Source organism: Papaver somniferum, chromosome 5 (genome assembly GCF_003573695.1).
Source record: "Papaver somniferum cultivar HN1 chromosome 5, ASM357369v1, whole genome shotgun sequence".
In the NCBI taxonomy this organism is placed as follows: Eukaryota; Viridiplantae; Streptophyta; class Magnoliopsida; order Ranunculales; family Papaveraceae; genus Papaver; species Papaver somniferum.
Window position 1 is genome coordinate 68,895,197 of NC_039362.1, and position 72,089 is coordinate 68,967,285.

Below are 72,089 nucleotides of genomic sequence, written 5' to 3' on the forward strand. Positions count from 1 at the left end.
TATTTCTTTTCAAGTAAATATGGCTCTTCCATGACCAAAAACGAAATGTTTTACGTTGTCCTCCTGACTCTTGAGTTGGCTCATTGTTTTCCTACAGCTAAACTAGGGCCAAAATCTGTCAACAAAAACTTAATCAGAGCCCATAATCACTTATTTGGCATTTATGTTAAAGCCCAAATAATATATACAGTAGTTCTTATACCTATGTAACATACGCTTTTTTTTTTATGGGAAAGGTTAATATATTAACTTAAGCAATGTAATATAGAAGATCTATAATTTCATTTTCATCAAAAATATTAGAATTAATACCCTCACTCTCTTTTCGCACACGTTGGCACAAGTGTGTTGACATGTGGTGAAGTCTTCTGATCCTTGCTTCTTTTGCGACGGAGTCCGCAGCAGCATTGTAATCCCTATTTATAAATTTAACCTGAGCTTGAGGAAGGTTCTCCAACAAGTGAATTGCTTCTTTAATAGTATTCTCCGCAACCCATGAAGCTCATGTATCCTGTTTGGATATAGATTCCCAAAGGAGTTTACAGTCTGTGACTATACAGACGCTAGAAAGAATATTATTTTTTAGCCACTATAAAGCATTTACCAGGACTTTAGCTTCCGCATGTAACGCCGAGGACGCGCACTCGGAGCCTGCTGAAATATGAATAAAAGCTTCTTGGTCTGCCGAGTATAGAATGAAGGCATATCTCATGGATAGATTTTCTTTTTTAAATGACGCATCAATGAATATTATCCAATTCGACCTTAAGTTGTTCCACTCTTTCTTGATAATCTTCGTTTTTCAGATGCCTTGATATTTGGTTTCTTCTTTGATAATTGAAGACTGGATGAAGGTTTTTATCTGCTGAATTAAATGGAAGGGATCCGGAGCCATTTTCCTGAAAACGACCTCACATCTATATTTCCATATGAACCAAGTGATGATTGCAATTTGTTCTCTGAATGGAGAGAAGTTTTGATCATCGATCCAAAGTTCAACCCATTTTCTAATCACATATGTGTTAATTCTCGAATTGACCATTTCCAAAGAACAACCAAACCAAACTGCTCTGGCAAAAGGGCAAGTTCTAAACATATGATTTTCCGTTTCCATCGCTAGGTTATTGCACATTTGACACTCAGGGGAAACCTCTAGGTTATGAGCCACTAGCCTACTCGAGGTTGGTAAAGCTTTCTGAATTAATTTCCATATAAACAACCTGATCCGAGGCAGAGTCTGTAACTTCCAGATTTTTTTCCACGGGAAATCAATATCATTCTCATTATCAGGATTACGAGTAATGAGAAAGTTATAAATATTTTTTTCCGAGAAATATCCAGACTGGTGGTGAGCCCATCTTATCCTGTCAGAATCTTCTTTATTTGGTGTAATAGCTAGAATTTTTTCTTTTATGTCCTCAGAGAATAAATCATCAAGCTTTTCTGTGTCCCAATATCCTTCATTATTTATTAATTATTGAATTGTTTGTGGCAAATTATCATCTTTGTCCCTTGGTATATTTAATCTGACCGAGTTGGGGATTCAATTGTCCTCCCAAATCTTTGCAGTAGCTCCATTTATTTACTTGCCAAATATAATTTCTTTTAATGATATTTAGACTTTTCTGAATGCTTGTCCAAATCCATGATAGCTCATAGTTTCTTGTAGGCTCGAAAGGGTTTGAATTATGGAAGTATTTCGCTTCTAGGAGTTTAACCCATAGTTGTTCTTTTTCCATTATTAGTCTGCTAGCTAATTTAGTTAAAAGTGCTATATTGAAATTATGAGGATTTTTTATTCCCAAACCCCCTTGTGATTTTGGCTTGCACATGCCTTTCCACGCCTTTATATAACCACCTTTACCTTTTGATCTATCTTTCTTCCACCAAAAATCTCTCTGGATTTTATCTAATCTATCCAAGGTTTCTTTAGGAAGAGCTAGCATCTGCATCTGATATGTCGGGTACGCTTGAAGAATGGATTGTGTCAAGACTGTTCTTCCCGCTTGAGAGATCAACTTTGACTTCCAACCTTGTAAAGTGTTATAGTATTTTTGAAGAAGCGGCTCGATATTCTCCTTCCTGTTTTTATCAAAGAATAGGGGAGTTCCTAGATATCTGTCTTTTTTAGTCATCAGCTGGACTTTTAGGATTTTTGCTATTATTTTCCCGTGTTTGGGATGGATTTTGGGGATAAAGTAGATTCCCGATTTTTGAAGATTAACCATTTGGCCTGTAATTTCCCAAATTTAGATAAAATATCCAACAAGTTCTTCGCTTCTCCCAGGTCCGCCTTGGTGAAAGAAAACAATCATCGGCGAAAAATAGATGGGAAATAGTAGGGGCGTGTTTATTTATTTGAATCCCCGATATTTTATTTTCTCTTGTTGCCTTTTCAAGGAGTCTTGAGAGGATCTCAATGCAAATTAAGAAAAGATAAGGAGATAAGGGATCACCTTGCCTTATATCCCTTGAATTGGAAAAAGTTGGGCTTGTGTAACATACACATTCAAACTAGGCCAAACTTATCAACAGAGAGGACGAAGACACGAGTATCCTTGACATGTTTTATGGTGCAAAAAAACAATAACAATGATTTTCTTCCACCTCGCGTAAATCATGCACGTAACAGAATACACAATTTAAAAAATGGATGCATGCGACAATATACAACCGTTTAATATAGTTAAAAGTTCAGTAAAACTATATATATGGGATGCAAACAGTAATACGCAGCTGAAGTGGATGCATGCAGCAGTATGGAATCATTTTTCTACATGCATCCACCGAAAATATTTTTGCATTGTATAGAAAAAAGACTTCACAAAGTGGAGCTAGAAATTTTTGGTAATATACCTGGAGAACTTGAGGAAAAGAAAAGATTATGACGGGTAAGATGGAGTTCGTTGTTAAAGCATGAGAAAAAAAATTGGCAACAAAGAAATCACTTCTGTTAGAGCATTGCTCGGTTGAATCTACAAGTTTTGTTATCCCAAGATTTTTGTCGATGTTATGCGATCAAAACTATATTTTGATTTCAATTCTACTAAGTCAAGTCTCGGATTATGTTAGAATTGTAGTTGAGTATCAGAGATCACCCTTGAAGACTGAAGATCGACGAAGACGTTTGGAGAACTTCTGTATCAGGTATGTGAAGATTGAACAATTCTATTTTACACATTATACCATCATTCTATCTATTGAAACTATATCGTATGACTTATAGTAGAGTTACAAAGAAGAAGTTTCGAGTCAAGCTTGTCTTGTGAAAAATCTCAAAATATGATTTAGCAAATAAGATGTTCAACGATCTTCAGCAATATTAGTTCTATGAATTAATTTGTGGATCAATTGAAAATTTCCCATGCAAATGATTTTATCATCTGGGAATGTTTCAAACATCATAAGAGAGAAATATGAACTTACTATATTTCTATTCAGGGTAGGTTGGCGAACCAGTTCGCAAACTAAAGATATCTGAGTTACTGAAATGCAGGAAGGTTGTGGAACCAGTACGCAAACCGCGAGTTAAGTTGGGAACATTTCATGAACCCGGTTAGCAAACCGTAGTGAATTGAATTTTGTAAGTTGGATAAATAGGTTAGCAGTTGAGGAACCCGGTTCACGAACTGTGGTCAACTGAGTTCGGTAGTCTAGATGGTGAAATTTGGATAAGGGGCAAAAGCGTCATTTCAAGACCATAGACAAAACTCAACTCTCAAGGGAGAGATTAAGCCCTTGGTCCTCAACGCACCAATAACCACGATTTCTAGTATACGTCCCCGCGAGACATTGTTGGTCGTGATGCCGTGATTCCTAGTGCACATCCTCGACGAGATACTGCTGGTCACATAGGTTCTGTAGTGCGTAAAACGTCCCCGACAGACTTATAAACCAGAACAACCACAATTCCAGCATGTCTTCGCGAGACGCAGCTAATTGTGATGCCATGATTCTTAGTATACATCCTCGTGAGATACTTCTGGTCATGTAGGCTCTGTAGATGCGTAAAAACATCCCCAGCGGACTTATGACCCAGAGTAGAGACATACAGGTCTCCTGTAAGCACGACTCATCCTATTTGAGATCAAGTACTCATTCCTAGTACGTCATCGCGAAATACACTAGTCATGCCTAATCAAGGCTCTGACTCGACTTACTGAGGTTTCCGAATAATTCCTAGGACATCCCCGGGAGATACACTGATTTTTCTACCTTTGGGACCTTTCGACAGATTCCTAGAACATCCTTCTGAGATACACTGGTCATGTCGGCCCATAAATACGAACACAATTGATTCCTAGAACATCTCTGCAAGATATTGATAGACGCATTTATGTGTCTATTTTGTTCTCAATGTTCTGTATTGTTAGACTCGATTAAGTACTTATTGTGTTATTTTGTGTTCTTGTAGGAAATTTTAGAGAAATAAGCCCTTGCGGCGAAATGGGATCAAAAAGCAGTGTTTTATACCCCGGAGAAATGTACCGTAGGCACCCCAGAAATGCACCGGAAGCGTCCCAGAAATGTCCCGGAGGAACCCAGAAAAATTACTATTTCCACCCCAATTGATATTCGCACCCCAGCACTCTGGATAAGGGGCACCTTCTTCAACAATTTGAATTTGTGTTTTTGGCGGGAAATGAAGTTTTCAACTGGCAGAATTTTGATTGTCAAAATGAATGGGTTAGAGTGCGATTCAATCGCTGAAAATTGGCAGAAAGATGTGATTTGGCATAAGGAACAAAGTTTGGGTGGTGGTTTCGATCAAATTTGGCTGGAATACATGTTTTGATTCTCGAGTTCAAAACAGGGCAAGCATGCACTGGAGGATGATAATCACGCGTCATGGAGAGTTATGGACGTGTTCTGATGATGTGGAATGGCTCGAGCATCACTTTGGGTCGTGAAGAATCGATTTGGAGCGTGGAGGGAGGAAGTTTACGCAAGAAATTCCAAGTTTGGTAAGAAAATATTCGGAAAATATTGTTATTCACTGCGGAGCTGTTGTTGGGTATAAATAGGCTCTTTGGGTCTACTAGAAAGGGGGTCGAGAGTCTGGGGGGCTGAGGAGAGCCAGAGAAGAAGAAATTCGAGTTTTCCCAAACTCGGTTTCTGCTGCTGATGATGATGATGAATATGAAGAACACGAAGAACGGACCTGCATCAGCAGTCGTTTTTCAACAATGAAATAGACTCACAGACGTGGGTCGTAGGTGTGGGTCTTAGAGCTACATTAACAATAGCACTTCTTCTGTGTCGTTCATTTTGGACGCTTTCTGTGGGTCGCACATTCACTGTTTTATTATTTCATCTCCATTTTCATCCTTGTAAACATCCTTTGAGCAATAAATAAATACTTTGAGCGTGTTTTTATCATGATGAGCTAAACCCAACACTGGGACGACGGAGGAGGTCGAATTTCATCCATGTGGTAATTTCATTAATTCTTTTATTTACTTTTTGCACTAATTTTAATTGAATTAAGATTTTAAATTAATCACTTGTGATTTCATTTGATGGAGTATGCTTAGTCCTAGGGATTTTTGATATGCCATGCTTAAGAAATACAAGTAATATTTTATAAAATCTATCTTGGCAATAAACTAGAGTTAATATTTATTTTGTTTTTTGAACTATAATTGCTAGAATTAATTTCTGAACCATTTGAAGAAAAAAAACGGCTGAATCTTTAGTCCCAGTACTCTTGCCCATATTGTTAATATTTTTTGTATATATTTACTAAATCTAAAAATTTCATTTCCTTCACAAGTATGAAACGAATCCTAATTACTACATCCCACGAAAAATCATAAAAATTTTGGCGCCGCCGACGCGGATTTGTGCTTAGGTAGAATTTTTAGGTTTTTATTATTTTTTTACTATTATTTGTTCCTTTTTACGTTTCTTTTTGTGTCTTTGATTTACAGGTTCGAAGTGGAATACTAAGGACTTGGGAACAAAAAGCTTAAAGCTAAAAGCTAAAAGAGAAGAAAAAAAAAGACATAATTTTTTTTTAGGATTTGTAAATAGGCTTTATTTTTCATAATTTTTGTAATTTTTGGACTTTTTATTTGGACTTTATTCTAGACAATTGGACTTTATTCTTTTTTTTAACCCTACGGAAGGGTATTATTATTAAAAAAAAAAAAAAAAAAAAATTATATAAACTGTGTGCAGGGAAGGACGACGATTACTATATCGTCTCGGCCCCTCGGGTTCGTACATGACATAAGAGTCGTGGCCCGAGTCGACTTCAACGGTTCATCCCCCGTCTGATACAGGAGGTAAGTCCATCGAAACACTCGCGAATCTCCTGTAAGCGAGTTACTGTATTCCTTAAGGTGATTCATTGATTGAGGACGAATTTGGACTGTTTTTAAATTCCTAGTAAAGGGCAAGGCCTGGCCAATACAAGATAAGGGTTCGGATTTCATCACCGCTCCCTTCTTGCACGCCTTAGGAAAACGAAACCTAACGCGAACCCAAGCTTAAAACTTGACTAGAACGAGACCGATAGGGTATCGCGCTTATCAGGAAAAAATTTCGAAGGATATTGGTTACTTTCTTAAGCACACCTCGAAGTTCATGATGGTTTCTGTGAGTTGAGTGCGTGACTGCGCCGCCTTGTGATAGCGGTAAGGCCTTGGGTATCAAAGCTCCACTGAGCTTCCCTCGCCTCAATTCAATTTACTTTGACTCGGAATTATTCCATAAGGGTTTGCTTAAATTGTAACGAATTCCCCTTCGAGAGATAGAATCAAGTCTAGAAACAATCTATGTGGAGCCATCATGCTTGTTGTTTGCTAGATTTTATAGGTTTGATTTGGTCGAGTCAGCCTTGTTTGTGATTGTGTAGAATTCCCTTGCAATTAAAAATGTCGAACTGGTATGATAGAAGCCAATACAATGATTATCGTCCTGAATTTGAATATGGACATCATCCTTTTTATGACCATGTTGGGAATAGTGGTTGGGAACGCCATCCTTTGGAAGGATATGGGTCATACCCTGGTGAGCCCAATTACTATCCATACATGCATCAGTCTTACGAGCAAGAAGATTATAGTACTAGTTCTTCGTCTCTAGAGGATACAATCAAACTACTGAAAAGTAGTCCTTTTTATGATCCCATGGAAATATTAATAGATGGATATAGAAAAACATAAATGGTTTTGATGTTTACTAAGTAAACGACGTTTCCCATATCTGTCTGAAGGCCTCCGCCAAAATGAACCTATCCTAATGGATTGAGATACTAGTCTGACTAATATCAACACACTGGCATATACAAGGGAACCAGTGGTCGATAACCTAACTCTAGGTCAACACAACTGGCATATACAAGGGTACCAGTGGTCGACTTTATTGAATTTATTCCTTTTGGTCAAATGGTCTGGTCTCAATTTTATTTATTTATTTTTTTTCAACTTTTTGGTAACTACCATTTTTTTTCATGGTATCTCAATCACTCTAATTCACCCTAGCATTGGTAACAACTTGAATCGTGGGCCCTACCTATCACTTAGAGAAACATAGTTTAAAAACAAAAAAAAATAGAAGTGAAAAGGACTCAACGAGATATGGTGCAACTATCATGTTATTTCTAACACCTGAGCTCTGTGCTTTTATGAATAGACTCTATAGATGTTTCCATCTAATCAGATTGGTTCCTCAACTCCTATATCCAAGATGCTTCCATCCACTTAGATTGGTTAGTGCCATCCTAAATACGCATAAATTTCTAGGCTCTGGAGTTTATTTATTGCAACTAAAAAGTTTCTCCCGTACCCCCAAACTTAAATCTAACATTGTCCTCAATGTTCTAAAGATGAAACTAAAAGCATGAACAAGGAGAAACTGTTACCATTTGAAGCGGAAGAGTTAAGGAAAGATATTACTGTGTTGCATGAGCATGGGATACCTCCTAAGAAGTGATAAGTTTAAAGTCTTCAGCCAGACTTAGGAAAGGATTAGTCAACTAGAACCATAAAATAACAGTCGAAATAATTGTGGGTCTTCAAAACTAAATAGAGCTGACCAAAGGAAACTGCAATGAACCAAGAAAGTGAACAAGACTAGCATGCCCTTACTTAGTTTCCTGATTAAGAAATTTATATCTAATTGTGGTTCAGGTTCTATGAAAGGGTCTAAATAGAAAATTTTCATTGGCTGCGTTTCTTCATAGGTGGGATCCGAATCATTAGGTCCTAGAGTCTGGAAAAACTCAAATATGATCTTAGAAGCGCACAATAATAACCTAAATAACTGACGATCCTCTAAGTCAATAAGATTTGACTTACACAGCTGACCACAATGAAAGAGGTGGTCTTCCTTAAGAAAATGTGTCGACCCTAATATCCTAAAGTGATTAGGTTTAGTCTCAAAACTTAATAACCGACACATCTTAAAATCAAAAGTTCCCACAATTGGTTGAAAATTTTTTGGTGGGAAAACAAAGTCAATCTTGATATCATAGCCTGGGTTAACCACATCAACCAGAGGATGGGTTTCTAACAACTGAGCTTCTTTCCAGACATCATCAGGTTCGGGAAAACGTGTATGAAGATAATCTTGTAAGATGGTTGAGTCACAAATTTCAAGTCCTACAGGAGGGTACTTTCTAAGAGTTAAAGCACACGGAGAATGATAATCACCCCCAAACTTAGAGTTTTCTGTGTCTCTAGAAAGACTAGTCACAACTTCCCTAATTTCTAGGTTATCTCCTGGAAATGGTCAATTGATTATTCTAAGTCAGGTTCATCCTCACTCATCTCTACGAGTTCATCTTCATCTTCTTCGTCTAAGACTATTGTTTCTAAATCGCTAGACTCTAAAACATTATTCTCAGAATAAACTCGTTCCTCTAAATCATTATCGGCTTTGTAAACAGGAAATACTACATCGTCTAAAACGAGGGTATCTCTAGTCAAATCCTCATCTTTTTGAATAGGTGAATAATTATTAAAATTATTTGGATTTGAACTAGAAATAATATTATCATTGTAAAGCTCAATTGGAGTAACCATTTCCTGATCACTATTCCTACATAAGTATGATTCTCCATCAACACTATCCTCATCATAATAACATGAAAAAGATCGAACCTCATCAAAACAAGTAGTGTTACCAATTCTAACCTCGTCATCTTGATTATGAAAATAACTATCCTCATTTTTAAGGGTATTATTGGAAACACTATATTGGAAAGTAAGATTATTTCGAGCAAGTCTTTCGTTCGTCTCAGCCATCAGCTTGAGGGATTCCTCTATAGAAAGTTCACTCATTATTGTAGTTCTTTTGTCTATAATTACACTATTCATCTCAGCTAACTTACACGTCGACTCAGCTAACTCCCTGAGGGACTCTTCTAAAGGAGGAATAGGAACAGAGGGATCATAAAAAGCACTACTTTTCAGTAGTTTGATTGTATCCTCTAGAGACGAAGAACTAGTACTATAATCTTCTTTCTCGTAAGACTGATGCATGTATGGATAGTAATTGGGCTCACCAGGGTATGACCCATATCCTTCCAAAGGATGGCGTTCCCAACCACTATTCTCAACATGGTCATAAAAAGGATGATGTCCATATTCAAATTCAGGACGATAATCATTGTATTGGCTTCTATCATACCAGTTCGACATTCTTAATTGCAAGGGAATTCTACACAATCACAAACAAGGCTGACTCGACCAAATCAAACCTATAAAATCTAGCAAACAACAAGCATGATGGCTCCACTTAGATTGTTTCTAGACTTGCTTCTATCTCTCGAAGGGGAATTCGTTACAATTTAAGCAAACCCCTCTGGAATCAATCTGAGTCAAAGTAAGTTGAATTGAGGCGAGGGAAGCTCAGTGGAGCTTTGATACCCAAGGCCTTACCGCTATCACAAGGCGGCGCAGTCACGCATTCAACTCACAGAAACCATCATGAACTTCGAGGTGTGCTTAAGAAAGTAACCAATATCCTTCAAAAAAAATTCCTGATAAGCGCGATACCCTATCGGTCTCGTTCTAGTCAAGTTTTAAGCTTGGGTTCGCGTTACGTTTCGTTTTCCTAAGGCGGGCAAGAAGGGAGCGGTGATGAAATCCGAACCCTTATCTTGTATTGGCCAGGCCTTGCCCTTTTATTAGGAATTTAAAAAAAGTCCAAATTCGTCCTCAATCAATGAATCACCTTAAGGAATACAGTAACTCGCTTACAGGAGATTCGCGAGTGTTTCGATGGACTTACCTCCTGTATCAGACGGGGGATGAACCGTTGAAGTCGACTCGGGCCACGACTCCTATGTCATGTACGAACCCGAGGGGCTGAGACGATATAGTATTCGTCGTCCTTCCATGCACATAGTTTATATAATTTTTTTATTTTTTTTTAATAATAATACCCTTCCGTAGGGTTAAAAAAAAGAATAAAGTCCAATTGTCCAGAATAAAGTCCAAATAAAAAGTCCAAAAATTACAAAAATTATGAAAAATAAAGCCTATTTACAAATCCTAAAAAAAATTATGTCTTTTTTTTTCTTCTCTTTTAGCTTTTAGCTTTTAGCTTTAAGCTTTTTGTTCCCAAGTCCTTAGTATTCCACTTCGAACCTGTAAATCAAAGATACAAAAATAAACGTAAAAAGGAACAAATAATAGTAAAAAAATAATAAAAACTTAAAAATTCTACCTAAGCACAAATCCGCGTCGGCGGCGCCAAAATTTTTATGATTTTTCGTGGGATGTAGTAATTAGGATTCGTTTCAGACTTGTGAAGGAAACGGAATTTTTATATTTAATAAATATATACAAAAAATATTAACAATATGGGCAAGAGTACTGGGACTAAAGATTCAGCCGTTTTTTTTCTTCAAATGGTTCAGAAATTAATTCTAGCAATTATAGTTCAAAAAACAAAACAAATATTAACTCTAGTTTATTGCCAAGATAGATTTTATAAAATATTACTTGTATTTCTTAAGCATGGCATATCAAAAATCCCTAGGACTAAGCATACTCCATCAAATGAAATCACGAGTAATTAATTTAAAATCTTAATTCAATTAAAATTAGTGTAAAAAGTAAATAAAAGAATTAATGAAATTACCACATGGATGAAATTCGACCTCCTCCGTCGTCCCAGTGTTGGGTTTAGCTCATCATGATAAAAACACGCTCAAAGTATTTATTTATTGCTCAAAGGGTGTTTACAAGGATGAAAATGGAGATGAAGTAATAAAACAGTGAATGTGCGACCCACAGAAAGCGTCCAAAATGAACGACACAGAAGAAGTGCTATTGTTACTGTAGCTCTAAGACCCACACCTACGACCCACGTCTGTGAGTCTATTTCACTATTGAAAAACGACTGCTGATGCAGGTCCGTTCTTCGTGTTCTTCATATTCATCATCAGCAGCAGCAGCAGAAACCGAGTTTGGGAAAACTCGAATTTCTTCTTCTTTGGCTCTCCTCAGCCCCCCAGACTCTCGACCCCCTCTCTAGTAGACCCAAAGAGCCTATTTATACCCAACAACAGCTCCAAATCTCGCCAATAACTCCAATATAATTCTTCATTATGCGGGCAGTGAATAACAATATTTTCCGAATATTTTCTTACCAAACTTGGAATTTCTTGCGTAAACTTCCTCCCTCCACGCTCCAAATCGATTCTTCACGACCCAAAGTGATGCTCGAGCCATTCCACATCATCAGAACACGTCCATAACTCTCCATGACGCGTGATTATCATCCTCCAGTGCATGCTTGCCCTGTTTTGAACCCGAGAATCAAAACATGTATTCCAGCCAAATTTGATCGAAATCACCACCCAAACTTTGTTCCTTATGCCAAATCACATCTTTCTGCCAATTTTCAGCGATTGAATCGCACTCTAACCCATTCATTTTGACAATCAAAATTCTGCCAATTGAAAACTTCATTTCCCTCCAAAAACACAAATTCAAATTGTTGAAGAAGGTGCCCCTTATCCAGAGTGCTGGGGTGCGAATATCAATTGGGGTGGAAATAGTAATTTTTCTGGGTTCCTCCGAGACATTTCTGGGACGCTTCCGGTGCATTTCTGGGGTGCCTACGGTACATTTCTCCGGGGTGTAAAACACTGCTTTTTGAGCCCATTTCGCCGCAAGGGTTTATTTCTCTAAAATTTCCTACAAGAACACAAAATAACACAATAAGTACTTAATCTAGTCTAACAATACAGAACATTGAGAACAAAATAGACACATAAATGCGTCTATCAGATACGCTGGTCAAAGACAAGTGAGCCAAAGTCTCGCAGAGATATTAATCGGGCGTAAAAATCCCTTTCTTTCTCTTCAGGACGAGTCTCAGCTGACCTCAAAGAGATTTGGATCCGTCTGCAAAATCTCGGAGAGATTCACATCTCTCTGGGATTTTGAGGAGAGATTCACATCTCTTGGGAAATGTCAGACATGGCCGAATATTCCCCATGATAGGCACGAGACTCATTTAGGAATCGAGACTCATTTTCAGACTCTCCACAAGAATTTTGAGGCATCTCATGCCTTTTCATGTGACTCATCCTAGTTATTCTTACAAATCAGAGAATATCTCTCTATCTTGGCCAACTCTGCTACAGAGAATATTTCTCTTTCAACACATCGTCAAAAAGGTTGACTCAGCTTCACACAAATGGGGGGGGGGGGGGGGGGATAACAATTAGGGTTTGGGTCTGGCGTCCTACGACATATGTGAGAAATACCCGGCTTATTTCTCACCGCAGAAGAGAGAAAAGGCGGTGGAATAATGAGATAAACTCAACCTAGTTTATCTCTATCTATTTCTAAAGAGACGGGAGAATTTTTCCGCACGACACGGAAATCAATCCTTATGTTCACCGACCTGACATTAGATAATTCCTCTATAAATAGGTCCTCTATTTCTCCAAGATATAACAACTTTCTCATCAACTCTCAGTTCAATTCTTCTTCAAACCCTATAATTCTCCGATCTCCCTCTTCATTTGCTTCCCTCCCTAAGACTATCCCTAAGCCTCCATTCTTGTGACTGAAGCAGCCTTTGAACGACCACTTGTGTGGTTTAGACGAAGATTTTTCGTGCTCAACCTTCCGTAACTCACTTTCATAAACCCTAGAATCCCACTTTTAGCCTCTCATCGATTTTAAGTAACTACATTTTGGCGACCACAATGGGAGGTTGTTCACTCAGTTACAGATCTCAATCATGGTCTCTTAGGAAGGAAGCCGATTCGACCAATCCAAACACAAAAGAGTTTCATTGATTCAAACTTTATAAATCCATTACAGACTTACCCGACAGAGTTCCCTACCATCACTTTCTCTCTTTTTTGAGAATAGGTTAGTGTGTACCGGATCACATGGATCTCTTCCTACATAACAAAACGCACCAGTAACTTATTTTCATAAATAAACTACTACTAATCCTTGAAAATGGTGGGTAAGGACCAAGGAGAACTCCCGGAGACTCAACAGAATCTTGCAAAATCTTAGATCGACATCCATACTTATCTAAAAACGTCTTTAGAGTTACCAGTAGGGATATATCCAACAGATCTAGATCGAGTACACGTTTCCTAAAGAAGGAGTAATAAAATTGTTGAGAATAACACTGACGGGATCCTGCCTACAATCGACTTCACCGGAGAAGATAAAGCTCATTACGGACGCGACAGAGCAAAGGAACAACCTTACATCCGACCTTATCACTCTCAAAGACCTCAAGGACCATATGACGCTCTTAACTTGGAGATTCAGACGAATATTTGCTCCAAAATTTGTTTACGTCAAGGGACCTCATCCTGATCACAGGGTACTCGGGAAGTTTACTTCCCTTTACTATTTTACTTATAACTCTTTCATTATGTATCAGATTGGCCTAGTTCTTTTTCTGTCGGATGTGTCTTTTTGTCGTCTACATGATAAACTTAGCGAAAACTTATAAAGGTTGCAAAAAATTTGTGACCTAGACAAAAGCGTTGCAGAGCCACATAAGGTCATAAATCGCCAGCCGAGATGCATCTTGTCGTTTTCCTGTTTCAGAGGATCATGACCAGAACGCGACAAAGTATAAGATGGGACTAGCTTCCAAGACATTGCTTGGCCAAAGCTCATACTTATCCGAAGATTCAAAGTCGCCGGTCCATATGCTATCTCAACACCCGTCCCTTCAGAAATAGGAGGAACTAGCCCTAGCAATCATAATCAAGTCTCAGCGAGCCTCTAGCTCAACTGCACCAACGACCATCCAACTTCATTTTACGATGGGATCTTAGTTCACCCAAGATGGTGAAGGAGAATATCTTTGCAACCGAATCTATCAAGGGAAACGAAATCCGAAGCGATACTCGTGAGGCCAACAATTCAGATAAAACTTTACTCGACATATAGACGCAACCAACTACTGTTACCGAAGCAAACAAGGGAAGGATCTGAGACCGTTGCTCCAAGCCACACACTACTCATCCAGACACCAACTAGTGGTCCCCTCAGCGAAAGCCTCTTCGATAGAAAAACCGGCTCAACAAGCTTCCCCATGTGTCATAGTATGACGTGATGACTGAAGGACAAGATACATCTCCCCCAGTCCCAGAAGGTGTCTACTACTCTCAAGTACGGTTGACCATCTCTTAGAACATCTTAGCAGAAAATTTGCAACGGATGTTCACATGAGTCCCTGTCAAGACATCTAGAAGAGACTAAACAACGACTTTGTCTCATCCCTGAAGACTCAATCTTGAGCAACACAGAGGTCTTTCCCGGACGATCAAACATCTCCAGTAAATGAGATTCCCTATTCATGCAAGAAACTTGGGACTGACAAAGAACCGTGCACCATACATTTGTGTGATTAACAAGAGGTGACCCAAACATCCAGTTTTCAGATAAGAGATTTATAAACAATCAACGCATGCGTCTCTAAATATTGGGACACATCAAGACCATTCAACTCCTCAAACCCACATCACAACATGTTGTTTATGGACTAGGATACTGGCGATCGGCCTTCAAAATCGTGAAAGGGAATTATTTGTGACTCGAGAAATCTTGTATCTCTCTTCAGTCTCGTCGAATTCTCCTCCATCAGCATATTCTCTGTATTCAGCAATTGCAACTATGTCTCGGATCCTGACTGAAGATATGATGATTCAAATCTTGATAGTTTCATCCCTACAAGATGTTTTAGGGTTTTATGCACGCACCAAAACTATATTAAGTAGAAGAAGCATTCGAATCATCCCTTAACAATACATGCATGCAAGAGACAAACTAGGGTTTGCAATCTGTTTGAAGAAGAGTCTATGGTTTCCACTATACTCAGATGCAGATCATAATTTAGCCACATAACTCGACAAACTGGGACAAATGGGTAGAGAATTCGACAAAACGCCCTTGACGAAAAATATTCGTCTGCTTCTCTCCTAACACGTGTTAAAAGGGAATGATGTTTCAAAATACGATCTAAGAGATGTCATTAAAACATTGGAATGTATTGCTAATGAAGACCCTATATTTATGAGTTCAAATTCATGCGGACTTATCACCGGAAAAATAATCTTTATATCCTAATTTTTCTCTAATTGATGAAAGGCAGGTCTGTTCCGTTTAATAGTTGGGGTCAACCACTGAAACCGGACGTCAAATGAAGTTTCTACAACCTCTAGAGTGAAGGTCGCACAAGCGGAGAACTTCTATTACGAATTTAGCTTAGGGTTTTCACCTACTTACATAGCCAGCGAAGCAATCTAGGGTTTGCATCAAGTTCGAACTCATGAGGGTCCCCTTCCTTTTATCAGATGCATACGAAAAAGGGTCCACAAAGGGAAAATATCAACCCTTAAAAAGATTATCCAACAGAGGCCCCTAAAGAAAATCTCTTTCTCCATGTGCAGCTACATCTCGAGACGCCTGCATGCTCTTCATCTACCATACGCTCTTCCAGATTAAGAACCTCTCTAAAAACGAGGACCTGAATTCAACTCCCTCCAACAGACTCTGACAGAGTTGAGTCATTCTAGCAGTCACAACATATTGAAGCGAAGATTCTCGCAGGTAGTCATCAAGTCTCCCAGAAAGAAGACCAGGAGGGGTGATGTTAAAAGTTATATTCCTTGCTTCACCAAGAATCGATTACAGGTCATTAACTGGAACGATGGATGACATAATTTATCTCCTTCATCGTAGCAGCATGGTCGTACCTTTGCCATATAGCCCTATACAACTCTGCAGATCCAGCATCAACACCGAGTTCCTCTACGAGTACTTCATTTGAGTCTAGGATTGCTTTAGGACCAACGAAAACAAGACCACCAATAGGATATTCGGTGACATTCAGTGTCAGTGCTTCATCTCTTCGAGTTTCTTCAATGTGAAAAGTACTGATAACTGGGGACTGATAGGCGACTGAGTCATCATTGAAGGCAGATCTTTCTGTTCCATTCTCAACAGGCATATCTTGAGGTATTCCCACAGTATGTAAAAGTGGAAATCAAATGAAGTTAACAAAATATGAAGGTTAGAAGGTATATATACGAAGAAAATTAGGGTTTCTTTTTAACGAATATATATATCAAGCCTCACAAGCAAAAAATGGAATATACCCCCATACTTAGAGATCCTACCCTTATTTCAATCCTAAGAAAGCTAATCCACGTCCCCAAGGATACTCATAGGTTTTATTCAAACCCATATTCCTCAAAGAGCCACAGAAAATACATTTTGTATAACAAAGGGTAAAACGTATAAGCACGCCACCGATGCTTTTTGTCTCAAGGGGATCAAATTCATGACCTATGACAATCTAAGGAAGGTTAATTAGGTCATAACAAGAAGGGGTCATTTCCTAAGAGTCTCAATGCATCAAGAGTTCAAACACAACAAGGACTCCTTTCGAAAGGAGATATCCGCACATTCCAGCGTGAAGACTTGAAAACTTATGACAATGCATAAAGAATTTCGGGGTACTTCCCGAAGAAAATATGTTCCCCAATGTCTTCCCAACAACATACCAAAAGGGCGCCTCAAGCGGACCAACGGGCTAGGAGATGTGGCCTCGACGCCAAATAAGTGCAATCTGAAAAACTCCCGAAATTTTATACGGGATTTCTGAAGTCAAAAGTATACACAGATTTGATTGGCCAAATGAACTCGGAATCGAGTCATTCTTTGAACTAGAAACTCTATTATCTTTTATTTCAAATTTGGGGTCCGGGACTCAAATTGGAGTCCTTATGAAGATTTTACATCCATTCTCCCTAAGTGTCTCAAATCTGAAGCTTTATGACAAACACCTAAACGAAGAGAATCCTTGAAAAATACGACTACTTTAATTCATTAGATGCACAAAGAAGTATGCATCAGAGATGATTAATAGAAATAAAGTTCAATACTTACCGAGGATGCCTCAATGAAGAACGAACGATGGGTATCTACATCATCAAATCCAAGGTCATTAGCACTTCTGTTATTTTCTACATCATCAGACTGAAGACTAGTATCAATCGTTTTGAAAGACGAATGGCGCTATCACCTAAACAAATGAAGAAATTATAGCAACATTAAGAATAATAAATGTTTCCTGCAATATCAATTTTACTTCAGACTGAAAGAGAAATTTGACTTGAACAGGGAAAGTCGGGCATTTATTTCCCTAAAATCATGCCAAGAAACGCCCCAAGACTTTCCATTCACACATGACCACCTGTATATGACTCTAAAGCACCCACACTTCTTATCAAGAGCAAGGCTCATTAGGTTTTTTGGCGAAAAACCCTTGGTTCAAAGTTTATAATAATTTTGAAAGGGTATTTTGGTAATACAAGGAGGCGGATCGGTTTACTCAATTAGTGCACGACCAAGACTACATACAAGACAAGTTCTGTTCTCTAATTTTATCTCAAGAAGGAATCTCTCAAGCAAAAGGAAAAGGAATTAGAACTAAACAAGGAAATTAAAGGAATTTGACTCAAATAAGGAAATCAAGGTCTTTTCTCCTTCCACAAATCCTCCAAGCCATGAACAAGCCCTTACAATGCGTGAGAATGCTCTCCTAGGCCAGCAGGATGTCACTTATTCTCTCGAAATTTTTTCAGAGGGACCAAAGTCAAAGAGAATTAGGGTTTTGACAAAAAATAGCCATAATTTCAAGAATTTGGCAAAAAAGGGATTTACTCTAAAAGAGAAGGGTCCGAGCCTCTACCCATTCTCTTGGACGGTTATCTACACCTCTATCATACCCTTTTATCTCATCACTCTTCTACAAAAACGAGCTCATAAGGGAATTTGACCAAAATACCCTTATTTCGCAATTTTGAGTATTTTCAAAAGAAAAAGGCCTTAATATAGCCAGAGATCGACAAAACTCTCATATACTCATTACCAAGGCCTCATACACTTGAAAATTAAGTTGTCTAAGTGTTCAAACAAGAATGGGATTGAAATGGAATCCAGAAAGGCGAAATTTCAGAGAAAATAAAGGGAATTTAGCTTAAACAGGGAAGTTCGAGTTCATAATTTCAAAAAGCAGGACCAAACACGTATATATCTCCCTATCTCAAGCCGTGACCATGCCTATTCAATCTCATGGTATCTCTCATGCCAAATAAAATCAAGCTCATAATGGTTTTTGAAGAAAATATCCTTAAGTTTCAAAGATAGGTATTTTCTCTAAAAAAAAGAGGTGTTTGATTGGTAACATGCTCTCATCATAAAAGGTTCCGACTCCAAAAAATATATGCATGCATTCCAAGCCTCTTCAAGCCTCTCTAGAGTGTCTGAAGGAGTCAGGCGCGAATAAAAGAGAAATTAGGGTTTAGGTACAGTACAAGCCTGAATTTAGTATTTACATGGGATAGGAACTCCGTAACTTCAAAAGTAAGTACCTGTATTTCCTCACGGCTCTTCACCAACATCAAGGACATCCAGGAAGTCGTTTAAAACTATCTCTTCCCCACATACTCGCCTGTACGAACTCGAAAGCTCAAGGATGCACAAAGAGAAAAAATTAGGGTTTTGGCCAAGTAAACCCTAATTAACAAATTTCATTCGCTCAAGACAGAAATTTTGTCTCATCAAGACTTCATTATCATGTCATTAGTGTCTAACACAAAATCCCATGAAGTTACAAAGTACAAGATCAGAGTCATAACAATCAAAGACTAAACATCAATTCGGGGACTCCGCAAGTCTAGAAGACCGAGTGGATTTTATTTTTGTATATGAATGATTTGTCACCATTTATATACTCATCATAGAACAATCAAGGTTCTACTCTGAGTAGAGGACTTAATGTAGATGGTGAAATTTGGATAAGGGCCAAAAGCATCATTTCAATACCATAGACAAAACTCAATCCTCACGGTAAAGATTAAACCCTTGGTCCTCAAGGAACCAATAGCCACGATTTCTAGTATAGTCCCCGCGAGACACTTCTGGTCATGATGCCGTGATTCCTAACGCACATCCTCGATGAGATACTGCTGGTCACGTAGGTTCTGTAGAGCGTAAAACGTCCTCGACATACTTATGAACCAGAACAACCACAATTCCAGCATGTCTTCGCGAGATGCAGCTAATTGTGATGCCATGATTCCTAGTATACATCCTCACGAGATACTGTTGGTCATGTAGGCTTTGTAGATGCGTAAAAACATCCTCGGTGGACTTATGACCCATAGCAGAGACATACATGTCTCCTGTAAGCACGACTCATCCTATTTGAGATCAAGCACTCATTCCTAGTACATCATCGCGAAATACGCTGGTCATGTCTAATCTAGGATCTGACTCGACTTACTGAGGTTTATGAATAATTTCTAGGACATCCCCGGGAGATACACTGGTTTTTCTGCCTTTGGGCCCTTTCGGCAGATTTCTAGAACATCCTTCTGAGATACACTGGTCAGCCGGACCCATAAATACGGACACAATTGATTCCCAGAACATCTCTGCAAGATATGATGGTCAAGACAAGTGAGCCAAAGTCTCACAGAGATATTAATCGGGCGTACAAAGCCTTTTCTTTCTCTTCAGGACGAGTCCCACCTGACTACAGAGAGATTTGGATCCGTTTGCAAAATATCGGAGAGATTCACATCTCTCTGCAAAATCTCGGAGATATTTTCATCTCTCCTCAAAATCCTTGGGAGATTCATATCTCTCCTCAAAGCTCGGAAAGATTCTCATCTCTTCTCAAAATCCCCGAGAGATTCACATCTCTCCTCAAAGCTCAGAAAGATTCACATCTCCCATCAAAGTTCGCAAAGATTCACATCTCTCCTCAAAGCTCGGAAAGATTCATATCTCTCTGTAAAATCTCGAAGAGATTCACATCTCTCCTCAAAAACCCGGAGAGATTCACATATCTCCGCAAAATCTCGGAGAGACTCACATATCTCCTCAAAATCCACATCTCTCCACAAACTCTCAGAGAGATTCAAATCTCTTGGAAAATCTCAGACAAGACCGAATATTCCCCATGATATAGGCACGAGCCTCATGTAGGAATCGAGTATCCTTTCCAGACTCTCCAAACGAATTCTGAGGTATCCCGTTCCTTTTCACGTGACTCATCCTAGTCATTCTTAAAAATCAGAGAATATCTCTATATCTTGACCAACTCCGCTAAAGAGAATATTTCTCTTTCAACACATCATCACAAAGGATGACTCATCTTCACACAAATGGGGGGTTCTTGCTGGCGCTCTACGACACGTGTGAGAAATACCCGGCTTATTTCTCACCGCAGAAGAGAGTAAAGGCGGTGGAATAATGAGATAAACTCAACCTAGTTTATCTCTATCTATTCCTGAAGAGAGGGGAGAATTGCTCTGCACGGCACCGAAAGCAATCCTTATCTTCACTGACCTGAGATTAGAGAATTCGGCTATAAATAGGTCATATATTTCTCCAAGCTAGAACAACTTTCTCATAAACTCTCAGAGCAACTCTTCTTCAAACCTAGAATTCTCCGCTCTCTCTCTTGATCTGCTTCCCTTCCTAAGGCCAGCCTTAAGCCTCCATCCCTGTGACTGATGCAGCCTTTGAACGACCACTGTGCATGGTTTAGGCGAAGAATGTTCGTGCTCAACCTCCCGTAACTCAGTTTCAGAAACCCTAGAATCCCACTTTTAGCCTCTCATCGATTTTAGGAAACTACAACAGGTTGTCGAACGAAAAAGTTGGGTGTATTTGGTATCCCCTGCGTTTTCAATTGGTATCAGAGCAGGAAAACATTGTTAGACCTAATAAGTATGTGTTTGAAGCTATATGTATTAAGGACAAGAGTTTAGTTTCTACTGACGTATTACCAATCGTTGAAAAAACTGTTTCTATAGAATCTATTTATGAGATAAGATCTTCCTCTGTTTCAAAATATGAACCTTCGGTTCTCTTGAAGCAGTCTATTATTGACAATTTTTATCCATATTATCTTACTGATGAATCTGATTCAGAAGTATAAAGGGAATCATCCAAAGAAAGTTCTGAGATTCTTAGTCGCCTAGGAATTCAGGCTTCCGAGGTTAATAGGCTGAAATCCAAAGTCCACAATCATATTGGTAAATTTATTAATGAAAAAGATTCACAAATCAGGATATTTCTTGAAGAAAATGCCGACATAAGTAATCAAATTATTTCACTCGTGGATCAGCTTGAGAAAAACTCCTTGGAACTTTAGCGTCTTCTGGAGACCCCTCCAACTTCATGTAGTATGTGTGAATCTGAGAAAGTATCCTTATCTATGGTTTTCTTAAAAATAAAAGAGTTAGAGGATGTAATTTCCAATGGTACTCACAACAACTCAAGTAAATCTCTTTTAGAGGGTCATTCTCAAAGTTTCGCTACTTTGACTAAGGATGATCAATTATATCTCTCTGACTAAGAAAAATTGTATCTCATAGGAAGAAAAGTTCTGGTGTTATGCCTGTGTTTTTCAGGGTTCAGAAACTTTGCTTCTTTTGTAAAACAGAAGGACATCTTCAGAGGAAGTGTAAGCTTAGATTGAAAAACAATCAGATTGAGTTTATTCAAGACCCTTGAATATAATCTTAAAAGAAGTTACTGACATTCAAAAAACAAAATCTTCATATTTTGAAACGAAGGATACTACCTTAAAAGAATGCTAGTACTGCTTACTCTTCAAATATAATAAAGATCACAGGTTTTGGTACAATTTCTAAGAAAAACTTGAGAAAGTCTTCACGGACGTGGGTTCCAGTAAGAACTCACTTTTTTTTTTAGAAAATCTAAGGATTTATCAGTTTAAGAGACGGATCAACTTGCAAACATGGACTTGATGATTTCAGGTTACAATAATCTCATAGACAAGTTATCTTGCACCTTTCAAAGGCACAAGAACTCAGGTAAAGGTTCCAACTTCATCTATCTTCATGACGATGGTGAGTTTTACGATAAATTCTTGAAACTAGATGGTAAAAAAAAAGTATAGTTAAATCAAAACGTGGAAAAGTTTCAAATTATGAGTATGGAAATACTCATCTTGATGCCCTCTAGGCAAGGAGACTGTAATCCTCATCATTTTAAAAATTTTGTTAGGTGAGGATTTAAGTAAACAAGTGTTCTATTTGTTACAAATAGTTATGTTGTATGACATGGTTCTTTTTGTCATTTCTAAGAGAAGGTATAGCATATATATTACTGTGACTTTCTAAAATACCTTACAAATTTATTGTTGAGCTTGCTCCGAGAATTTTGAATTGTCCATTATATTTCACAAATTGTTAATGTATGCATTTGAAATACCCTTGGATGTAGATAAAAACACAATATGTCTTTTAAAGTAATTTCATGTTTTGTTTAAAAAAAAAACAAAAAAAAAACTCTTTAGTTGAGGAAGTTAGGTTCATGATCTCTTTCCTTATTTGAATCGAATTTCAATATATGGTGGTCATGAACTGACCTTATTCTTGGAAAAATTCTTGTTGTTCACCAATAAATACCTTGGACCCGAGTTGAGTTCTCTCATTCAAAGTTTTTTTTGCATTCAAGTTTATCTCTCATGGAAAGCAACAACACGTAAGGGATTCTTCATAGCAATTGCAGTGGTATTGGGATAAAAGAGAAGAAGGCGAGAACTGTTCTTGAAGATGAAGTTGATGGCTCCGGGGATCTATCTAATGTCAATTGCTACTTTGCATAAGATCATCAGGATGTAGAACAAGAATAGATGATTTCAGTTAATGTTGTTTATGATTTTCTTAAGAAATTTGAAGAAGCAGAGATTAAGCTTGTCGAATCATTGAAACGTCAAGACATGCTAAGGACTAAGTTGGAAAAGGTTTCTTCTGACCTTGTTCTCATGAAATCGCATGTTAATAATCTTCTCAATGAAGAGATATTTCCTGAAGAGTTCGTGGATGTTCTTGATGAAAAACTCAAAGGTCCCGGAACCGATGACGTTTCTTCCTGTATATAATTAGTGTTTTTATTCTTTTCTTCATTAGTTAACTCCTTGTAGGAATTTTATTCTTATTGTTTAAGGGAGAACACTAGATTTTGGAGTAGTTTTTATGTGTTACATTAGGTATCCCAAATATTATCATCTTGCATGCTTAAATTTTATTAATTAAATTTTATTTTGGAAGATGATCGCAATACCTAATCTTCATGGTTATATATATGTATTGCTTATTTTGTGAGATTTTTCTTTGATGCCATTCTTTGGTGATTGGAACATATATCTCATATTTTCTCATAGGTTAAGCTCTTTCGCTCTTGCAAAAGAAGAGCAAACTATTTTGAAAATTCTAGTTTGATCTCTCCGTGATTACACTTTTTGTGAATAAACAACTACAGGATTCCATAAGATGTTCTTTAGGAATCGACTTACTTCCTTGATTGTATCACCACCATGGAATAAGTGGTGAACTTTAGTCTCTACGTTCGTACATGGCTAGAGAAGTTATAATTCTTATGTTGAGTCATATCGCACTAATTGTTCTCTTGTTTGAAACTGGCGTAGAGAATAGTTTGTGTTGATAATTTTTCTCACGAAAATCTTATATCTTAGTGCCTCTAACATTAAGATCATTATTTTTAACTTCTTTGTACCTAACTGGCGAGAATGGAGAAAAATATTGGATACAAATTTATTTTTTTCGTAACTGGCGAAAAAAATTAAAGTCCAAGAAAATCCTTCTCTTGTGATTATAGTAAAGGTCACTTTTGTTGTTCTTCCGAGAATGAAATTTAATGGGGGAGAATTCTTTTGAAATTGTGCTTAATGGTAAAATCTTTGTGGGGAGAGCGGATGTGGAATTGTAGGATATGCTTGTGACTAATTATGTCTCCTTGACGTAAACCGAGATTTCTTGGTTGAAATCGTCTAAACTAAAGGTTGGTATATCTTCTCTAGTCTTGAAACTCTTTTGATTAATTCATGATGATCCCGATTTTTCACCTTTGCCAACTTTGTTGACAAAAAGGGTAGAATTATTAAGTAGTATCTTACTACATTACATATGGATTTACAAGTGAATTATTATCTATACGTTTTACCTATTGTGCAAAAGTAGTATGTATTGATTAAGGGGGGAACATATTACCATAGTATTGCTTCAAAATTGTGGTGCAATTGAATTTTGAGGAAGGTAACAATACTATGTTTTTATATAACAACCAACGCATAGAGCGTGTTTACCTCATTCTTTAAAAGCTCTGAACGAGTATTCTCATAAGTTGTTATCACTACGGATCTTCAACAGCAAAGTGCAGAACATTAGAATAACTTGAAGTATGGAAAATTCGAGATGTATGTTGAAGAACCAAGGAAATCAAGCATAATAGATTGACCTGAAAAGTTTATTTCTTTTATCCACATGTATTGAATAGTTTTGTCGCTAAAATTGACAAAGAGGGGGATTGTTAGAGCATTACTCGGTTGAACCCCACAAGTTTTTCTATCTCAAGCTTGTTGTCAATGCTATGTCATCAAAACTATAACTATACCATCATTCTATCTATTGAGACTATGTCGTCGTATGACTTCCAGTAGAGTTATAAAAAATAAGTTTTGAGTCAAGCTTGTCTTGTAAAAAATCACGAAATATAATTTAGGAAATAAGATGTTCATCGGTCTTTAACAATATAAGTTCTTTGAATTAATTTGTGGATCAATTGAAAATTTCCCATGCAAATGATATTATCATTTGGGAATACTCCAAACATCATAAGAGATAAATATGAACTTAATATATTTCTACTCAGGGTAGGTTGACGAACCAGTTCGCAAACCATAGATATCTGAGTTACAGAATTACAGAAAGGTTGGCGAACCAGTTCGAAAACCGCAAGTTCAGTTGGGAACAGTTCACGAACTTGGTTGGCGAACCATGGCGAACTGAATTATGTAAGTTGGATAAATAGGATAACAGTTGACGAACCAGGTTCACAAACTGTGGTCAACTAAGTTCGGTAGTCTAGTAGGGTTGGCGATATCGGTTCACGAACCGTACCACCCTGACTCGTGAACAAGCCATGTGGTTCACAAAACGTTGTACTAATATTCCAGTTTACATTTTAGTATATGCTTAAAGACTTATTTTCATAATATGTTTAGCAATACTAGAACTCTCGTAAACACTTGTAAGACTTCATTGATCACTTAAACACTTATGTGTGTGTGTCATGATTAAATTATTAGGTGTTTAAACAAACATCAAATTTCTTTTAGTTCTTTGGCTAACTTGCCAAACCGAACAGTCATTATACACGGTCCCGTAACCGAACCTATGTGTATACTTTTTAATTTTTTTTTGAAGACCTAAGTGTTTGGTTGATTCTCAAGTTATATTATCTTGAGTTCTAAGCTAACCATGGTTTTTGAAAACTATAAATAAAGATGCTCTTTCAACTGGGAAATTCAATCCCTGACACTTTGTGTCCTAGTTGATTCTAGAGTCATCCTCTATTGACCTAGGTTTCCTCTGTGGAACGTTATTAGGTCTACAACTAAAAGACTTCGCTTTGGGGATTCATGAATCCATGCCCGACTATCTTTACCATGATAGTTCGTGAACCCTGATATTGCTCTGTTATCGAGGTTTTTGTAATCCCTTTCAGGCAAGATAGATAGTAATCACAAAGTTCTCATCGTCTCAGAATTTGTGCTTCCTCAAGATAGGTATCTAAAGACTGATCTTAGTTGATCTTTCAAAGATTGTTCTTGAGAGGTGGTTAAAAATCAAGGCTGCTCTTCGGGAGTCGTAAGTTCCGGATTTATGAGGTTTTCTAGCTTTGTCTGTTGAAAACATATTTCCACACCTTGATCTTTGATCTAAACGGAAATCAAATAGGCTTACCTGTTAGAGGCAGATTGGTATCAAAAGTATTCACTTCCGCTGAAGCAACTCTTAGTTTGTAAAGGAAGTCATCTAAGAGAATCAAGTGCCTAGAGCCTTGCGAGGTTAAAGAGACGTAAGGAGCGCGACTTTAACTGAATTGCTTGGAGGGTGGGTTCGGTCTCAACTACATTCCAGTCTGAAGTATGATAATAGGCTAGCGTTGTAGCTGCTTAATATAGTGTGGTGTTCAATCTGGACGAGGTTCCAGGGTTTTTCTGTTATTACGGTTTCCTCATTAATAAAATTTCTAATGTCTTGTTTTTTTCCTTTTCCACATTATAATGTTTATCTTTATAATTGGATTTACACAGTTAGTACGTATTCAATCTAAGTAGATACACCCCCTTTCTTTAATCGATTACGAGACTTGTTTCTTGAAGAATTTTTATCTTGAAAGATAGAAAACAAGTTTAATCACTTGGAAGAATTCCGATTAGATTATTTGGATACGACTAGATTGATCATGAATATTGATTTTTGAGATCGTCCAAGTACTTTGATTAACAATCAAGTATACGGACCTTGTGTCTGTATACATACTGATTGAGTAGAGCTTGAGATATAAACACTATATACATGTTTCCAAGGATCATTCAGTTAATCTACTTGATATTGTATTAATTTTTGTCTATACAGGTTTCCGAACGAAAAAGTTAGGTGTATTTGGTAGTTCCTGCGTTTTCAACTTGAAATGAGTACCAAATTTAAATGTTGACCGAAACACTAAAACCTTTTCATCTCGCTATTTTGCATCATAGAACAAAAAAAATACTTTACTTGCTCTAAATGACTTTAATGGTCGTTGGACTTCAGATTTTTATGAAATCAAATAACTAATAGTTTCTCATTTTCACAGTAACTTCTCTAAAAATGTTTCTGTATTTTTTCATCCTCCTTTGTTGACGGATCATCCTCTATCACTTCATCACATTTTTCATCTCTTGCTGTCATCCCATCAAGTAATGAAATTTGGACAAAGTATGGACTCACTAAGTGCACCCAATCCTGATGGGTATCCAACAATGTTCTACAATAATGTTTGAGAAATAGTGGGTCCTGAAGTAGTACGTTGTAGTCAAGAATGCTTTAGAGTTTCCACTTTTGGTCCAGGCTTCAGTCACACTTATCTTACCCTTGTGCCAAAGATTAAAAAAAATAAATGCTTCTTCCGAATTTCGTTCATTGCACTTTGCAACGTGTTATATAAAGTGATTATCAAGATCCTGACGTCACGTATAAGTATTATCCTCGGAAGTTTAATCGGTAAACATCAGTATCTTTTATCCCGGGGAGGCATATTATGGGTAATATAGTGGCGGCTATAAAATTGGTCCACTCGGTGAATAATTATACTTTGATTGTTTGTTGTTTTGTGCTCAAGCTTGATATGAGCAAGGCCTACGATCATGTCGATTTGGATGTTTAACTAAGATGCTCCAGTTCATATATTGAGTTCTTGAACCTAAGTCGTGTAATTTTCCACTCACATCGTTTTTGCTAATTTTGTTCGCAAAATCACATATTGAGATCGGCAACCTAGAGTCTAAAAATTCTTGTTGATGATTTTTTTTATTGAGTTCGTAAACCTAACATCGTGAATTTGTGAACTTAAGCTAGGGAAACTTCCCTTGTAAACTTTTCATAACGTGAGTTTGCGAACCTAACATGTTGACTTCCCGAACCCCAGTTAATATGGATTTTTTCTGATGCCTTTTTATAGCTTGATTTTACGAACTTAACATGGTAAATTCTAGAACCTAAGTTCACATGAGTTTTTCCTGATGTCATTTTTCTTTGCTCGAGTTCGCGAACCTAACTTGTGAATTTGCTAACCTAAATTGCAAACCAACTGAAGTTTATTTTGGTAACTTTTGCATTTTTCTTCTTTGTTTTCAAGGCGAACTTTTCACACGCTTTTAGATTGCTATAATTAGTTTAATTATTTTAGGTAAAAGTTATTCGTTCTTACCAAAAATTAATCAAACTTGAGATACAAGTTTGGATCTTAATTCAAGAAGTTGCAACTTCGTAAGCACACGCTTGACTATAACATTTCAAAGTAATCCTTGGAAATAACTTACTTATAATAATTACTTGACGTTTATTGTTTCCAAATTCGGACTAAGGGAAGAACCTCAATGTAAGTTAAGTTCTAACTAAAGAAACAAACATCTCTTGTATTCAAGGAAAGAACTTAAACTTGACAACATTGAGATTACTTAGGTTGCAACAAATTCACTGCGTACATCTTAATCAACCTAGCTTTGAGAATTTATTATAAATTGGAGACATCTTGTAACACAGAAACTCAATGCCTTACACGATATATGTTTGTTGTGAAAAGTTTGTTCTCAATTACCGAAGAGTTTGAAGACTTCACTTGGGGATCGCGAAACGCATGTATAACTATCATCTTGATAGTTTCGTAACATGTATCTTGATTTGATCTTTCATATATTCATGTCTACTCTAAGGACCTTTTCTTCAAATATAAGTGCATCCAAGAATTATTGATCAAATACAAGATTTGACATAACTTATTCAATCTTGAACGAGTTATAACTCTTATCAACTAAATTCCATATTTGAAAATTCCACAAAATTCATCCAAGACTTGTTCTAAGATTGATATTCTAGTGAGATATATTTGATTAGGTATCTTTATAAGTTTTGAAGAGTAGAAACCACATTCGTTAACTTAATTAAATCATTTTAAGTTTGAGGAAGATTTATGTCACCTCAATGTAAGTTAAACAGGACAACGCTATTTTTCATGACGGAATATGGAGCAACTCCCTAGGATTATAAAAGGACATCGACGAGGGTAATTAAGTGCACAAGATCATATAATCTAGAGATGCAGGAGCACAACTGAAGCAGGATATCTTGAAGAGTTTATTTTGTCTCAATTATATCCAATCCGAAGTATGGTAGTAGGTTAACATTATAATGGTTAATTCGGCTTGTTTTCAAACTGGACGAGGTCTCAGAACTTTTTTGCAATCACAATTTTCCTCTTTAATAAAATTTATAAGGGTCTTGCTTTATTTTTTAGCCGCATTATATTGGTTGTTTCATTATAATAGAAGTACAAAAAAGTAGTATGTTAATAGATCCTTTTGATTAAGGAATCTTGAATAAATTCCAAGGATATTCCTTGTAAATTTGTATCCTAAATAAAGATCATATAATGAGTTGTCTTATAGGATTAAAGCAAAAAAATTGGCGGTGTACTCTCCCTTTTTCATTCTATAAATCTAGAACTTTTAACTATACAATCTGAATACAAAATCTAACTATACCAGTCCAGTGAGTATCTCAACAACATGAGTTCTTGATGATAAGTGAGCATCTCAACTTGCTCTTTGAAGGAGTTCTTTCAACAACATGAACTTGATGATAAGTGCTTAATTTACATATTTGTAATGTCAATTCATACTTGTTTTCGCTGACCTTGTGTTACTCTTGTTTTCTATTGTATGTCTCATGTTAGGTGCATCATCCCAAATGAAACAAAATCTCTCTTAATTATACTACTCAAGGAGTAAAGTATTACAGGTATATAAGAACCCAAGACCAAATGAAGCGACGCGAATACGCGACTAAAGTGGATAAAGAAATATAAAACATCTTACTCGGTCTAACTATACCAATCTAACCATGAGTATTCACCTCTATCTGTAGAGAATTGGAACGCGATTCAAACAAGTCAAGAATCACCCAGTTCTAGTACGGAGAGAAGAATTTATGAGCAAAACACTGAAATCCACTTGGATTTGGGTTTTGTTGGTTGTTGGTTCTGCACGTGAAGGAAATGAAAGAGTGCCCTTGGGGATTATGTTTGGACGAGGGTTTGACCTAATTTGCGTATTTTGTAAGTTTAGATATATACATACTCGTATATGGGCATTTTTTTACACAATTCACAACACACAACGTATTGGTTTACCCCTATAAAGGTGAGAATTATGGTATTTTCTCTTTTTATTTTCTTCTTTATATTTTTCCATGGGTTTTGGGAAATCCACAAATAGCTAATTTTTATATTGGTCGAGGATGTAATCCGAAGTCTTAAACATGTGAATCAATTTAGGTGGTTAGTTTTGATATTCATAATCTCTTTTATTGTTCAAGGTCTATTTTTAATATCACAATGTATGATTAAATGTTTGTTTATTCAAGTTGCAAATTAAGTGAACATGTATTCGTTCATATGATTTTGAATTTGTTCGAAAGAGTTTTCTCTCTCTCCTATAGCTCTGCGTAACTGAATATCCCAAAAAATTCAAACTATCTTTTCTTCTACGTCTTCTTCTTTAATTCCTTTTACAATACTTCAATTACATATCAATTTTTTTATTAGATTAATTTGTGTTGCCTAGATTTACTCTAATATTAATTAGGATAAATTTGGGTAACATTTAAATTAGGTTTTTATGCTTTCAATAAAACTTATCCTTGTTCTACAGGAATTTTAGATTCGGGTTTTGTATATATTTCTCATGATCATCTTCTAATGGATGACTATTGTCATTAATTATGAAGAATATAATAGCCTTAATGGCACTTTGTTAACATGTGATGGTATATCCATGTATATCATTGACGACGATCTTCTCCGGCGTGATGCAAATCTCTGCAACTTGATATAAGATCCATGGCTACCGGTTCTAATCGTGATTATGATGTTATGTGCTTATTACTCCTTGCTATTGGAGCATCAAGATTTGAAAAAGTTATCCAAATGGTTGGAAAGAGTTCCAAAAACCATCTCTCAGAAAACATCTGATTTCAATTTGAATATGTACTCAATCTTTTTAATGTATCTTAGATCTTCTGTATAATAGCTCTCATTAAATGTATTTTCTATTATTCTTTGTTGATGATGTATGAATTTCTGTCATTTGTTGAAATTTTTTTATTAATATAATTAGTCCAAGTGCTCTGTGTAGCAGCTTGTTCCCTCAAAAAAATGTATTTGTTCATATGTGAAACAAAATTAGGATTGTTAATACTGAAAAGTCGACAATTCCTGATTACAGGTAGCATAGTGATTACTGATTATAATGATATTTTATTATAACGCATGTAAAAGATGACCTTTGTTAAATGGATTACTCATAGTACATTTTTCACTGATTAGCATATTTCACAAATTTTAATGCTCTTAAAACATTAAACTTAAATATGCGATGCGGTGGGTATTCTTCAAGTAGAATTCATATATACGTCGTTATGGTATATGATAATTCAAGGAATTTAATAGAGAAAGTGAATGTTCACCCTAATTAATTGACGAAGATGTTTCGTGATGCATGGAAGATGAATCCTTAACCATTATTTTCCAATTTTCTGCATAAATATCTCCGCTCTAGTTTAGTTTAGTTTAAAACTTTAAATTAGTTTAATAATTCAACAAAATTCCCCTCGGTGACTTCACAATTTGACAACAAATAAAAATTCCTCGCACTTTGTCGGAATAGATCCATAGTTGCTACTCAACTCATTAGTGCATAAATTGTAATTAAGAAGTATTTTGGTCGGATGACACCACGTCACCGGATAAAGATCATAATAAGCTAACAATGTCAACTAACAATTCAAAACTTCGAATCAATAAACAAATAAATTTATTTTCAGGTATCGGCTGAGTTGAGTTCTGCGACTCGGGCGACAGAATCGGTGGAAATTTCTTCCCGAAATCTCGAAATTTGTCCTTAGATCTTAATTACTGCGGGTGTTTCATTAATTTCAGGTGAAAATTCAACTTGTTCTTCAGGTTTTTACAGATTAAAATGGATACTTAGTGGAAGTAATGGAAAACGAAATGGATAACGAAGCTCCTGTGAATGGTTCTAGGGTTGTAAACCTATCAGAATCATCTGAAAAATGTTCTTCGATCTCTTTAATTGGTGATAATAATAATAACAGGTATGATATTTGGAAATTCTCTTTAATTGGTAGATTAGATTTTCTTCGAATTAAATTTGGTGATGCGATGGAGATCTTAAAAAATCAATGGAAGTTAACTGGTGAATGTCAATTGATTCCTTTGGGAAAAGGTTTTTTTACTATCAAGTTATCCAATGAAATAGATCAGAATTATATTAGAAATTATAATTGGGATGTTCAGGATCATGTATTGAGAACTAGGAATTGGATACCAAATTTCAGGCTTGCAAATCAAAGAACATCTCATGTGTTTATTTGGGTTTCTCTACCAGGGTTAAGCTTGGAATACTGGGATGAAAATACATTGTTTACTATTTGTGATGCAATTAGTAATCCTGTGAAGGTTGATAATGCTACTCTTAAATATTCAAGTGGTTTTGCTACAAAGGTTTTGGTAGAAATTAATCTTGCCAATCCAATTCCTAACAAGTTGTTGATCATAACAAAGTATTGATGTTTTTTTCAGGAAATTTTACTGCATAATCTTCCAGAATTCTGTTCTAAGTGTAAGATTGTTGGTCATAGCTTATCAGAATGTAGATTCCAGAAAGGATCTGCAAATGTTCATCCCACAACATCTTCACCCCAGGGAGTGAAAAATCAAGCTGAAGTACCTAAAGTTTATAACATTCAAAAGCCTTTTGATATTTGTCCACCTCCAGAAGTTCCTAAGAAGGTGGTTGAAAGTATAACACCTACTAATGATGCTCCTCCAGTGAGTAATGAAATTCCTATCTCAAGTGGAAGATTTAGCTTTTTACAGGATGATGAAGTAATTGTGGCTGAAAAAAATTGTAGTCCCAGACAAGATCAAGATTATCTGACTCCTGCAAAAATTCTTAAAGTGGTTGAAGATAATTCATTGGAAAAAAGTGAAGTCAAGTTTATTAATGGTAAAAATGGTACAGTGTCTACTGAAAGAATCCCTGTAGCTTCATGGTCAAGAGTGGTTCAAAAACCTCCATCTGCAAAGAATGATTCAGTAAACAAAGAAATCTCAATTGGTCAGGTAACTAATGCTCAAGATTCTTCTAGTACTCAATTGCCTAGCAAGGATAATTTAAGGAAAAACCAAGGAAAAGGAGGCACTAAAGGCCTCCATTCCAAACCATGAGAGTCTTATATTGGAATTTAAGAGGCCTAAAAAGACCCAGGTCTCAGAATAAACTATGGGCATTAATAAATCAATTTAATCCTTCAGTAGTTTGGGTTGCAGAACCAAAAGTTTATTGTACTTCTTCCTTTTGTAATAAATTGAATCTGCCAGGTATGGATAGTATGGTGATTCATAATTCAGTCTCAAATAATAAGGGTAACATTTGGTTATTCTGGAATAGGAATTTATCTACTCCTACAGTGGTGTCTATGTCAAGTCAAATGATAACAGTGGAATTTGGTGATGTTCTTATATTTGGTGTTCATGCTCATGTAAGTCTTATTCAAAAAAGATACTTATGGTAAGAAATGGAAGTTATAAGTGGCTTAAATAAGCCTTGGTTAGCTATTGGAGATTATAATGCTATACTTTCAGCTGATGAGAAGATTGGTGGTAAAAGTCCTAATAGAAACTCTATGATGGAATTCAATAATTGTCTGGATACATGTGGACTAATACAAGCTCCCTTTATCATTTTTGGTCTAATTGTCAACATGGTAATAAAAGGATCTTGTGTAAGTTAGACAGAGTTGTATTCAACCAATTATGGTTACAAAAATTTGAAAATTGGAGTTACAAAGTGGGACTAAGAGTGGCATCTGATCACTCTCCTTTGCTGGGTGGAGGAACTCAAATTTCAAAACCACATAATGCTCCAATGAGGTTTCAGAAAATGTGGATTTCTCATCCAAAATTTATGGAGGTTGTTGAAGAATGTTGGTCTGAGCAAATAGCAGGTGATCCTGCTTTTATATTTCAACAGAAGCTAAATAAATTAAAAAAGGTACTCAATGAATGGAATTGGAAGGTTTTTGGTAATATTAATTTTCAAATTAAGGAAGTTGAAGCAAAAGTGCAAGAAGCAATGGTTGTTTCAGACAATAATCCATTTGATGAAGTAGCTCTGAATAATCTGGTAGAAGCACAAAATTTATTTAACTCTAAAGAAGTTCAGCTGAATACTTTTCTTAAACAAAAATATAGAAGTAAATGGATTAAGCATGGTGCAGCTAATACATGGTTCTTACATACTCAGCTTAAGATCAGACAAGCAAGAAATTTAATAACTGAATTGGAGGATGGTAATGGTAATGTCATTGATGATCAGAAGCAAATACAAGATGTTTTGGTTAAATTTTTTGAAGACAAATTCAAGTGTAAAGAAGTTGAAAAAGTTGACCATATGCTTAATGGTATTCCAGAAGTAATAACTAATGAGGATCAAAAGATGCTAGAGGCAATTCCAAGTGCAGAGGAGATTAAACAAATATTATTTGCAATGGATGAAGATAGTGCTCCAGGGCCAGATCGGTTTTCTGTGAGTTTCTACAACGCTTGTTGGAATGTTGTTCATCAAGATGTAGTGGATGCAATACAGTTTTGCTGGAGAAGGAAGTTCATTCCTAAAGGGTTAAACTCTAATTTTTTTAGTTCTAATTCCTAAATCTGAAGGAGCAAGGAATCCACAACAATTTAGACCAATTGGATTGAGCAATGTCAGCTTCAAAATTTTTACCAAAATTCTTGCTACAAGGCTGGGTACATTAATGAATAAATTAGTATCACCTCAACAAGCAGCTTATGTTAAAGGGAGATGCATTCAAGATCAGATATTATTGGCTTCAGAATTGGTTAATGAAATGTCCAAAAAGAGAATATGTGGAAATGTAGCACTTAAACTTGATATATCCCAAGCTTATGATTCAGTGAGCTGGGAATTCTTATTTCAAGTGTTGCAGAATTTTGGGTTTTCTAAATGTTGGTGTGATTGGCTTCTCATATTGTTTCAATCAGCTAAAATCTCTGTAATGGTGAATGGTGGACCTTGTGGGTTCTTCTCTGTAGGTAGAGGACTAAGACAGGATGATCCCTTGTCTCCCATTTTATTTGTATTAATGAAGGAAGCCTTGAGTAGAAGAATTTCTCAGATGGTGCAAGAAGGTTTGATTTGCCCTATGGTGGAAAGGAAAGGTATTCATCCAACACACTTGTTCTTTGCAGATGATGTATTTATCTTCATTAATGGAGCTAAGAAGAGTGTTTTGAATCTTATGAATCTTCTTGAGGATTACCAAAAAAGTTCTAGTCAAGTCATAAACAAGAGTAAAAGTAAAATGTTTATTGATGGGACCTCTGAATTAAGGAAAAATCAGATTAAGGAGATACTTCAAATGGAAATGAGTTCTTTTCCTGACAAATATCTTGGTGTTATACTTACAACATGGAGAGTGAAAGTGGCAACAGTATGGCCAATGGTGGAAATGATGCAGAGGAAGCTAGCTAGTTGGAAGGGAAAGTTATTATCTTTTCAAGAAAGATTAGTTCTCATAAAATATGTTTTGAGTAGTATTCCAGTTTATAATATGGCAGTCTATAGATGGCCTGCATCAGTGATAAAGATTTTTGAAAGAATCATGAGAAACTTTCTGTGGTCAGGTGATGGAGATACAAGAAAGTATAACAAATTTTCTTGGAAAAAAGTCTGCACTCCATTTAAAGAAGGTGGTTTGGGAATTAGAAGACTTGAGGTAATCAATAGAGCACTACTTATGAAAATGATGTGTAAAATTAATACTTCTAAAGATGATTGAACTTTATTCTTCCAGGATAAATATAAAGATAAAATGGGAGATGGAAAACTCAGTGGCAGCAATCTTCAGTTTGGTCTGGACTGAAATGGGCTTGGGAAATGATGAAAGAAGATATCAGATGGATTATAGGGAATGGAGAAAAAATATCAGTCTGGTTTGATTCTTGGATTGAAGAGGGTGCCTTAATAGATAGATTTGAACATCATAGATATGTCAATGAAAATAAACACTTGAAAGTTTCAGACATCTTATCAAATGGTGAGTGGACCATCAATAGTGAACTTCATCAGATCTTTTACAATCTTCAAATGCCTGTTATAATGGGGGGAGAGGATACTATGGTTTGGACAAGAAATTTAAAAGGAGAATTCTTGACTGCTATGGCAGTTGATAAAATGAGACATAAAGAACAACCAGTTCATTGGTCCAAGAAGATATGGTCTCAGTTTCTACATCCTTCAATAGCTAGTAATGTTTGGAAACTCATTCAGGGGATATATGTGGATGATCAGATAATGATGAAGAATGGATATGAAGTTGTGTCAAGATGCTGCATTTGTGAAGCTGCACAGGACAGTATGGAACACTTGCTATGGGATTGCAGTTTTAGCACAGAGATTTGGAGGTGGATTTGCACCATATTTAAGTTCAACAAGTCAAATTATTTTGAAGACATATGGAAGGGAGCCACTAATTGTAGTCCTCTGATTAAACATGTATGGATAAGTGCTTCCTGCAATATTCTAAAGGAACTGTGGTTTCAAAAAAATAAAAGATTCTTTGAGAATATTAAACCCAGTATGCACAGGTTCAAAAGTAGAATAATGAAGCTAGTAAATGAAGGGGGATTAAGAATAACTGGCACTAAATGGAATCAAAAATATGATTTAGAGATTATTGATAAGTTTCAGTTAGGATCAAGATTGTCCATATTTCAGCTTATTAAAACATGTTATTGGTTCCCTCCTGAACAAGAATATGTAATATTCTGCTGTGATGGAGCTTCATTTGGTAACCCTGGGTCAGCAGGCTTTGGAGTTGTAGTTAGAGATTCAAACTGTCAAGTGTTAGGTGCTCTCTCTGGTGGCATTGGAATTGCTTCAAATTATCTAGCAGAATCTTATGGGATCATGTGTGCATTGGAACTGGCTGTGCAATGGAAAATGATGAATATTAATTGTCTCAGATTCTAAAACTGTCATGACAGAATTTGCTCAAGGAAATGTTCCATGGTTTCTGAAAGGAAGATGGAGTATTTCTACAAGGAAGATCAATCAAATAAGATATCAACATTGTTATAGGAAAGTTAATTTTTCTGCAGATAATACGTCAAAGAAAGGTGCTTCTTTGGCAGCTGGAGTTAGACAAATTCACCTTGGAAGACCTCAATGTATGCCAAGAGTTGAAATGCCAAATGTTGAGTACTATAGATTTGAATGAAAAAGAAGAATGAAGTGTAATTGGTGGGTCTGAATTGTTTGGGCCCGAGTCTTGTACATTTCAGTTTAAAGTCTAGATTTCAGGCCTGATATAGGTCTGTATCATTTGATTTTAAAGTTGAGTCTTCTTGTAATTGACTTGGAAGTTTGATTTTTTTCAATGAAAAGTATGTGATTCAGAAAAAGAAAAAAATTTCAAAACTTCTAATCGATCTTCACCCCACCACCCAACAAAATCATAATTAGTGAACAATGTCAACTAAAAATTCAAAACATCGAATTGGTCTTCAGCCAATTGAATAAGTTTCACCACTTTTTATTTTATTTATACTGGTTTTGTTGTTATATAAAGCTTACAAACACGGACATGAGGTTGCTTATCACATCAAAATAATTCAACAACCCTTGTATGTCATGTTCACTTTCTTTTGCTAGTGTTTACATAACTTTTTCATGACATTTTTTCCAAAGTATAAGACTTTATTGTTACATCATTAATAGGATCTAGCATATATAATACATACGCCCTACAAAGAGCAACATTTTTCGTACATTATAGTCAGAAGTACACTCATTTGCAGATACTTGGGGGTGGATGATAAAGGCGTACTTTAAGAATAAGGTAGAGATATGAGTAGAAAGTATGTAGAGAAGATGCGAGTTGAAATGATATCAAGGTATGTTATATATCGGAGTTCGAAATGTAATCTTTGGGTCCACCAATGCATCTCAACAACTACATTATCAATACTCATCAAAGGGTCTCCCACAAAGTTTTTTAAGCCCACTAGGGGCTTGAGACAAAGAGATTCTATCTTCCCTTACTTGTTCTTGTATTGTATGGAGGCTCTCTCCAGAACAATTATGCATGCTGAAAACTCTAAGCTTGATACAAGGTATCAAAATTGTTCACAAAGCATCTCTTTTAGCCACTTACTTTTTTCTGATGACTGCTTACCTTTTTGTAAGGTCAGGGAGAAAACTTGTCATAATTTGGTTAGAATGTTTAAAGATTTTGGTTTAGCTTCGAGCCAAATGGTAAACCTAAATAAATCAGGGGTATTTTTCAGCCCGAGAACTAATACGGGTATTAGGAAAAAGGTAAACCAGATCTTGGGAGTGAGGGTTATCCCCTTAAATAATAAATACTTAGGCTCACCTCTTTTTACTAATATATCTAAGATCACTTGCTTTGAACCATACTTGAAAAGATGAAAATAGAGTTCGGAGCTGGAATGACTCTAATCTGAATAATGCTGACAAAACAGTTATGATAAAGAATGTCACTTCATCGTTATATGTCTATCAAATAAACTGTTTTAAGATACCGGTAAAAATATGTAACAACATAACAAAACTTCAAAGAAACTTTTGGTGGGGAAACAATGAAAAAGATCTAAATGATCAAGGTAAGAAAAGGGTATTTCTTTAAAATTTGGATTCCATATCTAAATCCCTTGAAGAAGGGGGATTGGGGATAAAAAAAAAATTGATAAACATTTTAACTTAGCTATGATAGCTAAAATGGGATGGCGCTTGAAAGAACAACCGGACTCTCTTTGTGCTATTATACTGAAAGAAAAATACTATCCTAAAAATGACATTTTATACATAAACACCATCCCTAATAGAAGGATAGATGGATTTGGAAAGGACTGTTGACTGGTATTCAACAGATAAAAACTTACAGCTTTTGGAAGTTAGGAAATGGCACAAATATAGACATATGAGAGGATTTTTGGATTCCAGATACCAAACCCCCATATCACAAACCAAACTTAGTAACTGAAAATATGGTAAAAGTGAGTGATCTTTTCACTCCTTCTAAAGAGTGGGATGTTGACAAGTTAAAAAAGTGCTTTGATGACAGTTTAGTTGAAAATGTTAAGAAAATAAGAATTCCAATAGTGGACAGAGATGACACCCCAAATTAGAACCTTAATAGCACAAGAATCTTGGAACAACATTTCGAAAATGAACATTACACCTTCAGTTAAGATTTTCATTTGGAAAGCAGCGCACTCGATACTCCCCAACAGTATGAGAGTCGCAATTGTAATCCCAAACATAAACATAACCTGCAACTTTTGTAACAACGGCCAAGAAACCTTGACCCACTTATTTCTGGAATGTAATTTTGTTGTCCAGGTGTGGATGCACTTTCACTTTGATATGCAGTTTATACGTAATGGCACAATTACCTTTCATGAATGACTGAATAATTGTTTAGAAAATCCTGATATATGAGGCTATGGTATAGACTGGCAGGTGATATGTAGTGTCATTATTTGGCATATCTGGAAGGCGAGATGCAAAATAACTTTTAAAAAAGAGAGCCCAAACAGTGTTAGCAAATAGCTAACAACATTATAAAATATTTGAATAACTACATGACAGTGAACAATCCCAGGTACAACTTAATGCAAATTCTTTTTTATAATCCTCTAAATGATGAAACGCTGAAAGTGACAAAGACGGAGGAGACACCAGGACAAATGGATATACAAATCAACATTGCTTTAACAATTAATGATGAATTGTGATGCTAAATCAGATATTGGGGTGACGTTGTGTGATTATACAGGACATACCAGAGAAGCTAGGGGAATGTATTCCACTGCAACAACCACAGAGCAACTACAGATAGAAGGTTCTGAAGCATCTTTCAAATGGGCCACAGAGTGGAGTGGAAACACAATTACCTTCGTAAGTAATTTGGAACCTACTCTTTTGTTGCTTATAGGAAAATATGCAAAGGCAAGACATCAAAGATACAAGATCAATTGCGAATTCTGCAACAACACTAAATTTGACATCAACTTTTTAGTTAACTCTTTTGTACTAGTTAAAAGATCAATATAATTTGGGCAGCTAATGTATCAGCTTTTTGTAACAAATTCTCAATCTATCATGCCTGGACAGGTTATCCCTTATGGGCAATTTTAACTTACTTGAATATTGGGAACTGGAACCAACATGTAATGATTTACAGAACCTCCAACTACGGACAACATAGAACATTTTCATCGGTAGCACGAGGGAAACCTCTTTTTCTATTAAAAAAACAAAAAAAGAATATAATCTTTGGATGAACTAGCCGTTGAGGAAAATGTAATGGTGGAGCTGCCAAGTTAAGACTGCCTGCAGCACAAACTTAGCTGCTCGGCCGCAACATAGCTCAACTACTCTGTAGGTGGTCCTTAGATTATTGAATTTGGTTATCTAATTATCCATTAATTATAGGGTGGTAATAATAAACATATCATGAGATTTGATTATCCCACTCGAAATGCCCTTAAAGCAGCTAGCTAAGAGACTGGGGGCTGACATGACGATGGACCAGCCTAGGTTATCCAGTTTTGCCACTAAAAGGAAGAACAAAGAAAAATAAAACTTTGGAATTCAAAGCTCCAAACATAGGCATGCTTATCGCATATTAATGATCTTTGAATCAAGATTATAGAAATCAAAAACTTGAATTACATTACTCAAGCCCTAAAATTAGTTTCCTTTGAGACACGACACGCTATGTGCTCATAAGGGTCCTGATTTAATTGTCCTAAATTGTGCAAACAAGAAAGTTAAAGGTTTGATGATAAAATTAGCTTGAAATAGCAGTAGCTCTTAATACAATGCTAGTATATTAGATAACCTAATCTAAATTATGAGTAATCACAGTCAAACACTCCGCCTTCAAATTTGTTGAGTAAATAATCTCAGGCAGTTGCCGCAGTGTGAATGATAGAAAAGGATGTACTAATTAAGCCGATAAACGTATGGGCAAGAAGACTTGATTAAACTCCAATTAGTCTACATTCATACTAAAATCAGCTAAAAAGATTAATCACATATGTTATGCCTGAAATTGTTTGAAAAAATCTTGGAGATTGTCTCTCGCAGGTTGCAACCCCCTATGGGTGCACCATCGTGGAAGTTCTTTGAAGAAGAATAACACGGTCAAATGACCGACCTACCGCCTACGTGCCGGTTAATGCATTGCAAATGAACAATAACTTCACGTGTTCTCTCAATCCAGAAAGATTGAGACATCAAAGAAAAATGTTGCGTAATCTGTTTCCAAAACTGTTAGTAGAAACACAAAAAACCGACGAAAAAGTGAAACAAATATAAAGTGAGGCTTCTAAAGCTAGAAAGAACATTGATGAGTAATACCTAACTCCAAAAAACTTGTAGCTACTTTGCACTTTAAAAAGTATGATCAAACGATGGAGTGGAGGGGCAGGAAATAAAAAGTGTGGCATGCATACAATTTAGATCAGTGAACAGAAACAAAACCTATTTAGGCTCACAAATATAGGATGCATGCATTTTTGGATCATCTTGCTTTTATCGGTTGCATGTATTTTTAGTTCTTTAGGAAGCTAGCAAGAACCACGGTTTTGTTAGTTATTTTTACTCTCAATTTGCCGACCAAAATTTAACGCGGACATTCCACTACTATCTTTCATTGCCGACGCACGTAAAAGGAAAGATTGGTAGCGATATAAGAAATGTAATTTTCTGCTAAGATCAAGATGAAGAAAAATGTGACCTAATCGAAAGAGATGAGAAACTAAAAAATGTTCAAAGTTAATTGCCAAGCAATTTCATATTTTCGATTTCAAACTAAAATCAAATATTCAGCAAATAAACCGTACCGATATTCTAATAGCGCGTTCGGATGCACACTCAGAAGTTACTTTTCGATTTCTGGAAGTCAAAAAGTCAGAAATCAGTTTGACAATAATATTTCAGAACCACTTCTTGAAGCAAAAAAGTCAATTTTTTATGAAATAAAATGTTTTTGCTTCTGACTTATGCTCCTGACTTCTACTTCTAGAGAAGCAGAAGTCAGAAACATATTTGTATCCAAACGCGCTATAACAGATTTTATTTTTACCGACCATTGCGGTCCCGCTAGTTTTTGTCTCTCTCTTTTAACTTTTAAGAGCTGTTAAGTTTAGCTACTCGCCTACTCAGAATTTACTGATACGTAGAGACTACGGAGCGGCGTGCCGTAATTACTGTCCGCAATAAAGAAGAGAGATCAGAGATGTGGTCAGGTCTCAGGGCAGAGTAGACTAAGGAACCAGAAACTAACCGATCAGGACATCATTAATACACTAGTTACTGCACCATCAAGGATTTAATTTTGGCGTGCTATCTTGGTCTTAGTACCAGCACCCCACAGCCAGCCTAGGGCTCTAGTAGCATTCGTTGCTTTTGTTGAGTTTCCTTGACCTGTGTGACAATTGACAAAAAAGAGTCGAAACATATCCATTCCTTGAAAACGCTAGTACGATGAATAGATCACATGCGCTTCTAACATGTTTTGGCAACCAGAAGCTGGAAATGTTTTTAAGAATCAGAAGTAAAAAAACATCAAAAACTGAGTACATTTTTTTCCGATAGATGAATGGATATTCATATTCCAATGTGATTAAGACTTCGATCTGGAGATAAGATCTGTCAGATCTCTTAAACCAAAGATATGCCTCTGATGTTGGGGTCACGGGTCACCTACTGTGCAACTATGAATATCAAAATTATGTTGAATTGCCATACCCCTTTTGTGCAATGTGGGAATATGCCTTCACTCTCAAACATATGCAAGTTGAAGCAACACTTTTCGGTCAACTTATATGACATAGAAATAGCTCAGATATTGAGCTTACGAGGGTGAATCCGGGTTATTCTAAAAAAAAAATTAACAGGTCCCGTCAACAAGTTGTGCAACAAGCTTACCCCAGTCATTCAATTCATTCCCAATTGTCATCTCATAAACTATGTTTTAGTTTTGACTTTGGACTCAAAAGCTACGACTTTTGGCATTTATCAAAGGAAATTTGTCTTCTTAAAATGACCATTCAAAGGATACAACAAATTTTGTCTTTCCTAAGTACCTCGTACACAAGCTTTTTTTAGTTTTACTGGTCCTTTCAAAGTCCTAATATCTGGTTCCATGACTGATCGGCCAATGCAATGGGTAATGGAAGTTCAAGCTGCCCCCAAGCTGTTAGTTGTTTTATCATCATGTGTCTCTATATCTCAGAGTTAGTGGTATGAACAAGGGCTAGTTGGAGCTTGTTTTAAGTTTAAAAAATTATAATTTTTATGCAATTTGGATGTTTAGAAAGGGAAGGTTTTAGTAACTTAGTTTTCCAAGTTTGGTTTGCAGTATAAAATAATAATAATCCGAAAAGGGCAAATTACAACTTGGATGGGAGACAATTATTCATTGGTTTAATTGTTTTTAATTTTCAAAGAGATTTCTTTTCAATCTACTTTAATTATAGATTATATATTGACTGACTATGGATTTTGATGTTGATATTGTTCTTCTCCAAGTGCCGTCTGTCAATAAATTTCATGCTCAAGCAATGTCAGATTACAACTCCTCAAAGACAAAATAATAAGCAAGTTTGGCAACTACCGTTACAAAATGAAGTTAAAATAAATATGGATGATGCCTTTGATTACAATACCAAAATAATTGGGCTTGGTTTACTAATTCGTGATTATACAGGTTTCTTCCAAGGAATCAGGTGCAAGTTCATCAATGGAGGAGTAGACTCTGAACAGGCGGAATGTCTAGCCCTGAAAGAAGCCATACTATTTGCTAGACTACGCAACTTGAGGAATGTGGTGTTGGAATCAGATAATCTTAATGCAGTTAATGCAGTCAAGAATGCCAATAGCTCGGTTCACTTGAGGAACCAAGTTCATGTAGATGAAATAAGGCCTTTGCTTATCTCTTTTTCTTGTTTTAAACTAAACTATGTTAATAGGACAGCTAACAATGTTGCCCATGTTATTGCCAAAACAGCTAGATCAAACAGGCTATGTTTAGACTACTTTGTTAACTTCCCTGAAAATATTAATCTTGCTATATGGGAAGATAAGCAAGTCTGTCAATCTAAGTTATGTAGTATTGCAAGATAAGTAATAGAAGTTGGTTTCGCATTAAAAAAAAAGTGTCGTCTGTCAAATTATTCGAATTTGTTGTTTTTGCATCATAAAATATATTAAATAATTTGTTGTTTCTGTTTTTCAGAAAACCATCGCTCAAATCAAGTTTACTGAGGAAAACGGAACAAAGTTTAAGCATTTGAATGCTGCGAAATCAATAGAGATAATGTCACTGGATTTGATGTAGTTTGATGATATTTTTGTCGTTATGAAATTAATTACTATATATGTGAGTCAAAATATAAATCCAATCGCTTAATATAAAACTTAAGTCTAAATATTTTCATTAATTAATATTACTGCCACTTCTTTTACAAGTTATAAACTTAGACAATAATAAGAACTCAATTAAGTACAACAATAAAAATCTATCACAATCTTTGGTCTTCTGGTTTTCTTCATCTAATGTAACTTCCATTCAACGCGTTCTTGAACATTTTCTCCTTTGTTTTTGAATTTTCGGTTTTTAACTTTCAAAACTGGAGTTTTCTTTGCTTTTTAACGAAACATTTTGCTGGATTAACTTCTAAAACTTGCACAAATCTTTCCTTTTTACCATTTTCAATTTTTTTTTGAAATTACCACAAATTTTACTTACAGCAGCCTCAAGTTTTGCTTCACAGAAAAGAGGAATTGCCTTATGAGACATTTCAAAAGAAAGATTAGTGGAAAAAATTCAAGAGAAGATTAAATTTTGGTGTGAGTTGTATGTTTAAATGGGTTGGATATTTATAGAGGAAAAAATAGCCCTTTGAAAATCTGACCGTTGCTGGCTTAATCTGAGACGACCGGCTCAATGTGCACCGAGTCTCGGCCCACTTTGAGTCGGTCGCTAACTGAGCCGACCAACTTATTTGGATTCGAAAAAACATTCTCCCCACTGCCCAAAACTCAGTTTGTTTATCCACCTGGACAGGCATATTATCAAATTTATTGTGTCCCATTGGACTTGCTCTAAGGTCATGGGCTATGAGATAGATTGTTTTAACAGTCTCTTCCTTTCAAAATGAAAAAAAGTGGAGCTGATACAAGAACTAGTTCTCATGCTTCATTGCGGATGTCGGGGATCTGAAGGAGTTTTGATGTAGTCTAGTCTAAAGATCACTATTATACATATCAAAAAAAAAATAAAGAGTATATATACGGTGGATAAAATTTTGTAGAAAAGTTTTTCTGAAATTTTAAAATATATAACAAAAAAAAAGTCTGTGATGGAAGGAAATTTAAAACTTATATCTAAGAAAAAAGCTAAGTGTTCGGCTGACCTATAACAATTTAAGACGCTTAAAATTAATATAAAAGAAAAATAATTTGGATGGTGAATCAAGTGACATTTGTTTTCATTTCATTTTTATACGGTAAATAGAATGTTGTTTTAACTCTATTATTTTCATTCGACAACCCATTTATCACGTGGTGAAGGGAGTTGCCCTCAACCCTCTGCTCATAGTAGGACCAAATTTGAAATTTGGTCAAATTTTTCATTTTAAAAGAAACTCTTAACTCCATGACCCTTGCTCTAAGACAAGTTCTCTTCTTGACTCGGTCATTAGGACGCATCTCTTATCAAGAATACCATGCCAGCCTGATTGATATGCAATTTAGCCACCGCTCTGACCATGTACAAATAGTGGAGGATTTGGATACAACTTTCTCTCCACCAAAATGTGTTTTGTAGACGAAACATTATGATGTACCAAATTAGGGTATAAACATGTCTGGAAACATTATAAAGTACGAAATTAGGGCATAAACACATGTAGAAATCAATAAGAAGTACGATTTTAAGGTATAAACACATGAAGAAACACTTAGAGGTACGGAATTAAGATATAAACACATGTAGAATCGACATTAATGAATCTAATCAAGCTTAGCTCCCTTAGTCCATTTGACTAGTCAATGTACAGTCAACATTGTGTATCAAGTTCTAAAATATCGGTTTCTTGTAACTATGGCAGCTGGGTTCATAGATAAGTTTTCATGATTCATTGTTCTTTGGGGTATGTTGAAGAGCCCTTATATAGTCTTCCCCACAGGCTCAAGTGGTTAATAGATAAATCACATGAAATTGACAGTGGTCAGTTGAATTATTGTTAAGAGCCGATTATGAACACCAACAAAATGAATAATTTTATCTGGATGCACTTGCTAATTTTTTTTGTTGAGGATATAGTTTGCCATCAGTGACTGTAATTTAAGGTTGACCTTCAGTGGCAAAATTGTAATTATGAAGGGCGGTTGGGCTCAAAATCGAAGTTGATTCGACTCCCGGTTGCTGTTATTGGCATCCTCCAACATCACTAAAGAACACCGTAAAATTTCTTCTTAACTTTTCATGTTCCTTTTTTTTTCTTTTTCTTTTTGTTCTGAAGTAAACATTATGGCCATTAGCTACAGTTATTATTGCGATTAATGGAGAAAACATTGATTATTTGCGAGATTTAATTCTGAATTCTCTTAAGTTACATTTGTGTGAACCATACGATTAAATTTTTCATTTCCTGAACTGGACGTTCCAGATTAATATTTATATTTTGATTCATCTTTTAATCAGAAAATTAGATTTCAAATTTAATGATTTTCTGAAGTCTGAAACGCCTATAAAAGAGACAGTTCAAACACACTCTTCGCTTCTTGTGCTACGCTCTCTTTCTCTCTCCGTCTCTCACCTAAAACACTACTTTCTCAGTACCTGAATACCACCAAAGCCCATATTCTGATCTGAATACCACTAATCATCCATTTCTAAGCTTACCCATTTACTGAAAACCACTCTAAAATGTCAACAGCATACAACCCTTTCATCTTCTTTTTCTCCCCTGAAACTTGTGCAAGTCTGGAACTATGTCTCTTTGCTCTAATGGCTATTGCTGTGTTTGGGTTTTGGCTAACACCAGGAGGGTTAGCTTGGGCTTTATCAAAAGCTAAGAAGCAACATCAAGCAAAAACAGCCATTCCTGGTCCTTCTGGTTTACCCATTGTGGGTTTGCTTTTTGTTTTCACTGGTTCTTTAACTCACCGTTTACTAGCTAAGCTGTCTCAGAGCTTCAAAGCTGTACCGTTAATGGCTTTCTCAGTTGGGTTTACTCGTTTCATAATATCTAGTCATCCTGATACAGCTAAAGAGATTCTCAGTAGTTCTGCTTTTGCTGATCGTCCTATTAAAGAATCTGCATATGAACTTCTTTTCCATAGAGCAATAGGGTTTGCTCCATATGGTGTTTACTGGAGAAACTTGAGAAGAATTTCAGCAACTCACTTGTTTTGTCCGAAGAGAATCGCTAGTTTTGGTGCTTTTCGAAGCCAAATCGGTACTAAAATGATTAGGGACATCAAGGGTTTAATGGGTGTAAAAGGAGAGGTTGTGATAAAGAAAGTGTTGCATTTTGGGTCTTTGAACAATGTCATGATGAGCGTTTTTGGCAAAAGTTATGATTTTGAAAATGGAAGTGCTGATGATCAAGGAGATGTGTCTCATGAACTTGAAGCGTTGGTTAGTGAAGGATATGAACTACTTGGAATCTTCAACTGGAGTGACCATTTCCCACTTCTTGGACTGTTAGATTTACAAGGTGTGAGAAAAAGATGCAGAAATTTGGTTTCCAAGGTTAATATATTTGTGGGGAAGATTATTGATGAACATAGAAGCAAAAGGGTTGATGGTGTTTTGAACAATGGAAGTGTTGGTGACTTTGTTGATGTGTTACTTGATTTAGAGAAAGATGATGGTCTTAGTGACTCTGACATGGTTGCTGTTCTCTGGGTAAGTCTTTTCTTTGAGTCTTTGACTATACAAAAGATGTTCTTTTTGTTTTGTTCTGTTCCTGGTTTATCTGATTACCCAACAATATTACTTCTTGCTGCATATTTCTATATTTGTTTTTTCCACAATACATGACTCTTTTGAGATGTTTTCTGATATAAATGTTCAACAAATTGTGGGTTTCATTTTGTTATTAGCAGTTATTTTTTATGGTTGGTTCATATTTTAGTTGGAAGCAGTTAAGCACTGAAGTAGGTTCTTAGGAGTCTTAGACTCTTGTTATAGGCAGGGCCAGTGTAAAGTTATGTGTGCTCCTTTTCCTTCTTTTGGTGCTATGGAGTGAATATAGTTTCTTGTTGTTGTTTTTTTGTGTGGTTTCTGCAATATGTCTTGTTCTTTCTATACATATATATAGATAGATCATGTCAGAATTAAATGTTTACCTAATGTCTTTATCTTTTCAGTAACTACTAGTTGTGAGTTTTAATTCTAACTTTTGTTGCATTTTTTCTTTCAGGAAATGATCTTTAGAGGGACTGACACAGTAGCAATTCTACTTGAGTGGATTCTAGCAAGAATGGTTCTACACCCTGACATTCAATCCAAGGCACAAGCTGAGATAGACGCTGTGGTCGGAGCTTCCAGGTCTGTTTCGGACTCTGACCTTCCCCACCTTCCATATGTTCAAGCAATCATAAAGGAAACACTGAGAATGCATCCACCAGGTCCTCTTCTTTCATGGGCTCGTCTCGCTATCCACGATGTTCATATCGGTAAGAACTTCATCCCAGCTGGAACTACTGCAATGGTTAACATGTGGGCAATAACTCATGATGAGAAAATATGGTCAGAGCCAAATGAATTCAAACCACAAAGATTTGTGGATGAAGATGTGAGTATTATGGGTTCAGACTTGAGGTTAGCACCATTTGGGTCTGGTAGAAGGGTCTGTCCTGGAAAAGCTATGGGAATTGCTACTGTACAACTTTGGCTTGCCCAATTACTTCAAAGCTTCAAATGGGTTCCTTCTGATAATGGTACTGTTGATTTGTCCGAGTGCCTTAAATTGTCTCTTGAAATGAAGAAGCCCTTAATCTGTAAGGCTGTTTCTAGGGGTTAGTGGTCCTTTAATGTTATCTTGGTTGTGGCTTGGGGTTTGTTTAACCTTCCTTTCTTAGAAAGGAAGGAGTGGATTTAATCTGCTTGATTTTGGTAACACTTGGTTAGTTTAGAAGGTTGATTAGGTAGTGGTTTTCTTCTAACCTTATTCTAGATATGTTTGGTTTGTTTCCTGTTTTTTAGAATTCTCAGTGTTTTATATAGATGAACAAAGTAGGATTATATGTTTTCTTTTGGTGATAGAAAAATGGTGGTGCACTGAATGGCTTTATATGTACGCATACATCTTTTTAACAGTATATGAATGGAATTCCTGATGTTTATTGACCTCTGTAGTTTCTTGGTGCACTTTATGAAATTGTAGTTACTGCTTGCCAAATTTCTTAAATCATGATACACACTTCATGCTATGTTTTTGGGATGACAAAAAATGCCCTATGCCTTTTCATGTTTGACACACAATGTCACATAATACATTTGTGGTGAATTTAAATTTGTTAGGCCATGTTATCCCCATGTGTTGTTTCATATTAGTTTCATGTCAATAACTATGCAAGTTTTACTTGAAATTGATGTTTTTCTTTTGTTTACTTTGGAAAAAATGTAGAAAACTCGCCATTTGCTCGCTGGTGGCAACGCAGCGTGTTTGTACTGTGTCATGACTCTTTACTTTGGCAACTACATTTGATATTTTCATCTACTTATTGCATTCAAGAATTGAGATGATTAAAACAGATGTATGGTCTCTACAGAAGGCCATCCACTACTTTGAATGAAAAAGCTTCATTGCTTTGTTCATAAACATACAAATAACTTTCTTCTTCTTTTATCACTAAATATCACCTTTTGAGTGATTCTCCATCCCATTTACTTATGGGTCTTTTCCAAATATCCTTGGTATGTTAATTAGAAAAGATTCCTAGATGATTACAGAGTTTAATTAACAACTTGATTATCTTTAGCAGTGTTGAGATCTCTTCACTTGAATTGCACTTTGTAGTACAATCTACAAATGATTGAAGAATAAGAACCATAACCCACAAATGATACATCTCACTGCTTTTATGTTATTCCAAATCCATTACAGAATATATTTTGCAATGAGGTGTGCCTGCAAAAGTTTTTTCTTTCTTTTTTCACCCATAAAAAGGAGATGCATTAGGCCTTTGAATATCCAAATGACTGTTTTTCCCAAACCAGTGCAACTTGCTTTGTTTGCCTCTCATTATCTCCCCACTCTTTGTCATTGATTCTCATGTCTATCTCTTAATATTCCATGCTACCCCATTGTCTTCATAGATATTGGTTTAGGGAAAAAACTAAGATTGACATCGATCTTATATAGAGACAATACGTAAATCTTGTATAAATTTGGAATAATTAGTACTCGGGCATCATATCTACGCATTTCATCGATACGTCGACTTCACCGCCTTAGATATCTATTTTGTCGACTGAAACGGAATCAATTCATCGCGTATTTGCTTTATTCCGATTGTCCCATATTCGTTTCACCGTACCATATCATGCATTACACCACAACTATACTGATCAAGAAAAGCTAAAGTTCACATTTGAATTACACTACTTGGTCATACACGACATTAATTATAATAGGTGGTGCCTGGGCTAATTTCTGATGTTGCTTGTTAGCACACTCCTGCTGCATGGATTTATGCCTAATTTCAAATATAAACTAGAGAGGTTGTTCTTAAAAAGAAGATTTAGTGTGGAAAAAAATGGAAAAGGAAAAGAATATGGCGGGTACAATTCTAGCTAATGGCCATTTTAAAAGTTACAAAGATATATGGAATTTACATCTGTCTCTGTAAAAAGAACATCTGTACGTTTGATCACGAGAAAGGGAGATAATATATTCCTCTCACTATATACCCATTCAGTTGGGGTTTTGAATCTTTTGATCTTGTTTTGATCTGTAAAATCATAATCTTTTAGCCTTCTCCATGAAGCTAGCTAGTTCTATCTCTTCTCATGGTTTGAAGAACTTTGAACACAAGTACTTGTCTTTTGTCTGTCGATAAAAAAAGCAAATTAATGTGGTCAAGTACATCTGGTTTGACACCTAAAAAGTTGTGGAATATTTTGTACCAAGATTGTATTCCAATTTTTCGTGTGGAGTCATGGTGTTGGGCATGTTGTTGGTTGTTATGCTTTAAGACTTTAGAGATCTTGGCTAAATCCAGTACTTAGCTTTTTCCCTCCATTTCTTTTTCTCTTTAACTAAGAAGAATATCAATGAGATTATGAGAATGATATAAGATTTTATTTTGTGTTAACAATGTAAAAGTTCAAACTCTTTCTCATTTCATTCGCCAGAGTATGCTAGCGTGCATCATTGGCTTTATCATTGCAGGTTATAATCATCGCACCATATCGATCATTAACATTGTCATCGATACGTAATCCCATTCAAGACATGTATTTTGCAATTATTTGCAATTAGCTCTATACTTATCATATATTGTGGTTGACAAATCTATCTTAATCTACAACATTATGACATGTAACATGTTTTGCTTTTAAGCACCTTTTTGGTCAATGTGAACTCATGAAAAACATAGAAACTTAAACTTGGTTTGCTTAGTTAGTTGATATTATTGTCCAAACCTGAAAACTAACATGGAATTATGGTATCATTAACAAAAGCTAAACTAGAGAGTTTGGCATGTTAAAAGGGAATCCTTTATCTTTCCTAACTTCTTTCCTTGAACTTTTGAAGAGTGAAAAAAGAGGTTTTGCCAAAGTAATGAAGAGATAATTGTAGTTGAATGTTCAAACTAGAATTAGGAATACTTAAGCTTTAATTAATGCAAAAATGTTGAACTCAAGGCCTAATAGGGGGGAAGGTTCATTGGAACCACCACCTTTGCCTATAAATTCGAAACTCATGTTTGATGAAGCAATAAGTGTGTACAAGTAGTAGACTAGTAGCATTACTATATGCATTTAATTTCATACAATCTTTATCTAAAACTTGTCTTAGAGATATTTGGCAATGCAGAAAGGGACTACTTAGCGGCAATGCAGAAAGGGGTTACTTAGGAGATATGAAGTGAATCATAACACAACCCCAGTTAAAGTATAGCAATGTATATCATTTATTCTTCTTTTTAAGCTATGTTTATATATCATTTATATATTAGATGACGATCGGAAATGATATTATTCTCTTGTTCGATTCTTTCATGTCAGTTATCCGAAATATATCACACGATGATGATGATGATCTTTCTCGAGTATTCTTCCGTAACATATCCGAATCCAGTACCCTTGCGGCTTTACCTTATGAGGATTCCACATTCCAATATATAGTAAGAATCACTGCGTGCATGAACCCCCAACCGTTCTTTGAAGCAACAGATATAATAATTAGTTTAATCCCAAAACCCTGCACTCTTATATTCTACAAACCATTAAATTGTGGGGCATGACTGCGAATGGGACGGGGTGCATATGACCATGTGTATGCTCTTAGATGTCTTTGAGTATTGCATGCATGAATGATTTCTTATACAAAATTGCAGGTCATCAAATGACTTGACATTGGAATTCTAAGTGATTCCGTGCTCATTGCAGCCTTTGCGGATTTAAGACCGTCGTTTGAGTACATTACAATAGAAGTATTTGCAATGTCTTTACGCTTCCTCTTGATTCTTGAATCTAGGCCTTAACGTTGGCATCTAGACAAAGTAGGTTAATTTTGGACCTCAGTACATGATGTAGTTACATTCCTTAACATAGTAGGCAATTTCCTTTAGATCCAAGGTCGATTTCATGAGCTCTCTATAGATGGATGATGAAGTGCGATTCTTCCACTGCTCGAGTCCACTAGAATAATTAATGAATCTATGATCTTAAGATACTGTCATCACTTCTTCCCCACAGAACAACGTTCTACCTCCTTTTATCTAACTGCAACATTGCTCTAAAAGCCTTTTTCCCCCATTGCCCAAAATTGCTCCACTGCTGCGCCAGTAGAAATGCGCCCCTCATTCAGAGTATGACTGAGCGAGCAAATGAGCTGAAACTATCCAACCGTTATCCAGTATCCGTTTCTTGCAGCATCTACAACACTGTTAACAGAATAATCAATTTTGGCTTAAACAGATCCGGCAATTGGATCACTGTAGCTAGTGTGGCATCCTTTTAGCAATCCACAGATCTGCCAGGTGGTATTGTATTCTATTAATTTATTTGACAAGAAGTAGGTGGCATTTGTCAAGCAGAACTATTATCCAGCAACTGGACGAATATGATAAATGGCAATGTTCACAAATGCTTCGTCACGTTTGCAGTTGCCATACTGCTCCGTACTAAGCCATTTACCCTTATTCATTTTCAAATCGTGCCCCAACTATGGAATGGGCCTGTTTTGCTCCTATAATGGGCTGAACAAACATGACAGATGGGTAGATAGCGACGGAAGGAACCCTGTTTTAGGATACCAAAAAATTTCAAGGCATACAAAATAGTTTTCCTATCCTAAGTGATCTTATAAGGGGTGTCTATTGGATAGTTCAATTACCTATATACCCTTGAACCTAAAATTGAAAAAGCAAAAAAAAAATGTTTCTATCCTAAACTTCTCTTCTTCTTCCTCCAGCCGAACCATCTCCCTTCTCTCTCAGAATTTTTTTTCCATCGCCCTAACTAATTATCGATTCGTGAAAATTTGGTCGGTGATTAAATTGAACTATATAATGGGTCGTATAAAGAAAAAAGCAGACGTCGGGCGTTTTAAATCCTCTTCTAATCCATTAATTGAAGAAGAAGAATCAATTGAAGACGAAGGTGTAAAAGATGTAATTGAACCAGAAATTGAATCGGAAATTCAACCATTTGAAGCTCCAACTCCTGAAATGAGGATAAGAAGGTATTCCCTACAAACTCGGTCTCTTATTTGTTGTTGTTCATCGATTGAATGGGTTAAATTACTAAAAATTTAGGGTTTTTGACGGTTACAGTAGCGGGTTCGGCTGATAATTGAGTTGAGTTTTGAGCCGAACTGTTCTTGAAATTTCACCCTGAAAGTGTCTATGAACAGTTCGGCTAAACAGTAAATATCATTTTTTAGCCGAACTCCAAAATGTGTATTAAATTAATTTTTTTCTAAAAGAATCCAATAGGTGTTCGGCTAATATTATATTCAATATACAAGTCGAACCTAAAAGATATATGGTTCGGCTGATTCGATATTAAGTAAATGAGCCGAACCACAACTTTATTTTTAACTATACATGTGTATTTGTAGCATTGGGTTCCTCATCGACGTATTCGTCATTGAGATTTGGCTCACTTACTAGGGCTTTGGATGTCTTCTTGTATAAAGCTCTCTAATTTAGGATTTATAGTCCTTCGGGGATCGTATTTTCTTGAGATAAAAATCAATTTGGTGTCCAAATATGTCCCAGAACAGTGTCAGGTTCGGTTAATACCTTGCCAACCTTTCCCGGCCGAACCTGAGAAGTGAAATTTACCCCAGGTGGTTGTCAGGTTCGGCTGACTCGATTAGATCACTTTCAAGACGAATATCTCTCTGTAAACACTTCAAAAATATTGATTTGCAGGCTCTACGTTTGGCTAGATCGTGCTGATGAGTTATCAGCCGAACCTTCTCTCTGCAGACTCAAGTCTTTCGATCTTGTTTTGGCCATAACTTTTTCGTCCGACGTCGGAATGACCTCATTCTTTTTGCGTTGTGTTTATCTTTTCATTCTCTTGAAGTTGAAGATAAGATCTCCTTTATTTTAATGAGTTGAATTTGGACCTTGGTATTCTCCATCAGTAGACTTCACTTTTTTAACACTTTTAGTAATTTCCATTTTTTTTTATTCATCCTATGAAAAGGCTGCACAATAGAAAACATATGTAATAAAAAGCCTAACCCCTAAATGTGTATGAATTTAAGTATTTTATGGAAAATCAGTAACATGTTCGGCTGATATGATTTTTTGAATATGAGCCGAACTTGGAAAAATATATGGTTCGGCTGATACAATATTTAGAGTGAAAACCGAACCTCACTCTCAAGAGAAGGTTCGGCTTGTAATGAAAATTTCTTATTAGCCGAACATTTAACTAGTAAGTAGGTCGGAAGTTACAAATTATAAGTTCGGCCAATAACTGTTGTATTTCGAGTAAGCCTAACTGTTCATCTTCTGTAGTATACAAGTTAGGTTCGGTTGATAATTTCAAGCCGAACCTATCTCTGGTTCGCCGAACTTGGGTGAAAAAAATCAATTTTTTGATGATTTCAACCTACACAAATGAAATTAAACAGAATCTGGAAGTATACTTGTGTGTTGTTAGCATTGGGTTTCTCATCGTTGTATTCATCTTCTGGATTTGGCTCATAAAAATACAAGTTTTTCCTCACTTCCCCTTCTTCTTCTTCTCCAAGAAACCTAACTTTTTTTTCTTCCCCAAAAATTATCATCAACACAAACTTTTATAACTTAATTATCTTAATCACTAATATTTACATTAAATACTAATCAAAATTATTCATTATTATTAACACTAATACAGAAAGGGTAAATTTTCCATTACCAAAAATATTTGGTTAAGGGGCTATTAGATTTACTATTTCCAACCGTTTTTGTCTTTATTCAGTATGCCCTAAAATTTTCTTGTATGCCCTAACACAAGGTTCAAAACAGGATTTGAAGTCTAGATGTGCTAAAAATATATCATGGGCTAAATCTTAAATTTCTATGGGGCTAAAATTATTTTTCCAAAAAGCACAGGTGAAAAAATGTAATTTGGGTGATGTTTAAAGATCTGGGGTAGTGCGGGCAAACTAACAAATTTGTTGGTTTGTCTACTGCGACCAAAAGAGAGTTGTTCGCTTCATCTTGCGTCGCGCGGCTGAATTATGGTTGCGCGATCTATCTTTAATTGTTGGCGCCTGATGTTCGGTTGCCCGGTCAATATTTCGCTGAGCAACGGAATCATCCAACAGTTAGATCAACGGGTTTTTTTTTTTGAATTTCCTATAAATACTTATTTCTCACATTGTATCAAGTTATACCTCTTTCAAACCTCAAATATCTCACAAAATCTCTTCCAATTTCATTATAATTTGTTGAAAGATGTCTCGACCCTTGTTAGCTCGTCGAGCTCAGTATGTTCGAGAAAAAGATTTAGCTATTTGCAAAAAGTATGTGTTACAGACTCATCTTACTGGAGCACAAACACCAAGTGTGAATTTCTAGCAGAGTATTTACATTTACAAAAAGTTCTGCAGTGACACCCGTAACCCGAGTCATCGTTCTATATGTGACCTACAATCTCGTTTTGAGACAATTAAAAAAAAGGGTGAAATTTGTAGCTTTAAGCATACGAGTTAATCGATTTAGAGTTAGCGGTGAAACTGATGCTGAGTTGGTGAGAAGATCTGCAGAGGAATGGCAAAGATGAAAAAGGGTAGTACTCTTTTTTGAATGTTAATTCAAAATCCTTAAGGTGTTGAACAAATTCAACCCCTCTTTGTTGGATTTTGTTCCACTGACTACATCTTAAGAAAGATGTCAATTGAATGACCAACTACAGTCTTTTGATTGATCAATTGAGTTAGTAAATTGAATGGTTGTTTCCAATTAGAAGTAAATGTAATGCTTAATTTAAAACATACATAATTTGATTTCAACAGAAAACAATACTAATTAAAATTAAAATTACATTAGTAGCAGAAATAAAAACTACGGGTCTTCTAATGTTAGATTCTTTTAACAGTAGAATAAATGGGTTATCTAGTCGGTTTACTTACAGATTTTGAGTTCAATCTAATTTCTTTGCGTCATGAGTTATCTGCTCCCCTTTGTTATTTTCTAGCTTTCTCCATTGCTCGTTCATCATTGGTTTCTTCACCTTGATTCAATTCTATGAAATCCGGAATATTCCTACTTTCCAACAAACTTGAGAATTGACCTATATATCCATATTGTTAAAAATCAGAAGTGGCTGGTTGTACACCAGAAGTAGTAGTCGCTAGAAATGTAGAAGAGGTTGTTTATGCTGCAACAGGATGATAAGTTTCAATATGGTTCTAGTTCAGAAATGATGCAAAAAAACATCTCGGATCTAGTTGAGTTACTTGATGTTTGGAAATAGTTACAGTTTAGGGAGAAGTTTCTGACACTTGTATATCTCCTATGTTCTCGTGTTATGATGAATTGCTCCTAGAACTACTGCAAGAAGTTTCACGACCATCAGGATTTACAGATGGACTCAATCCAAAAATGGAATCCGTCTTCCTTATTCGACCCGCCCACAAGTGCAAATTCGTGATTTGTTGATTTATCTAATACATATTGTTAAGCTCTGTCTTCAATCATTGACATCCATATTGTAATAACGATATGTACATTGTCGTAACTATTGTGATCGTGGTTGGCTCTCCTTGTGAAGCTATACTTAGTAACTCCTAATGTATTTTAGGCATATTTGATGAAGATGATGAAGAACTTTCATCTGCGGAGTAGGTCATAGAGCATGGTTCTTCTGGAGGCGGCTAGTTAGGAATGATAGATATATGATGACCCATACGAGCTAACCACGGGAAATCAAAACCCGAAATATGCATGTTGTGAACACCAATTATCGGCTTCCCAATTCTCGGTTATCATTAAGATACTTCGCTTCAGTAATATTCATTTGAACGTTTAATTCAAATATCTTTAGTGGCATCTATCGTAACCTATCAAAATCTGATGCAGATACTTGCATTCGTTTTAGGGAGTTAATCTCCTTTGCAAAAGTACTCTATGAAAAGTAGTCTTTCTCTCAAATACCAAACACTTTTGTTTTATAACGGGATGAGAAAAACAACTCTTCAGAGTGAATAATCCAGAATACCTTATATCTCAGGTTCTCCAAACTCTGTAAAACTCTAGTAAGGATGAATAATAAAATTTTTGGCACTCCATGTCATTTGTTGATATCTTTAAACAAAAAGAGAAAGCATTTCATCGTCACTGATGTCATTTTCCCAGTTCCCATAGTAGTACATGTCCATTGTTGGAACGCTCTAGGTGTTATCTATTAAGAACTGGTTTACCATCACGGAAGTAGGTATACCACAAATACTTTAAATAAATTTCTAATTTATTATTCTGACCATGTTCTTATTCAGAAAAATACTCAATTTAAAAATCATATAATTTATATATTTACCTCTATGATGCTTCACAAACCAGTGAAGTTAGTTATATGCCCAATGGATGTTGCATCGAGGTCGTGTTACATTTTTGCTAAAATTGCATACCCCCAGTCATGTTAAAGATGTTTCAATTGAAAATTAGTAAATGAAGGATCTGCATTCTCAAAGAATCAATAAGTTTTGTGTATTATATTTAAATAAAATTTTGATTTAGGTTTAATAAGTTTTTGTAGTTTAACAAGTTTTAGGTTGTGCACGGCCGCGCGGGGCAGCACAGCCCAAATGAGATTGATGAAGAAGAAGAAAATAAAATTATTCAAAAGTAAGAAAAAAAAGAGTGATAATAGTCAAAATTAATTTGGCTTTTGTAGGTGCTAAATAGGAAAAAATATAATTGAATTGTAGAATTACTTTGAAAGTTCTAAGGAGGTGGCAGATAGGAAAAGTATGGGTGGTAAATAGGTGAGACCTTTAATTAATTGTTTTGGTTTAATCAATAATTGTTTAAAATAAATATTAAATTTAGTTTAACAAACTTACCAATTTCAAAGTCCATAAAATGAAACGTGTATCATATGCCACCATATTTTTATCAATCTTTGAATAATAACGTTGTTGTATTTTTTTTTTTATTTATACAATACAACCAACGCCAGGGATATCTATCCACTTAATTTTTCTCGGAATGTAGTGGGTAGAGCTTGATAAACAAGATTTACATCTTTGTATCCGCCTCTCGTTCTATGATATCCATTCTGGTCTTGATGCCCTGACACATGAACTGGAATTAAGTCTGGACCAGTAACTATATTGGGAGAAGCAAACTCGGCAACATGATTTTGAATAAATCGACATTTGTAGCAGCCATCGGTAACTTTTCACTTTTTCCCATAAACTTTTTACAATGCTGCTCATTTATGTAAACTAGTTTTTACTAAGAATTTTATAGAATAAGTTGAAGATTTTATTTATAAAAATTAGGAAGAACGGAGTGGAGTGGAATGTGTTAGAGCACTGCTCGGTCGAACTCGCAAGCATTGCTATCTCAAGCTTGTTTGTCAAGTTTAGTTGCCAAAACTATAAGTCTTGATTTCTAGTCTACTTATAGCTAAGTCTCGGATTAGGATAGTTAGTGTACTTGAGCATTAGACTTCACGACGTCCATCGATTGAAGACGAAGAAATACTAAGGGGATCCTGTGGAACTTCATCAACAAAAGGTATGTGGAGACTTGAACTCATCTATCACTCAAAAGTCTATTTACTTTATCTCCTATTTGAGACAAAGGTCGTACAACTATATAGACTTCGATTATACACATTTGATATTTCGAGCTGAGTTTAACTTGCTTACATATATCTCGAAATATGTGTTGGTAAGCTTTTGCTTTAACCAAGTTGATGTTATATTCTTGACGAAAGTCAAAAGATGATCATGTGAAAATCGCCTTGTAGCATCTTACATGATTTGTGTGAGACAGTCATTTGATGTAGAATCGAAATATTTCGTATTGATTATTCGATCACTTGAAAATTGCTTTGAAGCTAATAGTTTGTGTGAGACAGCTATTGTCCTATTCTAAAAATGTTTCAATGATTGAAATGGGAGTTTAGAACAAATAACCATGATTGGATATAGCACAGTATGCGTGCTTGTATGCTAACTGTTGCAAGTTATTCCAAGTTCAGGAACCATAGTATGCATACCCGTACACGTACTGGTTGGTTAATGAAAGTCCGGGAACTTAATATGCATACCGGTATGCGTACTGGCGTGAGTTTCAAGTTCCGGAAATTCAACTGAGTTTGGAGGTACGCGTACCCGTTTACATACTAGCGAACCCAAACTTAGTCCGGCCACTTAGGTATGCGTACCCGTTTGCATACTTGAGCAGGTTATGTTCTAAAATCGGATTGTTCATGAACTAATACATTTATATAATAAGGAATGCAATCTTACGCAAACCGTGGCTATAACGTTCATGAATTGATTCGAGTGAATCAAAATCGATTTTGTTCAATTGTGTCTTGTATAATTCTATGAGAATATAAATAATTGAACAACTCTAGAACTAGTTTCATTCGAGTCATTTGAACTAGTTATGTTTAAGATGAATATGGTTGATATGAAAGTGTTCATATGGCTAACTTCGGTTAACTATTGTTGAGCCAACAAGGTGTACACGTTTAGGTACGATTACTCATATCTAAATGAAGTCACTTTTCATTTGTGTGTAACAAGCTAAGTTTGATCTAACGGTTGAAAGATATTAGCTTGAGTCTAATCAGGTTTTCATCTAACGGTGAATATTGAATGCTTTGTTACCAAGATAACATTGATTGCAAACCCTGATTTGAAGACTATATAAGCGAGAACTCTAGCAACTGGGAAACCTAATCCCCACACCTCATGTGTGATACTAGTTGCGACTATAGTCGATTCTCCTTTAACCTTAGGTTTTCCCAAAACCCATTAGGTTAACGACTTGAAGACTTCATTGGGATTGTGAAGCCAAACCCAACTATTTTCTCTATAGTTGTGTGTTCTGATCTTTTTGTTTTCTATCTTGTTGAGTACTATCTTCTCTAATATTTGCTCGAGATTTAATCTCCGATAGGCAAGATAAAAAGTAGTCATAAACATCTCCGTCTCATCATTTTTGATTCCACAATATCTTGTTTCGCTACCATATGATTAAGACTATTGTGAGGTGATTGATATTACTAGGCTGTTCTTCGGGAATGTAAGTCCGGTTTATCAATTAGTTCTTGTTAATCTTTATTTATCAAAAGAGGGAAAAAAACTCATAGGTATATCTGTGGGAGACAAATTTATCTATATAGACTTTTCTGTGTGAGACAGATTGGTTTATCAAGTCTTCATTGTGGTTCGTAGCAACTCTTAGTTGTGGGTGAGATCAGCTAAGGGAATCAAGTGCACAGAATCCGGCGTGGTTTTGGAGGCGTAAGGAACGCGACTGTACCTTGATCAGTGTGAGATTGGTTAGGGCTCAACTACATTCCAGTCAGAAGTTAACTTGGAGTATGCTAGTGTCTGTAGCGGCTTAATACAGTGTGGTGTTCAAATCTGGACTAGGTCCCGGGGTTTTTCTACATTTGCGGTTTCCTCGTTAACAAAATTTCTGGTGTTTGTGTTATTTCTTTTCCGCATTATATTTGTTTATATAATTGAAATATCACAGGTTGTGCGTAAGTCCAATCAATTGTGAATCCAACCTTTGGTTGTTGATTAAATTGATTGACACTTGGATATTAGTTTTTGATACCGTCCAAGTTATTTCTTATATTCAATCGGGCTCGCAAATTCCTATTTGTTTGATTGCAGATTGAATTAAAAAATTGAGATATAACTCTTGGATATACTTTTCTTAAGATTGAGTCTGACTATCTAGTTGATTCTCTTGAAAGTATATTGGAGTTAGTCCATACAGATTGTTAACCGAAATATTGGGTGTTGTTAGACCCCGCTTTTTTCAGAATAAGGGAAAATGGTTGAAATTGGAAGTATTTATAGTAGTTTGAATTTGAAATGGAAACGTTGGAAACTTTGTCGTTAGCGATTCTTCTCCAACCGCCAGCAGTCTGCCTTCCACGACGCGCATCTTTACTGAAACCGTCAGCGGCTTAATCAATACCGCGCGATTAAACTCCAACAACGTGCTTATTCAGCCGAGTTCACTTTACGGAAAATTCACTTTGTCCATCCACATGGATGACTAAATTTTTGAATAAACCAATTCACGTAGTAATTGCCCTAACAAATCTAACTATCTACCACATATTAAGTCGCTCACATTATTAAACTTGCTACAGATTCATCTACATGAATGTTATACGCAAGCCAAAGTGTGCATATTTACCATTGAAAATGAAACACACAAGGTGCAGTCCGAAACCGAGTCTTTCTAAAAAAAAATGTTAAGGCACATACTAGTTTCATGTTGTAGTTGTTTAGGTATCCACATGTGTCTAAATTGGTGCCACGCATGGATGTATTCAACTAGTATACACCGTCTCAACTGAAATTGACTCAGATGGTTAGGGCAACCAGTGTAGTTGGAAAACTTTAGACGTGCCAATTATCTAGCCACTGTGGGCTTGAAAATTTGGCAAACCAGATATGCAAAAATCAAATCTTAATATTTGAGTATCGCGACCAAAAACTACCTGTTGAAAAATCTTTGTTATCGGTAGGACAATAATACAACTTTAAATATTAGTTTCGCCATTTTCGTTACAACTCTCTAAGAATGGTCTTCGTTTCTGTAGTAGAATGGTTGTAATACTTTATTATCGAAAATGAAAGAGAAAAATAAAAATAATTTTTATTTTTTTGAAGGTAGAAAGCGAATTTAATTAACTCAGATAAGTGTTACATTCTTGGGGAAAGTGACCCCATTTCTATCATCTGTTATAATGTTTGAGAGAAATATTAGGCAGTTGTTGTGCCAAATTCTTGTGAATGTTGTCGTTGATTTTTATTTTTGTTGTTTAACTTCTTAGTTGGCAAGCTCATTGCCGCTTGGTTAGCTTACCGGTAGACTTTTCTGTGTGAGACAAATTTGTTTATTAAAGTCTTCGACTTTGGGTCGTAGCAACTCTTAGTTGTGGGTGAGACCAACTAAGGGAATCAAGTGCGTAGTATCCTGCTGGGATTAGAGACGTAAGGAGCGCAACTGTACCTTGGATCAGTGTGAGATTGACTGGGGTTCAACTACATTCCAGACCGAAGTTAGTTTGTAGTAGGCTAGTGTCTGTAGCGGCTTAATACAGTGTGTGTTCAATCTGGACTAGGTCTCAGGGTTTTTTGTGCATTTTCGGTTTCCTCGTCAACAAAACTTCTGGTGTGAGTTATTTCTTTTCCGTATTATATTTTGTTATATAATTGAAATATCACAGGTTGTGCGTTGAATCGATCAATTGGTAAATCCAACCTTTGGTTGTTGATTGAAATTGATTGATCCTTGAACTTTGGTCTTTGGTACCGTTCAAGTTATCTCTCTTAGATTCAATCGGGCTCGCAAATTATTGTTTGTTTGATTGCGGATTGAATTGAGAGATTGAGATATAACTCTTTAATATACTTTTCTTAAGATTGAGTCTGACTGTCTAGTTGATTCTCTTGAAAGTATATTAGAGTTAGTCCATACATATTTCTAAGCGAAATATTGGGTGTGGTTGTTAGACCCCCGCTTTTTCAATTGGTATCAGAGCAGGCAAACACGTTTAAAGACCTTACAAGTCTGTGTTTGTAGCGATCTGACTCTATGGACAAGAGTGCTATCTCTGATAAACGCATCACCAGAAATAAAAGTTCTGTCTCGACTGTATCTATTAAAGAGAAAGATTCTTCAATCTCAAATATAGACGAACCTAGTGTTCTGGCGAGACAGACAGACACTGACACTTGTTGTTTCGATTACCCTTCAAAAGAGTCTATTTCTATTAATGAAAGGGAAACAACTGAAGAGAGTGAACTGATTCTAAATCTTGTTAGAATCCAAGTTGATAGATTTAATCGGTTGAAAAACCATGTCAATGTCCTTCTTGGTGTAGTAAGAGACTGCAATTCCAAAAACACTGAAGATCAGTCTTCAGGTATCCTACTTGAGGCAAGCCTTGAAAAGGATGTTTTGGAAATTGAACATTGCTCGAATAAACTCTCCATTCAAGGATGTGTCAAGAACTCCTCTATACCATCTACTTCTCGTGAAACCAAAAGAGATCCAGTTTCAGAAGTAAAACCGGAATCCTTTCCTATTAAAAAGGATGTGCCTGAAATCTCCACTAATCAAGGATGTTGCACATCAGATGGGAGGAAGATATCTCCAAACGATGATGTTAAGACGAAACCTTCTAATCATTCTCATGATCAGAAAGTATGTCTCTTTTGTGATTCAAAAGGGCCTGTTAAGCTAAAGAGAAACTTTAGGTTGAATAATAATTCCATTGTTCAACTTCAACACACCTTAGACTTAATTCTCAAAGGTGTAACTGACATTCGTATGTCTAAACCAATTGGTTTTCGTACTTACCCTGTGTATGCTACCAGGAAAGTCAGTTCAATGAGTTCCTCGAATGCTCAAAATCAGAATAAACGTCTTAACAAAAATCGTCTAAGGAAAGATCAAGTCGTTTACTCTGGAGATAACATTACCTTTGAAGTGAACGAAATACCAGGAGAAAGGAGAAAAAATGATGATATGAGAAATAACCTGAAGTAGATAATTGAAGACTATAAAGAAATTGTCAACAGGTTGTCAACATCCTCAAGTCAAAATTCTTCTGGTAAGAACTCAAACTATGTCTCATATTTTGATGACAATAAGTTTTATGATAATTTTTCACATCAAAAGAGATTTTTTCCTACACTTGAATGGAAAAAGAAACTCAACCATAACTTCGTTCATCTAATTAGCTGAAAGCTCATTCTTGTGCTAATTAATCACAAGGGTTGAGAACTTACTCATAAAAATCATGTTGGGTAAGTTGTGTTAATAATCGGATATACTTTTGTCAAAATTGTTTTCTGTTTAGTTGAGTTATCTTCTTATCGCTTATGACTCAATTATTGTCTGCAGACAACTTTACATAAAGTATAGGTTTTGTCTAATGAGGTTCTTCGTTTTGCCTTCTCTTTTTCGAAGAAGTTTTTTTTTCTTTGCAACTATGTTGCCTGCTACTTTTGTGCTCTAATATTGTTTCTCTACTGAGATATAAAATTTATTGAGTCAAAAATTTGTGATATTTTTCACATAGCAGAAATTATGTCTTGTCGTAAAATTACGACCGGTTGCATACCTTTGTTGTTGGGTCAAGATTGTGTTCGTACGAGTACCCGTGTTACTGTCACGAATCAATTTCTAGAAACCCTAAAAGTTGCATTCCCTAAGAAACCATTTAAATACCAAAACCCTTGAGCCTCGTACGCATACTCTTGGATTTTTTGTGGTCAGTCAAGAATGCCTTCTTCTAACTCTAGCGGTTTTGCAAAAGGATTTCTTGACAAAGGTATTGGTTTCGAATCCAAGGGAAGAAAAAAAATTACCCTATTAGAAGATGATCATCCTAATGCCTCATGTTAATATGCATATACACATCAGGATGTTGAGAATGAGGATATGGTTTCTGCTGAAGTGGTTCATGATTTTCTTAAATATTTTGAGGAAGCAAAACTGCAGCTCGTTGATACTTTGAAGAGTCTTGGTGTGTTAAGAACTGAGATGAAAAATATTACTTCTGACCTTGGTCTCATAAAGACACATGTTAAAGATCTTCTCAATGAGGATATCTTCTCTGAAGAAGCAGTAGATGCTGTCAATCACAAGCTCAAAGACCTCAAGGCTCGTGAGGATTCCGAAACGTCTATTTGATTTCAGTTCGTGTTCGTTTTAGATGGTTTGAGAGTTTGTCCTTGTTCTTTAGCTTGTTGATTTTATTTTGTCTAGTAAATCTTCTTATGAGAATTTTATTCTTGTGTTTTTAGGAAGAATAACTAGAGTTTGGAATAGCCATTATTGTGATTGCACATAGCTATATCCGACGTTTTCATCTTTATTGTTTTTAGATTTATTTGCTTAAATTCTAAAAAGGTATTTGGAAGATGATTTTTGAAGTATTAATCTTTATGGTTTTCATATATTACAATGTTATGGGATATGTGTGTTTGCGTCCGTGAACTATGAGTGTCCCATACCTTGTCAAAAGTTAAGTCTTTCGTATGTCGATATGCATGTATTGATAAAAGAATGAATGAACTTTTGACATTACAAAAGTTTTAAGCCTATTATGTCATTATGAAAGTATTAATGGAAGATAGGATGAACTTTTGTTTACGAGGATTATGTCTATTGTATGTCATTGTGCAAATATTGATGGAAAATAGAATGAATCCTTGTCTATTCCGCAGTATTGATCTTTCTTGATCCATATTTTATGTATATATTGTGCGGCTTCGTAAGTTCTCTTATGTCGAGCATGACCAATTGAATTGATCACACTCTTGTGGTAATTTAGTTGTGTATTCCGATTGAATTAATCATGGGTTTTCCTGTGGTTAATTTAATTGAGTATTTTTGGATTCAAATTCATATTCGTATGTGATTTGTTATGTCCAAATAAACCCTTCTTTTCTTGTGAAAATAAGGTCGCTCTTGATGTTCTTTCGTGAATGACATTTTATGGGAGAGAGTTCTTAATTGAACTTGTGCTTAATTGCCAAATCTTTGTGGGGAGTGCGACTGTGGAATATTATAGGGGTTGTCTTGTATCTTTATAAACTCCTTGATGAATGCATTTAGCTTCGGCTATATGATATGTGTTTTTTTTTGTCATGAAATGTCTCTATGGAAATTTCATTAGGATCCCACTAGTTTTCGTACATTTGCCAATTTTATTGACAAAAGGGGGGAGAATTAATGTGTAGTTCACACTACAAATACATGTGGTTTTAGGATCATTATGCAAGGGGGAGTGGTTTCCATGTGAGATGGAGTATTGACTAAGGGGGAGTGATATATATCACCATAATATTGTTGCCGAAGTTGTGATACAATTGAACTTTGATGTTGTATAATAATACTATGACACTGTATAACAATGATTGAGAATTATTTTTTTCTCATTGTTATGACTACGGATTTTCAACAATGGTGATACTAAACTTACAACCTTTGGCATCATTGGAGTACTTGGAAGTGATGAAGATTTCGAGTAATGTTGAAGAACCAAGAAGATTAGGCATGTGGAAGAGAAGCTACAAAAGTTTATTTATCTATTTTTGTATTTCCATATGTATTGATAGTTTTGTCACTAAAATTGACAAAGGGGGAGATTGTTAGAGCATTGCTCGGTCGAACTCGCATGCGTTGCTATCAAGCATGTTTGTCAATTTTTGTGATCAAAACTATAAGTCTTGATTTCTAGTCTACTATTAGCTAAGTCTCGGACTAGGATAGAAAGTGTAATTGAGCTCAAGACTCCATGGCGATCATCATACAAAGAAGAAGAACTACTCAAGGAACTGGTGGAACTTCATCGACTAAAAGGTATGTGGAGACTTGAACTTATCTGTCACTCAAAAGTCTATCTACTATATCTCCTATCTTGAAATAAAAGTCGTTTTGCTATGTAGACTTTGATTATACACATTTGCTATTTCGAGCCGAGTTTATCTCTCTTATCTATTTCTCGAAATATGTGTTGGTAAGCTTTCGCTTTGGCCAAATTCATCTTTACTAGTGACGAAAGTCATATTAAGTTTCAATTACGTGAAAATTGCTTTGACGAAAAATAGTGTGTAAACAACAACTATATAACGTCCTCTAAGAATGTTTCAATGATTGAAATAAGAGTTCAGAATATATAACCGTGGTTGGATATAAGCACTGTGTGGTAAGTCATACATGTATAAATCCTTATTCCTTGAACCAAAGTATGCGTACTTTCTTGCTCAGGAAAACCGTAACTAGAGTCCGCGAACCCAGTCCGCGTATTGTCGGAGGTTCTGATTTTGCTTCCGACAGTACGCGTACAGGTACGCGGACTTAGTTCCGGATATCCTAAACCAGTAAAGTACGCATACTTTGGTTCAAGGATTTTGGACTTGCACAAGTATGATTTCACAAACAATGTTTATATCCATTTATATTTATATATTATAAACTCTAATTTCAATCATTGAAACATTCTTAGAGGATGTTATATAGTTGTTATTCACAAACTATTTCTCATCAAAGCGATTTTCAAGATATTGAAATAATCAACATGAATTTTGTCACGAGTAAAGATGAACTTGGCCAAAGCGAAAGCTTACCAACACATATTTTGAGAAATGGATGAGCGAGATAAACTCGACTCCAAATAGCAAATGTGCATAATCGAAGTCTATATAGCAATACGACTTTTGTCTCAAGATAGGACATAGAGTAGATAGACTTTTGAGTGATAGATAAGTTCAAGTCTCCACTTACCTTTTTGTCGATGAAGTTCCACCAGTTCCTTGAGTAGTTCTTCGTCTTTGCATGATGAACGTTGTGGAGTCTAAAGCTCAACTACACTTACTATCCTAGTCTGAGACTTAGCTATAAGTAGACTAGAAATCAAGACTTATAGTTTTGGCAACTAAACTTTACAAACAAGCTTGAGATAGCAACACTTGCGAGTTCGACCAAGCAGTGCTCTAACATTTTCAACTAAGAAACAAGTATTGCAAGTTTACTTCCTTAAACCAGGAGAACATAGTTCTTTAGGTATGGAATCAACCTGAAATCTCAACACACTAAATAATAGCAAATTACCAACTAGTGTTAATTCGAATCTACGAAGTCCAATATAAACTATACTTCGTAACTCCATATACCAAAGTTATATGGAACAACTAGTATATCATTCCTTGACACTTTGATCATAATGAATTGATCAAGTCACTGATACTAGAGACATGTAAACAAATTCGTATTTTATGTTTTTAATATAAATTGACATGAAAGAAACATAGATATAAATGGAACAAGTTAAGTCTGTGTTACTAACTTTGAAAGGAAGAATGATGTGTGTTGATGCCGATACGTCTTCAGGTTTTTCAGAGTAACACGAGCGAGTCTCAACATTTCTGTTGTTCCTAGTCTAACTTAACGAATTTGACTCTAGTAATCAAATCAAACATCTTCGAGTTTTGGAACTAACAAGTATGACAATCGGACTTGACATACCAGCGCTAGGTGGGTTCAACCGAGTAATGCTCTAACAATATTTGTTGTAGTATTCCGTTGATTTTTGCTAACATTTCTTGTAAGTACCAAGGTTGGTGGTCTTTATGGTGTAATAGTTGGTGAAAAAGCGGGGGTCTAACAACCACACCCAATATTTCGTTTAGGAAATCTGTATGGACTAACTCCAATATAATTCCAAGAGAATCAACTAGACAGTCAGACTCAATCAAGGAAAATATATCCAAGAGTTATATTTATGTTTCTCAATGTAATCAGCAAATCAAACAGATATGTTTGTAGCTAAAATTACTTTTAGGCACTAAACACGATGATTTGATGATGATGATGATGAATTAGGGATAAAAAACGATTGAAAACGAATAAGCAAATAAGAAGGCAAAGGTTTAACTTGGTTCGGCAAGTGTTGCCTACATCCACGGTGGAACGGAGATATGTTTTATTGATTATGATGATACAAAGGATTTTCTCCGGGTTAGCTAACCTAAATTCCATGTCTTCTTAGGGTTTAGGATACATGTATTTATAGTGTTTATGTAACCCTAATTCTGATAAAAACTTGATATGCAAGCAACTTGGGCAACAAGACTTCTGGAAACTTCTGGAATCTTCTGTCACGGGCCGGCTAGACGGGCTTGATTGCGGGTTCTCCGTGTATAAAATACACGGTACAAACATCGCCCCCTCTTAACCTCCAACTTGTTGGTGGTTAAGAATATTCTTTTTCCTTCTTCGTCGACCATTGATGACGTAACTCGCCCCCAAGCGTGAGTAGAGATATTACAAAGACGCCCCCAACTGTAATTACCTGCAAAAAAAATTCTCACGTGCTAGGCGAGACTTTTTGCCACGTGGTGGACTTGTGATGCTCGAGAGCTAGCCGAGAATTGAGTGTGATGTGGTGTGCTTGCGGATGGGGCAAGGCTTTTTTCTCGCAACGTAACAAGGTTGAAGCGCTCGCTGCTCGGGGCAGGCTGGCTGTATTGCTTGTGCTGAGTACGAGTTTTTTGACCAATATCGGGCATTGGGCTCGTGTCGAGACGAGACTTTGTGCAAACCAACATCGGGCGTTGGGATCGTGATTGAGACGAGACTTTATGCTTGCCAAGGTGCAAGTCTTTGTACTCGCGTGCAAGACGAGATTTTATGCTTGCATAAAAGCAAGACTAAAGTGCTCACGTGCAAGGTGAGGCTTTAGGTGCTTGCGATGTGATGCAAGGCTAAATATTGAAGGGTCTAAGCAATCCTCATCTTGAACTCGATCTTGTCGCTATCCGCGAACCTCGAACTCGATCATGTCGCTATCCACGAACCTTGAACTCAATTATGTTGCTGCTCCAAGTGCACATAAAAGTTTATCGAACACTGGATTTTTTGCTTCCATGTTGTAGGGAATTGAAAGACGATTCTAACGAGCCAAAAATCACTCAATTCGGACATAAAAAGAAGAAGTTATTGACGAAACAACATTTGAACGAAGCGCGCGTCTGTTGCATACGTGGCAGGGCTGACTGGATATCATTACTGACGTGGCATCGAACGTGCTAACATGGCAGATGACAACGCAAAGAATGCTGACGTGGGAGCAGGTGATTTGACGATATGATGACGTGGCGTTTCTGCTGACGTGTCATATAAGCTAGTTGCTGACCATGAATCGTCGCTGACGTGGCAGGTCGACTTGATGATGTGGCTCGCTGACTAGACAGTTGCTGCTGATGTGTCGGTGACGTGGCACTGACTGTAGACTGATTTGTCAGCGCATGAGAAGCACTTGATCGCTGATGTACAGAAGGATGGAAAGATCCTACGGATCAGATTCTATGGATCCGACGGATCTGCTGCAGTGATGAAGAAGAAGCTTTGGCAACGTTTTCTGCAACAATTATGACTGTTACGCCTACGTGATGCTTTCTGCTACTGTTTCTCCACGCTTTCTTCAACTGTTTCGCAACAGTTTCTTCAACCTTGTAACAGTTTCTCCAACCTCGCAACGGTTTCTTCAACTTCGCAACAGTTACGTAAGAATCCTAATTTTTTTCTTCTTTTGCTTATTTTGCATGGAATCTCGTGCATGATTTCTACCACACCTTTCTCAATGATAAAACACGATTGTTTTCACGTATCCCCTTAGTCGGCGCCAATGTTTGTACCTAAAATTACTTTTAGACACTAAACACGATGATTTGATGATGATGATGATGAATTAGGGATAAAAAACGATTGAAAACGAATAAGAAAATAAGAAGACAAAGGTTTAACGTGGTTTGGAAAGTGTTGCTTACATCCATGGTGGAACGGAGATATGTTTTATTGATTATGATGATACAAAGGATTTTCTCCGGGTTAGCTAACCTAAATTCCATGTCTTCTTAGGGTTTAGGATACATGTATTTATAGTGTTTATGTAACCCTAATTCTGATAAAAACTTGATATGCAAGTAACTTGGGCAACAAGACTTCTGGAAACTTCTGGAATCTTATGTCACGGGCCGGCTAGACGGGCTTGATTACGGGCTCTCCGTGTATAAAATACACGGTACAAACAAGATAGAAATCCGCGAGCCTGATTATTAAGAGAAACAACTTGAACGGTACCAAAGACCAATGTTCAAGTGTCAATCAATTTCAATCAACAACCAAAGGTTGGATTTACCAATTGATTGAACTACGCACAACCTGTGATATTTCAATTATATAAACAAATATAATGCGGAAAATAAATAACACAAAGACCAGAAGTTTTGTTAACGAGGAAACCGCAAATGCAGAAAAACCCCGGGACCTAGTCCGTATTTGAA

General features: G+C 36.0%; 2 protein-coding genes across 2 annotated transcripts; both read left to right on the forward strand.

Moving 5' to 3' along the window:
• The first annotated feature begins 36,165 nt into the window (after positions 1-36,165).
• LOC113279149 lies at positions 36,166-37,257 on the forward strand. Its single transcript, XM_026527854.1, has one exon. It carries the CDS (start codon positions 36,166-36,168, stop codon positions 37,255-37,257), a length of 1,092 nt encoding a protein of 363 aa, XP_026383639.1.
• Positions 37,258-46,911: 9,654 nt separating this feature from the next.
• LOC113281833 (cytochrome P450 78A5-like) lies at positions 46,912-49,684 on the forward strand. The gene is made up of 2 exons (XM_026530706.1): positions 46,912-48,238; positions 48,756-49,684. Exons 1-2 carry the CDS (start codon positions 47,255-47,257, stop codon positions 49,356-49,358), a joined length of 1,587 nt encoding a protein of 528 aa, XP_026386491.1. The 5' UTR covers positions 46,912-47,254; the 3' UTR covers positions 49,359-49,684.
• The last annotated feature ends 22,405 nt before the right edge of the window (positions 49,685-72,089 follow it).

Excerpts from the sequence above, each read along its gene's own strand:
- LOC113279149 (XM_026527854.1), top strand. The coding sequence starts at position 36,166 with ATGAAAGAAGATATCAGATGGATTATAGGGAATGGAGAAAAAATATCA.
- LOC113281833 (XM_026530706.1), top strand. The coding sequence starts at position 47,255 with ATGTCAACAGCATACAACCCTTTCATCTTCTTTTTCTCCCCTGAAACT. Across the intron at positions 48,239-48,755 it reads ACATGGTTGCTGTTCTCTGG|GAAATGATCTTTAGAGGGAC; the intron begins GTAAGTCTTTTC and ends TTTTTCTTTCAG.